Source organism: Anopheles coustani, chromosome 2 (genome assembly GCF_943734705.1).
Source record: "Anopheles coustani chromosome 2, idAnoCousDA_361_x.2, whole genome shotgun sequence".
NCBI lineage: Eukaryota > Metazoa > Arthropoda > Insecta > Diptera > Culicidae > Anopheles > Anopheles coustani.
Genome location: NC_071289.1, coordinates 53488738 through 53560826, shown reverse-complemented (window position 1 = coordinate 53560826; position 72089 = coordinate 53488738). Strand labels below are relative to the sequence as shown.

At 42.6% G+C, this 72089-nt stretch overlaps 2 protein-coding genes across 2 annotated transcripts; both read left to right on the top strand.

The window, feature by feature from the left end:
• The first annotated feature begins 38899 nt into the window (after window positions 1-38899).
• Window positions 38900-40986, top strand: LOC131264627 (uncharacterized). The gene is made up of 3 exons (XM_058266899.1): window positions 38900-39571; window positions 39691-40649; window positions 40911-40986. The coding sequence occupies exons 1-3, from the start codon at window positions 38900-38902 to the stop codon at window positions 40984-40986; spliced, it is 1707 nt and encodes a 568-aa protein (XP_058122882.1).
• A 468-nt stretch (window positions 40987-41454) lies between these two features.
• On the top strand, window positions 41455-42660 carry LOC131264626 (ATP-dependent DNA helicase PIF1-like). Its single transcript, XM_058266898.1, has one exon. It carries the CDS (start codon window positions 41455-41457, stop codon window positions 42658-42660), a length of 1206 nt encoding a protein of 401 aa, XP_058122881.1.
• Window positions 42661-72089: the final 29429 nt, after the last annotated feature.

The window sequence follows — 72089 nt, the reverse complement described above, 5'->3', positions numbered from 1 at the left end:
GTCGATAATTATGAGCAGCACCTTTTTTTCAATCAGTGTGGATGTCGCTAAATCCGGTATTGATCGCCCGGTTATTAGGTACGGCAAAGCAGCTGCTATTTGCTCCTGTGCGGGTATTTCAATTCCAGCGGATTTTTTTGCGAAATATAAGGTGCGCAAAGATCGCACAGCAACCTGAAGACTAATGGCGACATCTTCAGATATTCTATTTCTATTCAGATTTCTATTGAATCAAAAGTGTTTCTAAAAGTTCTTGCACATATTGCCAATGTTGGCGCCAACTTTCACTGCCAAGATGCAGATTCTATGGTATCGCTATCTGTCGGAAAAATTTGCAACCAAATCTAGTACGGAAATGGTAAACAAACCAGTCTACCGTTCATATTCAAACCACAACTTTTCGTGTGCGGATCAAAGTAAACGGTGAGCAATTAGTAACAGTAAAATATATTCTCAAGTTTATATTTCTGTATGTGTTATTTGTTTTTAGTGAAAAAATGAGTACCCAACAGAATAGGAATAAAGTTAGTATTATTAATTTCGGTCTTGTACGAGGTATAAGAAAAATTACGGTTTTTTGACTACTTATGCGTTGCATCGACATTTTTTTACAATACTACTCTCTAATTTCAGCCGATTGATGATGACGAGCAAGTATTATTGTTAATAAGCCTTGTTTGTGAGAACCAATGCCTATGGAACGAAAGGCACACCTCTTTCAAAAATACTTTGATGAAAAAGGATCGTTGGGACCAAATTGCCAGGGAATTCGATACTACTGCTGACGTAGCAATGAAAAAATGGAAATCATTGAAAACATATTACAGACAATTACGAGACGACGTGGATAAAACAATGGTAACCGGATCAGGTAACAGTTCATTCTTCTTGGCGATTGTAAAAACATTCTACAACGTATTATATTGTATGTATTTCTGGGTATCCATTTATAGCTACTTATGATGTCCTGCAGCCAACATGGTTTGCATTCGAGGCAATGCAATTTATGAAGTCTATAAATAAACCGCGAAGGACAGTAAACACAATGATTGTTCAATGAGAAATCTCTTGCCAGATGTAGCCTCACATCTTGCATGTATCTTGTGGGCCTAATTCGAACGTCTTGAAGTGGAAGTATAGTAGATGAGGTATTATCTGATCTCCACGAGCCAGGTATAACATCTTCATTTGCTATGCGGTCCGTCAGGCTTGCAGGGGAGTATATGGAACGCGAAGATCGTGCCCTTAGAAAGTTGTGTAAACAAACAGCTGCCAGTACCACTTTTTCAGCCTTTTCTGGGGCTAGTTCCATCGGTTTTCTCAGCACTCTGAATCGATTGCTGAGAATTCCAAATATGTTCTCCACGGTGCGACGAGCTCTGGAATGTCTATAATTAAAAGTCCGTTCAGGAGATCCTTCTGGTGGAAATCCACCGAATGGCCGGAGACAATACTCCGTGAGAGCGAATGCCTTGTCTCCAAGAAGGAAGTATGGAACTCTTATGGAATACGGTGGTCGTAATACTTCTGCTTCCGGAACATTCAAAGAACGAGCTTCGAATTTCCTTTTGATAATGCTGTTTGCAAAAACGCCACCATCAGACACTTTTTCTTGGCAGCCAACATCAGCAAATAAAAAATTATAATTTGCATCCACTATTGCTAGCAGCACTATGCTGTATGTTCCTTTATAATTGTAGTATTCGGTGCCACTGTTTCGCGGAGCTATTATTTGTACATGTTTTCCGTCTATGGCTCCGATGGCATGTGGAAAGTTCCATATGGTTTCGAAACCTCGTGCAATTTCACGCCACTCTGCTGCAGTGTTGGGAAACTGGAAATAGTAGACATATTAGTTAAATCACTTATTAAAAACCAAAAAAATAATGTTTGTTCATTTTTTAGCTTCCAGAAAATGATCTCCACTACATGGAACCGGTGGCAGAAATAATCGAAGGTGAATCTTCTATGGCTTGTGATTCAGTCATAACAGAATCACCTAGCACAGCGATTATTGAGCCAGAACCCCAAACACAACGCCAACCAAAGAGAAGAAAAGCTTCCACTGTGTTCGAAGTAGACAATCTGCTTGTGACGTTACTAGACAAATTGGAAAAAAAATTGATGCAAGCAATAAAGAGGAGGAAAGTTCCTGCAGCAACATTGGTAGGCATATCGCAAAAGAATTGGAGCAGTTCAGCGGTCGTCACCGGACTAGAGTCATAAGAAGAATTTTCGAAGTGATCGAAGAAGAGGCCGAAGCTTGCGATCCGTGATAATATGTACATATAATTATAATCCTAATACCTATTTTTTACTTTTTTTATAAGGAGGACGGGTGCCGTTTTTAAATTTTTTATAAGAAGAATTTTCAAAGTGACCGAAGAAGAAGCTGAAGCTTCTGAACCGTGATAAAATGTACATATTTATTATAATCATAATTCTAATACCTTTTTTCTTACATTTTTTATAACTTCCAACTTCCATGTGATAGCATGTGATAAAACAGCAATATGAATTACTTTTTGATCTCAATGTTATTTATCCAGGGGGCTAAAAATTGAACTATATGCCAACAAATAAAAGATGAATTAAATTTCCGTTCGAAACGAGTGTTGGGTTTCTTTTACTTAGTTAATGCAAACATACCTTAACATAGTTTTTCAACATTTTTATTACGTTATCGCAGACATCCGGCACAATTCCTGATATTGTCGACGGCGCCACCTGCACGTTTAAGTCCATTAATATCTTCTCTCCATATATCGCTACAGTACACGCTGGCCAATTGAGTGTGAAAACGTATTGAATATTGCATGTGGCTGTTCTTCTAGCGTGCTCAATAAAACGAACATTGGCCGAATGAACATCAGTATATTAAGCAATTGAAAAATATATGCATACGTGACGAAAACAAAACAAGCATTCATGTGAAAGATGCACATGTTTGTAACGAAAACTGGAATCAATTTGCGAACATGTACTGTTTGATACACACTTAATACTGCTCTCAATAATTCCTTTGATTCATTACATACCCTGAATAATGCTGCTAGGCTTGTGTAGGATTCCCCAGTGGCAAGAAATCTCATCGTTATGGCCAATCTTTCTTTGCTGGTGATCGCTTGGCGCATAAATGTATTTTGTCTTTCAATTCGCGGTTCAATTATCGAGCAAAAATATTCGAAATCAATTTCATTCATGCGCAAAAAATTGGCACGCATATCATGTTGCAGACCCTCTTGGAACATTTCCTCGAGCATACGGTTTCCAAACTCTCGGCGCTCGAGGAAATAGTTTCGTACCCACACACGTCGAGGTTTTCGTTGATTTCGTACACGACGAATTAGCGTTAGTAATATCAAAACACTTTCCAAGTTTATTGCTTCCATCAATACTGTACACGACGAATTAGCGTCAGTAATATCAAAACACTTTCCAAGTTTATTGCTTCCGTCATACTGTAAACAATGTTGTCGTCGCCAACTTGCCGACAACTTGCGGTGATACTTCACACATGAGCAATGCCAAGGCAAGCTATTCTGACAGAAAAACAGAGGATGTCAAGTATTGCTTTGGTATTACCTTGGCAGGCATTGCTCAGGTGTGCAAGAGTTTTAACAATGATTGAACGTGAAAGCACCGCTCGCTAACCGTTGATGGTTTGCTACGAGTCGCCGGCCCAGCGGAAAGCAGTGCAATTTGTGCATAGCCGTTAACGTGTTAATATGTTCAATCATGTATCGTCGGTCCGAGCGGACAGACGCCGGCATACGGTAAAGAACGCTGTCGGTCCCACGAGACTGACGTAGCGCTTAACGTGCCAACAAAAACTATATCAATGCAAGTTTCAATGCTAGCTTAAAAAGATAACATAGTTAACAACAATACATTAAACCAACCCTGTGGGTAAAACTGATGATTTTTAACAATTTCATATATTGTAGGACGTCGAACTAACCTTAAACATCATAGAAGAAATTTAAAAAAGGATTTTTTTGTGGAACAAACGATGCAAAGAAATTAAAAATTCCAATAAACAAAACGATGCATGGGCGGAAGTAGCAGCAAAGGTGGGATTACCTATTCCAGATACAAAAAAAAAATGGAAAATTCTTCTTAGCTGCTACCGAGTCTACAAAGCGAAGGTGAAGAAAAGTCTACAGACTGGATCAGGTAAAATTTAAGGAATAGTAGTAATGAATTCTTTTTTAAATGTAATAAATTGTTTCATTATAATATCTTTTCCTAGGCGTGAAGGAAGTTGTTACAAACACTTTCGACGGGGTGAAGAAAAGAAATTTTAGGAATCGTTTCGTTCGCACGAAACCAAAATTTTACTATTTTATTTCCCGATGTTTGTAACAGAGTGTGAGGTTTTCCCGCTTTCCCACCGTATTTATCGGTTTGTTTATAGGCTAATCGTTCCCTTTCATCTGACAGGTGCGGTCAGAGACATTTCGGACTTACGGGTCCGAACTGTCTCTGACATTTCTCCTCCCCGAGTGAGACACCTGTTGTCTCACTCTATTTGCACCTGTCTGTCTTATCATTTTTTTGTTGTTATCTGTCAACTATTGCACGTGTTTTCGGCTGCCGGGCCCTAGCTATTTCGACGGTAAGTACGCTATCTTTTTACATCTAAAATGGCTATTTTTGTCGCAGGTCGTACATAAATTCCACTCGCGGTGTGGACTGTAGCTTGCCTAACTTGGCCATCTTTTGCGCGGGCCACGGCTATCACACGACCCTTTGGCCAACTATTCCTGGGTAAGTTCCCGTCACAGCTGACCACTACATCCCCTTATGTTATCGGCCTAACTGTTTCAAACCATTTACCCCGCTGCCTCAACGATGGTAGATATTCCACTACCCACTTGCGCCAATAGAAAGCCGCATAGTGCTGCACCAACTTCCCCGCCGATTTCAGCGCCGCCCCAACATCAGCGAGTGCAACTGGAGGTTTGCTCCCGTTCGAGCTGCCTAGCAAGAGGTGAGTCGGGGTGACCGGTGTGTCCATTTCGTTTTCCAGCGACACGGACAGCACGGGCCGTTCGCTGCATCTCCCGAAGTGTGGTGCTTCTGGTGAGTTGGGTGACCACTTCATGGATGGACCGCTGGATTCGGTTACCAGCACGTCTCGGTCCACTTCCTCCAAGGCGTCCTGCAGTTCGCGGGATGCACCGACGAAGTCCGTTCCCCTGTCTGGTGTTTGTTTGTAGAAGGGATTGTTTTTCTCCATCGGATGTCCCATGTGTGTTTCCTCCAGGGGCTGCTCACAAGTGCGCACGTGTAGAGGAGAATGGGCAAATCGTCCTGCCGTTGACAGTATCCCAGCACACGGTCCACAGACTACCCAACCTAAGAGGGTTTCCATCGCAACTGGTTGGTCGCTTCCTCCTTGGATGCTTCTGAGGGGCTGCGCCAAACTGTAGTTGTCTACCCCTATGAGGATCCGCGGTACCGCATACTCGTACGATGCAATAGGTAAGCCTTCTAAGTGTGAGTAATGCGCTGAAAGTAGAGGAATTGAAACGGATTGACTCGGGAGAGCCAACTCACTTCCCTACTACCAATTTTGAATGAACTCAGGCCTATCCCCGTGGATCGGAGCGAGACGCAGCGACTGACTTATGCTCCGTCGCATTCGCGCTGCAGGGCCGACAATTTTCGACCCGCCCGCGAGCGTAACTTATATGAAGAGTGAGCAAAACTTGTATGAAGCCTGAGCACGCGTGGATACAAACAAGTGCGAAGGCCTCAAAGAGCGCAATTCGCTCCATACAATTACACGCTCTCCACCGTACGGCAGTGCAGAGAGTGTACGCGAAGACCCCGCGAGAGCCTTAAATGGCCTGCTCTTGGTTGAGGCCTACGCTAGCGATCGCTAACGATGCATGCAAACGCATGTAGCTAGATATATATTGTACATTTAGCGCGCCATTCTCAAGCAAGAGCGCCGGTCTAGTGGTTAGCGTACACAGACCGGAGTTGGAGAGGTTGGGTTCGAATCCCGCTGTGTGCTCGAGGCATGAGAGTGTTGTAGAAGGCAGAAGAGAGAAGGGGGCCCATCAGGGCTCTCCTCTTTTTCGTTTTTGCCGGCTTTGCTCCGAATGAATTATCCCGGTTTAACTGGACGATCGTTGAGAGAACCGTTGACAAAACCGGGACCCATTTTGTATGGAGAAATGTTCATTTTGTGTTGGATGGGTTAGCGTGCGCACATCCGCCAACTCATGTACCGTTGAGTCGACACCGGAGATGCGTACCGATAATCGAACTGACTTTTTCTCCTCCCTAGTTACGTGGCCCGTCCATTGGATACGTAAAGGATCCGGCGTCCCAGTTAGCCCGAGCTCCTCCAGCAGTTTGTGCTCCATAAACGTAGAGGTGGAACCATCGTCGAGGAGGGCATATGTGGCTACCCGTCCACGCGGTCCGTGCACGACGACAGGTACGTATTTTAAAAGAACCTCTTCGGAGGATCCGGTATGATTGTTTACTCGTTTTGTTTCCGGATGGGCTGCATACGGTACCAGCGCTTCCGGATCGTGGAGCAGCTTATGGTGTTTGGTGGTGCATCCGTTTGCTCCACACGGTACCGTGACGTGGCACTTGGAACGATGATAGCCGATGCACAATTTGCATAACCGACGCTCGTTCACGAAGGCTCTCCTTGCGGCCACCGATGCTCCCAGGAATCGTGTGCAGATCACCAGCGAGCTACACGAGCCTCCACACAGCATACACGGCGTGGCGGACTCGCTGTCAGCCAAGGGGATGTGTGTGTTGACCCGGCTGGTGTGTGGCGGACCTGGCGGCGGGGGATTAGTATGACGCTGGTGGAGCTGTTGATGCGAATGCTGCGTGCCGTGCTGCTGATGTGGCCGGTACGCAAGGTACTGGGGTGCGCGAGCATGGTCACTTGCGCTTCGGCGATCCTGGGGCCGGCTTACATCGGTCTGCAGCACATATGGAATCACAGCGCTGACGTCCTCTGCTAGCTTGCCGATCCATCTTCCGAAGTGCTCGAGCGTGATCCGACTGCCGGCGCACTGCTTCACTTCCGCTTGGTATCGGGCCCACTCCATACATGTGTTTGGTGGCAACTTGCTGGTAAGTTCCCTCAGCAAGGCCACATTATATAAATATTCCTCCATTCCAGATACCCGCACCGTCGCACAAAGACGACGCACAGCAAACCCGAAGTCAACCAACGACTCCAACTTGTCCGCCCGTGGATTTGGCATTCGTCGCACTCCTTCAATCATGGATTCCACCATCAATTCTGGGCGCCCATAGCGTGCCTTTAGCGTGGCGATCACATCGTTCAAACCGGCCGGGAGCAGAAGCAGATGTCCCACGGTTTCTCGGGCCGCACCCTTCAATGCTCGCTGCAGGCGAAGCAAATTTTCTTCGTCGCTGTATCCGCATAATTTAGTGGAGTGCTCGAAATTGGCCAAGAAGATCGGCCATTCTTCGATGGCTCCACTAAATGTGGGCAGCTCCTTCGGCGTCACTTGGCGTGCCGAAATTTGACTTTGGCTGAGCCAAGTCACGCCATATGTGTTCTGTGCCTGCGAGTTGTGAGCGTACATTGTTCTGTGCGGAGTGTCCAAATTGTGTGTAGCAGTGGCAGTGTAGCTTTCGTCCCGCGCGTTTCTCCGGGAATGGTGATCCCGTCCATCGTCGCGTCGGTCGGCCATCGTGAAATACGGATTGTGCGCCTCCATTGCGGGTCTCGGCAAGCCAGCCTCCATCGCGCGCCGCCATTGTAAGAACTCGGGCGAACGCTCGGAACCGTTGGCGGGCAGTGGATTTCCGGTGCTCGCGAAGTTTTCGGCTCCATTTTCCCCCCGGGGTATATTCCCACAGTGATCGGTCGCGTACAACCACTCCTCGGCTTTCCCCAGGCTACTCACCGAACCAGCCTCCTCCAACCTCATCAGTTCGAGTTGCGTCTGCTGCAACTTTATGCTCCTCCTCAGCATCTCGCACCGTCGGGAAAATTCGCTGGTTTGCGACGGTCCTGGCAGTGGAGCTGGTGTTGTGACTCGTTCCGTGGTGTGGTCTTCCGTCGGTCTGGTGTCCACGATATCCTCCGGCGACGCGCCTGCTCTCCAGGCAGCCGGAACGGTGATGGACGCCGGGTGGCCGCCGTGCAGCTTCGGCGACGAGCCGCTCGTTGCGGCAGAAGAAGAAGATAGGCGGATAAAAATCGCGGATCAGCTGCGGCAGAGGGAGGAAGCCTTAGTGTGGAAGAAATTGGAAAGGGAGCGAGAATTGTTCGACAAAACAAGTAGCATCCAGAAAAGAAAAATGGAACTAATGTTGTCTAGCATAGGCGACGAAGATTCTTCGTCGGACGAAGAGTCGATTGGGTTGGCGGAGGACGCTAGGAACTGGCCGCAAGAAGCTCCGGACGAACCCCAGACGCTGAAACCGCTAGGGTCGGTAAGAAAACCCAATCAGACGGAGATGGAGGAGGAAAATGGTGGACTAGTAGTAGAATCGAGAGAGCCAGTCTTGAGTGCACATGGCATTGCCATCTCGGCGAAGCTAGAAACAGCGAAGAAGGCACGCGCCATCTCGACGCCTGCGCGCGAAGCGAATAGCCAAGTGAAAGAATGGCTCAATGCAACAACGCCTCAACTGGAACACATTAAAAGGCATTTTACGCAGCAACCTAAGCCAACATCGCACGATACGTCACCGACGAAGCAGCAGTTATTGGCTCGTCAAATTGTACCGTCAAAGCTGCCAACCTTTATTGGGGCCGTCGAAGAGTGGCCATCATTCTACTCGGCGTACAAACAGTCTACAGAAATGTGTGGCCTAACCGACACAGAAAATCTGTTGCAGTTGAAGGAAAACCTGAAAGGCGATGCGTGGAAAGCAGTGTACGGTCGTTTGTTGCATCCCGATAACGTGCCCGGGGCGATAGAAGCGCTGCAACGAAGATTTGGCAAGCCAGACCGAATCATAGACGCCACAGTTAGAAAGATCCAGGGAACCTGGGAACGGCTCATCCAAACAGTAAAGAAGTATTTGGTTGTGGTATTACCTGGAAAGAGACCAATACACGAGATTCTGGTGAATGCCTTAATAGAGAACATTGTAAATTCTTGTCCACTAACTTCTATTCCTATAGACAACGACGAGTCACCTGTACTCACCCCGAACCACTTTCTTTTGGGATCGTCGAACAGCATATGGTCAGGCCCCCCTGGATGATCGACCTCACACCCTGAGACGTAGCTGGTTTCTGACACAGGCTATGGCGGACACCTTCTGGAAGCAGTGGCTGCGGGACCAAGTTTTTGGTATGGTACGCCTAATGTGGTCACGCGGTCAAAACTGGATCGTATGAATTCATTTGCGCCCTATAGGAAATTTTACATTCCTACAGTAAATTTAGTTTCATTGGCTCCTTATATTGCATTATGAAGATGCATACCTTTTTTTATTTTACATGGTACCATTTAAGTATAGTTTGCTATGTGATTTCTTATTACTAAGAGGTGGTCTGACGTCCGACTTGAAACAGCTTGCAGGCTTTGTAAAAGCGAGTCATGCCTCATATCATGTTGTGCCATATTTCAGGTGAGTTTCAGCTCTTCGTGGCATACGCTTCCTCAAAAAGTTGTGGAAATACACTGCTGTAAGCTCCACTTTTTGAGCCACTTCGGATGCAAGTAGATGCATAGGGCCTTTCACAACTCGAAAGCGATTTGCAAAAATCCCAAACGTGTCTTCCACCTGCATTCGAGCACGTGATTGGCGATAGTTAAAATGCCTTTTTATCGCTCCGAGAGTGTTGTATGCTCCCCCACAAGGCCTAATACAATATTCTATGAATGCGAATGCCTTGTCTCCCAGAATAAAATACGGCACTCTTATGGCATACTGCTCCTGCAGCACTTCTGGTTCTGGAATATCTAGTTGATTAGTTTCCAGCATCGTATGCAAACGCGTGTTTTTGAAGATTCCACCGTCTGAAACTCCACCTTGGCCACCAACATTGCCATAGAGGAAGTTAAAGTCAGCATCGACAAGAGCGAGCATAACGATGCTATGAAAATTCTTGTAGTTAAAATACTGGGATCCGCTATGCTTGGGTGATTTTATATAGATATGTTTCCCATGAATCGCTCCGATGGCGTGAGGAAAATTACATCGCTCCTCAAATCGTTACGAAACATCCAACCACTCCTCCTTGATTGACGGTAGCTGAAAATATAGGGGATAAAAAAGTTATAAATAGCATAACTAATGCAGTTATATGAAAAGATAGACCTAAACCAATTTTTTTTTTCAGCTCGGGCTAGCTCGAAACATACTGAGGAACACCGAACCTGTGACTTCGAACTCATCTGATTAGAGTTGTGTATTTCAGATTCAGATTCATGAATCTGAATGAATCTTTCAACAAAATTAATGAATCTGAATCGCTGAACGAAAGATTCATGAATCTTTGGGGATTCATGAAGATTCATGAATCTCAAAGGATTTATGAATCTCTCAGGATTCATGAATCTCTCGGGATTCATAAATCTCTCAGGATTCATGAATCTCTCAGGATTCATGAATCTCTCGGGATTCATCATGAATCTCTCGGGATTTTTGTCAACCGGGTGCACTTCATTAAAATAGGAGATGATGGGAAAATATATACCTCCTACGGTGGGGCAAAACATTGTCGCTGTCTGTTTTAGTTTGTTATCTCAGTGAATTTTAGATGTAGATGCGCCAACCTAACCAAGGGTGAATGAAATACGTAACTAAACAAATATGTCAAAATTCAACAAACTTTTTGGGCCGAGTTTGTGCTCAAATGTAATATACATTTCCCAAAACTCCCCTACCTCTATCGCGCTTTGCTGTTCCCTGAAGATTCTTATTCCTAAGGATTCATTAATAAATGAAGATTCATGAATCTCTCAATGAACATTCATGAAGATTCATGAATCCCGAGAGATTCATACATCCCAAGAGATTCATGAATCCTGAGAGATTCATGAATCCCGAGAGATTCATGAATCCCTGAAGATTCATGAATCCCGAGAGATTCATGAATCCCTGAAGATTCATGAATGATTCTGAATGAATCTTCCGTAGAAGATTCATGTGAATGAATCTCGTCGAAAGATTCATATGACCCAACACTACATCTGATCCCTTAACCTTCAGGTCTACGACCAAAAATACCTACGTTAACATACGACCGCCTACCCGGGTAGGCCATACGTTTTGTATGGGGGTTTGCATTTTGCTGTGCTTCAAAGCTAATATCTTTTGTTCTAGATGCCGTAGTGAGTTGAAATTTTCAGTAATGATACTTAAGAATGTTTTCTAACACATCCCATTCAAATAATAATATTAAAAATTCGATAAGTAAGTAATTTTTTCATTCAAATATATAGTTACGATGCCAGCCACATCGAGACTGCCGACGATGCAGAATTAACCGAACGGCCGATCGCGCTACGCAGCACCGGCACGTAAGAAGCTGACGCCGCAAACGTCCACGCGCAGCCATCGACCTGTAGCCGCAACGTAGCACCGGCACGTGGAGAGCTGACGACGCGTTTATCCACGCGCAGCCATCGATCGCGAAGCGAGAACAATTAATTATAATCAGTCTAATAGTAGTACTCAACGAGTGAGGACGCGCCTCAACAGAAGTGTTTATTAGGAAATAAAAATAAATTTTATTTTTTTTAAACTAACTGTAACATAATTATAACAGCCAACGAATTTAGGTTATAGGTGTTTGAAATAATTATAGTAAGCTAGTTAGTGAAACATTTCAAAACTTTCGTTAAGATAAGATTGAAAGATGTTTAGCACCGGGCGATAAGATAGATAGCTAGATAATAAGAAAGAGACAGATATATGTTTTAAGCATGCTTATCAAATAATTGTAAATTTAAATCAAAATATAATTATAAATAGGTAGGAAATAATTTCACGTGATAGGTAATTAAAATAAGGGTAATTAGGAATATAACTTAGATAGGGTAAGATGACCAATTTATAGATAGATCCCGAAAAGGATAATATTGCGCATCACAAGCAAGCGGTCACCTTACTTTAATTACGTTGTGTCATTGGGCCTTTTGTGTAAGAGTGATATAAAAGCGCGCTGCGTGCGAAGTAAGATTATTCGCAATAAAGTCTTCGGAAAGGTCACACTTAAATAGTTATTATTAAAAGTGTCGGGATATCACATAACTGTGGCGTCATCATAACAACAAGCAAACCGCTATTATGGCCCCAGACGAACCCACAATCGCAATCATCCAATCAGTATACCGACAACACTTTAACCAACGAGGACATTTTGTTCTAACTCACTTTCAGGTAGAAGACGTAACTAATACAGACAGACAGGACGCAATTATAGCTAAAGAACACGAAAGAGCACATAGAGGCATTTCGGAAGTCGAAAACCAATTACGCAGAAGCTACTTTTTCCCACGCATGGCCAACAAAATCAGAATCATGACTAACCTTTGCAAGGTATGCAACACCCATAAATACGAAAGAAAACCCTACAACATAAAACTCTCACCAAGACCTTCTACTAACAAGCCCCTAGAAAGAGTCCACATGGATATTTTTCAAATAGATAGATGCAACTTTTTATCCCTCGTAGACTCATTTTCTAAACACCTCCAACTAATTCCAATGGTAACTAAAAACTTAACCGATGTGCAAGCAGCACTAACACAATACTTCACAACGTTAGATATTCCGGCCCAAATCGTGACAGACCACGAGACTACTTTTCGGTCCCTTCAGTTGAAAAACTATTTGAATAACTTAAACGTAGAACTATTATGCGTCTCGTGCTCTGAAAGCAACGGTCAGGTCGAAAAAACACATTCAACTATAGTGGAAATCTTAAATACGAACAAAGATAAATTTCGTGACCTAGATACCTCAGGAAAAATTTAGATGTCAGTTTCACTTTATAACAATTCAGTACACTCTTCAACAAAGTTTACACCAAATGAAATTATCTTCAACCGTAGAAACGAATATCGTCCAAATACAGAAGAACTTTTCGCAAAAGTGAAAACAAACTTGGAAAAAGCTAGACAAACACAGTTGAAAAGAAACGAAAACAAAGAAGACCCCCTCACACTTAATGAAAATGATGAAGTTTTCGTAATTCCCAATATTCGGAAAAAATTAGACCCACGAGCATAACCAGTTATCATTCACGATGTTAAAAATCTTACATTCAAAAATAGAAGAAACATAAAAAGACATAAAAACAAAACAAAAAGAAAGAAGAGAAACTCATAGATTTAATCTTTTCAGATTTTCACCCTCGCGGAAATTCTCTTTTGCCTTCTACCGATCGTAAAAGCATCCAACGTGGAAATTATAAACCTAGGCGATCAACCAATAGTTTCTCTTAAGATAGGATTAGGTAGAATTCAGAACGGGAATATTAACATGATTCACCCCATCAACATAACAGACCTAGAAAATACAGTTAACAGCCTCATCAGTTTATCATACGAAAGAATCAAGGACCCAATGAAAGAAATCATCAGGGCAAGAGCTGGGAATTTGTATTCTAACTTACTTAAAATCAAACCTACTAAAAACAGAAAAGCTAGGAGCATCGATCTGATAGGAACAGCCTGGAAATGGATTGGTGGTAGCCCCGACGCGGAAGACCTCAGCATAATCAACGCAACGATGAACCAACTAATAGATGGCAAAAACGAGCAAGCATCAGTAAACCTCGAGCTAGACAAACGGATACGTGTTCTTTCCAACGCTATGAAAAAGATCGGTGAAACAAACAACAAAATCATTAATAACGAGCTAGAAGCAACGACTATGTACATAAACATAGACGCTGTAAACCACATTTTAGAAGAAATCCAAGAGACAATAACCTGGACCAAAGCTGCAATCGTAAACAGCAAAATGCTATCCGCCAACGAAGTAAACACCATCAGGTCACTCATCACGAATCAAGGGATAAATATTACCATTCCGGATGAGGCATTAAAACTCATAAGACCTAAGATTGCGCTACATAGAGACAATCTCCTATACATCCTACAAATACCAAAAATGGAGGAAGAAATCTACAACATTCTTCGAATCTACCCCACCACAGTCAATGACTCAATTATAGAAAACTTACCGATGGTAGTTATGCAAGGAAGAGAAAAACTGTACGTAACTTCAGAACCCAACAAATACGTACAACAGCCTGCCGACTTCAATAAGTTAACGGACGAATGCATAGCCAATCTTCTTATAGGCAAACATAGTAGATGCCAAACAGCAAAAGATAACCACACAAGAGCAGAACGCATAGAAGATGGAATAATTCTAATAAACAACGCGAAAGCAAGCTGGTTAAATTTTAGCTGTGGCCCGGATAACAGAACCATTCACGGGAATTTTCTCGTTCGATTCAGAAGCTGTACCATAATATTCAACGGACAAATATTCTCAACAGAAACAGTACGCAACAGTATGGAACCACTTTAGTATGGAACGACAACCCTTTTGCAGCCCACAGCAGATGAAGATTTCAACGAAAAATTCGTTAACAGGAAGGAACTGGAACACGTATACCTGCGCAGACTCAACCTGCATTGGAACCTGCGGATACTTGGAGGAACAACACTACCGGTAATGCTAATCATAGCTTTGGCCTTGTACGCAGTTTTCTTCTACAGGAAAACAATCCGAGGAATTGCGAATGCGCTGCCAACCATAGACGCATGAGGGCATGCTTTTTCACCCCCCGGAGGAGTTACGATGCCAGCCACATCGAGACTGCCGACTAGTGATGAGAAGAAGGAATAGCTTCTTATGATCCGATCTGCTCTCTTGATTATATGATCTGATCTGATCCGAAAATATGAGAGCGAATGCTCCATTATGATCCTAGTGACGCCATTACCCGTAGCGCTATGGCGATGTGTTCTGATCTGATCCAATACGCTCTTTGCCGGCAGACCTATGGCGATGTGATCTGATCTACTCCATTATGATCCTAGTGACGCCATTACCCGTAGCGCTATGGCGATGTGTTCTGATCTGATCCAATACGCTCTTTGCCGGCAGACCTATGGCGATGTGATCTGATCTGCTCCATTATGATCCTAGTGACGCCATTACTCGTAGCGCTATGGCGATGTGTTCTGATACACTGTCGGCAAAGTGCTCGAGCGCATAATCCTCGATCGCCTCAACGCCCACCTGGAGGAAGATCCAGAAGGTCCGCGACTCTCTCCCCGTCAGTTCGGGTTCCGAAAGGGGAGGTCGACGATGCAGGCGATCGAGGAGGTGGTGGCCCGCGGCAGGGAAGCAATGGCCTTCGTTCGAACCAACGCGAGAGACCGAAGATGCTGCATGGTCGTAACGCTCGATGTCCGCAACGCGTTTAATTCCGCGAGCTGGACAGAGATCGGGGCCGCTCTCAGGGAAAAAAGAACACCGGAGTTCCTGATGCAGATCTTGCGAAGCTATTTTGAGGGGCGTGTTCTGCACTACTCTACGGAAGCTGGTACCTCGTCGCGCAACATCACCGCGGGCGTTCCGCAGGGGTCTATCTTAGGGCCCACCTTGTGGAACGTCATGTACGACGGGGTGCTGGACGTCGAGCTTCCCGAGGGTGCAAGCATCGTTGGATTTGCGGACGACCTCGTACTTACGGTGGCAGGGCGAACTCCAGAGGAGGCGGCGGAAGGGGCGAGTGCTGCTATCATCGCGGTCCAGCAATGGCTCGATCGCCACTCATTGTCCTTAGCTCTGGACAAAACCGAGATTGTAATGGTCAGCAGCCTCCGCAGGGGACACCCGTCAATCCCGGTACGTGTCGGTGACACCATCATCCGGTCGCAGCGGAGCATTCGATATCTGGGCGTGAGGCTCGAAGATCACCTGTCATGGACTCCCCACGTGAAGAGTGTGACGGAGAAAGCGATGAAGGTGACGAGGGCCTTGTCACACCTTCTGAGGAACCATGGCGGCCCGTCCAGTATCCGAAGGAAGACCCTTGCCAATGTCGCAACCTCAACGTTGCGGTACGCGGGACCGGCGTGGAGCGGCGCACTGCGAGTGCAGAGTAATCGCCGGCTCCTTAAGCGCGTCGACCGGGCCTCAGCCAAAATGGTCTGCAGCAGTTTCCGGACGGTCCGGTACGAGGTCGGGAACGTAGTGGCGGGCATGCCGCCAGTATGCTTGCTGCTCGACGAAGACGCTCGGTGCCACCGGATAAGAATGCAGACGGGAAGGCCGACGAGGGAGTCCCGGGGGGAGCAGCGAGCGATCACATATTCGGAGTGGCAGTCCGAGTGGGACGATCTCGCTGCCCGGCCCCTCGCTAGTCGTTTCGTACGTTGGGCCCACCGGGTGCTACCAGCAGTCGAGCCTTGGGCGGCCCGGAAGCATGGATGGGTGAACTTCCATCTGACGCAGGTTATCACGGGACACGGATTTTTCCGTGAATATCTGTTTGTCAAGGGGTTCACCCAGTCCCCAGACTGCCCCAACTGCCCAGGAACGGTCGAGTCAGCGGAGCACGCCGTGTTCCACTACCCGCGATTCGACAACGTTCGGGGCCGCCTCCTGCGAGGACATGGAATGGAGCCAGCAACACCGGATAACCTACAACTCTACATGCTTCACAGCGCCGACTCGTGGAGCCGTGTCGTGACCGCTGCCAGCGAGATTACGCGCCAGCTTCAAAGCGACTGGCGAGCGGAGCAGCACCGGCGCTCCACGGCAGCAGCGGAGGCGACCAGAGCGCAGGCGGCCGAGGCGGCCGCTCGGCGAGCGCGAAACCAAGCTCGGAGACGGCGCCCTGAGCTCACTCGTAGACTTGCTGCGTTGACACCTGCGGCGAGATCGGAGTGGTCTAGGGTGCTGCGCAACATCCAGCTGCGCATCCGGCGGTTACGCAACAGGACGACGAGACGAGCGAACCACGAGATACTGGAGAGGAGGAACGAAGCTCTGCTCCGGGAGCACAAAGCAGTTACGGAGGAGGAGCTTCTCGCTGCCCGGAGGGACCTCACCGCCGCCGATGCAGCGCTGCAGGAGGCAAGACGACTGCAGCGTCGGCGCAGAAGATGAGGCTTTGGTTTTGGATTGTCCACAAAATGTAGCGAGGAAAAACCGCCACATTAGGCTGCGATGAAGGAGGAGAGAAACTCAGCTAGTAGGGCCGTGGCCGGCACGATGCTCGCCCCACCAAACTCTGCCGCTAAGGAGTGCGTTTGGTGGGGCAATTACACGAGCTTCATAGGGATTAGCACGTTTATTATAATTTTGTGATATCTAAAAAATAATAATAATAGTATTGTAAGGAAATAAACGGTGCGAACCCTACGCAAAAAAAAAAAATGTGTTCTGATCTGATCCAATACGCTCTTTGCCGGCAGACCTATGGCGATGTGATCTGATCTGCTCCATTATGATCCTAGTGACGCCATTACCCGTAGCGCTATGGCGATGTGTTCTGATCTGATCCAATACGCTCTTTGCCGGCAGACCTATGGCGATGTGATCTGATCTGCTCCATTATGATCCTAGTGACGCCATTACCCGTAGCGGCATGGCATTGGAGTACGATTATGCTCTTCTGATCTGATCCGATCTTTGACTGAGAGCAAATGATCTGATCTGCTCCTGAAATTTTGGAGTTTTCTCATCACTACTGCCGACGATGCAGAATTAACCGAACGGCCGATCGCGCTACGCAGCACCGGCACGTAAGAAGCTGACGCCGCAAACGTCCACGCGCAGCCATCGACCTGTAGCCGCAACGCAGCACCGGCACGTGGAGAGCTGACGACGCGTTTATCCACGCGCAGCCATCGATCGCGAAGCAAGAACAATTAATTATAATCAGTCTAATAGTAGTACTCAACGAGTGAGGACGCGCCTCAACAGAAGTGTTTATTAGGAAATAAAAATAAATTTTATTTTTTTTTAAACTAACTGAGGCGTCCGGCTCATTATTATATTTTATCCCATGGATCTACAATCGCCAACTCTGTAAACCATACATTTTCAATAAGTTATTGTGTTTGTTTATACTTCTTAAGTTTCTGGTGAAGTAACTTCTTGGTGCCTTCAACATTTTTGCTTATAAATTGAAATTTCAAAGATGTAGAAATATTTTTCTATTAAATTTTACGTTTTGGAAATGTTCATGTTCCTCAGTAAATTCGGTGGCATATCTGGAGGAAATTCTTCATTATACATTGTTACAACTAATATTTAAGCCTTAACATTTTAAAACTTAGCTCATATATTTAAATTCGATCGTTTTGTTTCAAACGATAACAGTTTCTTTTGTATTTAATTCAACCCGTTGCATCATGAGTTTCTTGCAATTAATAAATTATTATTTTGTGTAGCAAATTATGAAAGTTCACCTAGAATGCTTTCGTTGCTGCTGTGTGGTCCAAAATGTAGCATAATTTGCATATTTGTACATCGTCTTCGAGTTTATCTCATTACTAATTGTTCGAGGAGTTCGAGGAGTAAAACAGTCTTTCATAGTGTGTCTTAGATAAATTTGGATTGTTTTCAATATAAATATAAAAAGAAAAACCCGAGAGGCACCTCCTTTCACCTACTGGTGGTTGTTCTTGGTACAGAAAAATATAAACTCTCGTACAAAACGTATGACTTACCCGGGTAGGCGGTTGTAGATTTAAGGGGTATAAATAGAAAAATGGTGTAAAAAAATACTTAGAATAAAAATAAAAGGTCGGTTTTCGGCAGAATGATACAGAACATGTTGCTTGAGGCATTCCAGGAATTTCGAGTCGATATAACTGTTCAATTCGAAGTAATTGCAAAATAAAAGGGCAAAACTTACCTAGGTAGGCGGTTGTAGATCTGAAGGTTAAGTTCTTCTGAAATGCTTCTACCTGCTTCTCCTATCCCCGGACCATCCAACCCCAATCCTACTTCTCTTCTTCTTTCATCTCCGCTGTTCCATCTTGCTCATCTCCGCTGTGTTATTCTAACTTTCCTGAAGTAACCATTGCCCAATCCGATTCCCGATTGTCAAATTCCTTTCAAGGTATTTTGCATACTACTACTCCACTTCCCAATCCATCTATCCCAACCTCCACTACAATACTTCAGAAACAACGGGCACAGGACAACGAAATCACAGCTTCATTTCAAGCATTATTGGACTTAACTAGCGAACGTCTTCAATAATCGGTGGTAATGTTGCTCGCTCGGGGGTGCCCATGGCGCAGCGGTAGCGCGAGGAAACACCACACCACAGGTGTGGGATCGAATCTCGAGTCTGGCACCCCCCGGTATTACGACCGGCTGACCACCGATCTATAATATACCGTCTTTCGGTCACACAAACTCTCTTCGGAGAGAGGCCTTGTCCCACTAGGGGATGTCGTGCCACATAAAAAAAAAAAAAAATGTTGCTCGCTGGATCGAGCGATTTGATCCCACAGAACAAGACTTGGCGATCGGCTTGTTGTATCAAGCCATGCACAACAATGCATTGGATATTGTCGAGCGAAGAACAAACACCGAGAGACACGGGACATAGTGAAGCGAATAGGCCCTTCCAGACGATGGCAATCTTTTCGGCAATCTTTCGCACATTCAAACATGGTTGTCAGCCATGTACAAAAATGGCGGATTCTGTCCATACGATGGCAATCTTTTCCACCAATGTCTAGATTACTAAATCCTTTTCATGAATTTTAGTTATCTTAGTCTATTTTCAAGGTTACTAATAGTTTTTACTATATTAGCTATCTTGGTGAAGTATGTGTCAATAGTAAATAAAACGAAATTCTAGTACAAAGAAACAGTAGCAAGAAACAGTAGAAAAGTGTAACAACACATCTTCACGCCACAGAATCTCCTAACAGAAAATGACTCAACCATTAGAGCTTGTTGAAGCATCTTTGGTATTGTCAAATACCTTACGTCTTTTTTTGGCGGCACGACGATCGAATCGACGGCATCGTCGTCGCTTTTGGGTTCGATCGTTATTTCTCCGGCGTGGTGACACAACAGCAAACTTGGTGCACGATCTAGAAAATCATGGTGTAGAGATGACACCATAAAAAACTTTATAAGGCTAAACAGAGACTTCAATCATCTTCTGGATCTCGTCACTCCAAGTATTGCGAAAACAGATACAAACATGCGACGAGCGATCACTCCCAAGGAACGGCTCTGTATAACATTGAGGTTTCTAGCCACAGGTGATTCCTATGATAGCTTATCAATAGTTTTCAGAGTAAGTAACATTGGTAAGAGGAAGGTCTGGGGCAGCCAATCGGTATCGCCGGTTAGAAAATCGGCCTGTGGTCGTCGGGGTTCACCACCTCGACGTCGTGGGTTTGAATCACAACCGAAACCGGATCCTCCCCTGTACGAGAGGACTGACTATCCACGTACAACAGGGAAACAAGTCTCGTAAGCCCTTAACGGGCAGGCATGACAAAGAGGTCGTTACGCCAAGAAGAAGAAGAACATTGGTAAAAAATAGCAGAATGGTGTTGTAAATTAACTAAATTTGAATGACTTCTCTGTCTCTAGGTTTCCAAGCAATCAATTTCTCAAATCATCCCCGAAGCATGTGATGCCTTGATATCTGCATTGAAGGAATATGTGGTGGTACCATCAATGTTTATGCCAAGGAAGGATGTCTGATGGAGGAACATTTTCAAATTGTTCCATCTACAACGATTTGGAAAACAACACGTTGGGCATTCCTGAGGCAACCATCTTGAGAGCTCCTTATACGCACCGTATACCGTATGTTTTGCTTGGCTACAAGGCATTTGCTCTCGCGTCTTATATGCTGACCCCGTTCTCTGGAAATCCCGCCAGACACTCCCAGGTTTTCAATTACAGGCAAAGTCGAGCACAGCCAATGCAGTTAGAACCGAATATTGCGAAGAAAATTGTTTTGGTCTGTGTTTATTTGCACAATTTTTCTAGAAAAAGAAACTCCGCCGAGCTCTACATGCCATCAGACACAATCGACAGAGAGGTAAATGGGCAACTTATAAACGGCTCGTGGCGAAACGAAGTACCCACCTCTTCGATGATACCTTTACAAGGCGTTCCAAGAAGATCAGCACAATTGCTGCAACGAGTTCGTACGTCGTTGGCACACGATTTTGTCACCAATAATATTTTGCCTGGACAACACCATTTTTAAAAAATATTCAAGTATTAATCTTACCGATTCGACAGTTGCTCGTGGCTTACTTATATCCCCGATGAATGCCAGCAAGTCGAATGCGTACCATGAAGATACGCACACCTCCGAAGTTGCTGCAAATGAATTAATTAAACAATAATAAAGCTTCTATTCTATGATTTTTTACAATTGAGCAATTAATTTGAAATTACCTGATCCCGTTATATTTGACTTCTTCTGCTTGCTCTTTTCTGTGTTGTAGTATGTCATGAGCAATTTCCACTTCGATTTAATCGTTTCTTCCGATTGCTCCAGTTGTTCCGCGATATCACGCCACGCATCAGCATTCTTATTTCGGTCCAGATATTTTTTATTATTAAATTCCCAAATGATTGGATGTTCTTTGATTAAATTAATTAAGGCCACGCATTCGGCTTGCTCTTGTATTTCCTGAAATTTGTACCAATTCCAAAACCTGTGAGTCAGCTTCATCTACCACCACTACGTGTGTGTTTCTTTTTCAAATGTTTATTTTGGGGCGGCTTTCGAAGTGCCAAGAGTCTTCTGATACTATAATAATTATCAATTAAACTTTCAAGGGATCAAGTAGATGAAGATGTTTTAATAAATCATATTAATGCAAAATATCTTCGTAATTTACGAGGTGGTTCCAAGTTTCAGGGAAAACAATACTAAAAATAACTGTACCACAACTGTAAATAATAACTATAGCAAAATAAGGTAAGACGTTTAGAAGGTGATGAGGAGGAGTACGGAATAGAGCATCGCAAAATTCGACATCAATCGTGAATTGGAGATCTGCATCACAAAATCAGAGGCTATGCTGTAATATTTTGTTAGTTGTTTTTGCGACTTCTGAATTCTTTATGTACTTATTGGTTGGAAATAGGATTTTGTTTTTCACCATAATAAATAACTGAGATATTTGTGGTATAATTTGAAAATAAACATTGTAACTTTCCTTTTTTTTCAAAACTGTACATTGAATCGATAACTCTCTTTGTTTTATTACCGAATCAGGTTAAGAATACTTTCGCTACGCACATGCTTTGAAACACTTATTTTAAGAACGCTCTACGGAGGCAGCAACAACACATGCCAAGCTGAGAATTTTTTACCTACACTCTAGGATTTTGCTTATATGAACCAGAAATACTGGTTGGAAATCTGAAATTATTTATTTGTACTTACGTTTCAGCAGTACTGTTTAGTTTTCGGGCGAGGTGGGTCCATTTCAAAAATGATTTCTATTGATGGTGTTGCTTGGATCACATACAAATTTAAAATAAATTGAGTTGTCAACTCTGTCAAATTACGCATTTCACGTAAGGTTTATACAGATTCTAGCTTGCCCTCTCGTCACCTTGTTTAATGACGGATCGCTGTCAACATTGCTCGTCACAGTTTATAGCTTATTCGTCGACCCATGGATAGCTCGTTAATTCGTTCGGCAATGTTGCTTGGCACACACATACAGTCAACAAAATCGTGTACGAATACGGTAAACGTCAACATTGCCGAGAGATATTGCTGTCGTCTGGATTAACCTAATCACTATTTTAAGTTTCTTATTTCTAGCTATAGTTAGGTTGATGGATTAAAAACTTATGAATGAACTAAAAAATAAATGTATTCTGAACATTGAATTGTCATTTGCTACGTTACCTTTGTATAATACCTCCATAATTGCATCGCAAACTTCTGGTACCACCTTGCTGATCGACGATTTTGAAACCTGTAAATCCAAATATATGATAAAACACTCCGTCCAAATAACATGCAAAGTTATATTATCCGAAACAAATACTGCAGACTTGTGTATGTTTCCCCTGCTGCTAAAAACCGTAGCGTTATTATCATGATTCTAAAATATGCTATTTTTTCTATCAATTAACTTTTTGGAGATGCTCTTCACAAGTTAACTGATAATTGCTCGACAAGTTCTTACCAATATGAAAAGTCGAGCACTTCATCGAGCTCTTTCGAGCACACCATCGTCAGCCAACCCAGAAGTGCTGGGTTGCATTTGGTACCCCACCAACATTTCGCTATGGAAAATGACCGCTGCTTTTCTGTGAAGTGTTCGGCTACTTTTCCTATTAAAGCAGCTCCGTTCATTTCAGATGCAGCACCGGAGTTCATGAAATAATTGAAGCGTATGAAATAATTAATGAAATAATTCAACAAATTTAAGCTTCGTTTTGAACCTTTGCAAAAAATGTGAAAAAATTCAAAAAACATTTCACAACTCTTGTTCCGTTTGTTTCTTTGTCTTCTGTTCTGTTCTGCCTTTGTCGTTCTGCTGCCTCGCTCCCCTCTGCGGTCCTCTTGTAACCTCCTGATGTGTTCTGCTCGCCTGGTAGCAGGTGTTCCGCCGTTCCTTCGGCTTTTGGAGTTGATATGTTGCCTGAGGGTGATGATGATGAGTCCCACCGCTTACCCCTACATAGGTTTGAGAGGGACGAAAGTATCTTGCGATATTGAATATAAATCATCAAACGAGAGGGGGCATTTATGGCATTACTCTCCAGAACAATCGCATCCATCTCTGCTCCATTCATACAACGGTCGCCATCAATTGCACAAAGAGGTACATCTTAGATTTCCCAACTAGCAAAAGGGGACCACTTTCCGGAGTAGGGCAGGTATTTTCGCACAGATTTGGTTAACACCGCCAGCTATCAATGGTTGATAGTGTGGTGAAACCCACCAGTACTACTTAAGGGACCTGATCTTGTTCCTTGCATACAACGGTCCCGAGCAATCACCTCGAAAGGCAAATCGCCGAGTCCCCCAAGGTAACGAGGCACCACCTTCCGGAGTGTAAAAGGGTATTTCTGCTCTGTTTGTAGTTCACACCGCCAATTACCATTGGTTGATAATGTGGTGCCACTATCAAGAACAGAAAGGGACCCAACTACAGCGAGATGTGTAGATACTACTAGTTCTTTTCGTACAGCCATGTCCACCAATTGTCCTCATTTACGCGCGCGTGTCTCAAAACTATGTAGACTCATTCATTCTATTAAGTTAAATTAAATAATAAAAATAAAAAGTCCCTGTTCATTTTTTTACTCATCATCACCATAGTCAAAGACCGTGTTGACAAATGCAATACTACGGGGCTCAAAAACTACAACATTTACTAAATACATTACAAGCACAGCGTCAGACCACCTGCTTCACGTATACGTCGCATAGGCGTTTGAACTCCCTTAGATTTTGCGCTTGTTTAATCTCTCTCGGCATCCTGTTGTACCATTGTACTCCTTTAAAAAACAACTAATTTCGGGCGTTTCCAGACAGATAGCTGGGAAGTCTCGGCTCACCGGCACTACGAGTGTTATACCGATGCACGTCAGACCCAACCACTATCCTTTCCCCCAAATACGTTGGTACCAGGCCTTTCAAAATTTTGTACACAAAGACTGCAGTTTGGAACACTGTTCTCTGACTCTGACTGACTCTGTTTTGCAACCTCTGCAGTCTCTGTAACTGTGTTTGATTGCCGAGAAATAAAATTGATGCACAGAAATCAAAGTGTGGTGCTATTAACGATTTGTAGAGCTGAACTTTTCCGAAAAATTTCAGATTGTTGCCCAATCTACTAATCACACCACACTTTTTTGCCACTTTGGAAGTGACATTGTCAATATGAGTCCCAAAAGACAGTTTTTCGTCTAATATAACTCCCAGATATTTTATCTGGGAGACTCTGTCGATTGGTTCCTGATTGATGACAATAGCTGATTGGTCAGTAATTTGTCTCGAAGACAATACCATGAATTTGGTCTTCTTGATGTTTAAGGCCAATTTCTTGTATTTTAACCAACCATCTAAGGCATCTAAATCGACATTCAAAAGCTCCTTGGTCTGTTTTAAATCTTTCCGCGAGACAAACAAGACTGTATCGTCCGCAAAAAGATTGATTTCACATGACTGTAAAACCTTTTTCATGTCGTTTATATACATAATAAACAACACTGGACCAAGAACACTTCCTTGTGGAACCCCAAGGGTGTTTTCGATAGGGTTTGAACAACAGTTCATGAAAATTGTTCGTTGCGTTCTTCCACTGAGATAAGATGCGAACCATTGGAACTCAACTCCATCGATACCGAACCTTTTGATTGTTTCCAATAACAAAGGTCGCGATATCGTTTCAAACGCCCGTTTCAAATCCAAGAACACTGCAACAATCGGTTGTTTTCGCTCCATTAACTCCTTCCACTTAGCTAATAAAAGGTTCAGCGCAGATTCACAAGAATGTCCTTCTCTATAGCCCGACTGTTCCTCCACCAGCAAGTTATTCCTGTCAAGATACTGGACAAGTTGTTGTTTGACAACAAGTTCCAACACCTTTTCAAGTATATGAAGCATGTTAATCGGACGAAACTCTTCCGCATTGGTGGCTCCTGACACTTTAGGAATTGGCACTACTAGAGACTCCCTCCACGAGTCAGGAAAAATACCCTCCTCCAATGATTGGTTGATCAGTGAAAGAAGGACCCCCCCAACTACATGGAAACAGTCACGAAGTACCTGAGCATTCACTTTGCTAATTCCAGCCTTGTTCTCTAAGCTAAAACAAATCGATTTGAGCTTTTCAATCGATATTGGTTCGAACTTGAATTGTTGTCTTGGGTTACTATTTGGTCTCAATGCCAAAGGTTCAGCCACGGAAGGAATACTTTGATGAATAGAGTTGACACTATCAACAAAAAAAGTGTTAAATCTTTCAGCAATTGTGTTTTCCTCAAAAATGGCGCATCCTTCAAATGTTACACTTAAACCAGGCTTATCCTCTGGCTTTAGCATAGACTTGAGGACTTTCCACAGTTCCCTGCTATTACCTTGGTGTTCCCTGATCTGGTTGCTAAAAAACTGTTGCCTTGTTTCTTTCAGACGCTGTGTATATTCATTCCTCAAAGCGGTGTATTCCCACCACTGCTGAGAAATGTTTGTCCTTAAGAACTTGGCATAGGCACAGTCCCTTCTGCTCTTAAGCCTTGCTAGATCTGTGTTATACCACTTGTTTGAATCCCTACAGGCAATAGTTCGGTCCACTGTAAAGGTTTTCATGGCATTTTCCAGAGTATCCCACAATATTTTAGCCGTTTCGTTAAAACCAGAAATTGTACTCTGCAAACCCTCTCTAACGAAATTGCAAAGAGATGGTTTGGAGTATCCGGTCAAACAAGAAATACGTTTTTGGACAATGTTGGAATGCTCATTACGAAGGCTCAACCCTAGAGTCTCGTGGTCAGTTATCTTGAGAGCCGACACCGTAGCAACTGACAAAGACTCGAAATTGCAATATACATGATCAATCTGGGTTCTACTCAGCCTCGTGATGCGAGTCGGCTGGTTAACCAGTTGTTTCAAGTTGACTGCTTCCATTGCTCTTTTTAAGGGAACCGACTTTTCAGTGTTCAACCAATCGATATTAAAGTCACCAACCACAATATTACGTTTATTGAAATCGATGAATCTGTCCAGCCACCCCTCCAAAACACCCACGAACCCAGAGTCACTAGAACTAGGTGAATGATAAACAACTCCATAGTTCGCCGCTGTCACACCGCGAGCAACCGCAATACCCAAAAACCAGTTGCCCTCTTTCATTTCATTTAATAAAACTTTGAAAACAACCGAATCTCTGGCGTATATTGCAACTCCTCCAGTATGTCGCGAGTTAGACAAACAAGATTCGACACGGTATCCTGGTATGTGAAACTGATCAAAAGCTTCAACTTCCGTGATATGTGTTTCGGCGACTAGAACCATCAATGGTTTAATTTTCTCTACTGTCGTACGCAACATTGCACAGTTGGTTGGCAGCCCAGCAATATTCATATACAATATTTCATACTGCCGAACAATATCCCAACCGTCTTGCTATTGCGTAGACTTCTTTTTTTTGTTCAACTCCTTCTGGAACAATGGACACACACTACTATTTGCAGCATGGTTCGTGTTGAAGTTGTTGGTGCTCAAATTATTAGCCCGTTCGCAGTTGACACACTTAAAAACAACAGACTTACTAGTTGCTGTTTTATGTTTATCACCGCATTTTGAACAGGCCAACTCATTTTTGCAGTCATTGGTAATGTGTCCAAACTTCGCACACTTGAAGCAACGCAAAACCCTGACCGCTCGATGTATACGACACGAATCGAATCCAATCTTTACTAGGTTCCGTCCCTCAAGACACCGAGCTGAGTCCTCATCAATGTCCATAATAGCATTAAACTTTTCAAATTTAAGCATATTGTTTTCGTATTTCTTTAATACCTTGACATGAGACCACGGAATTCCCTCATTTTGAGTTTTGAGGTAGTCAACCAATTCCGTTTCAGAATAGTCTTCGGTCATATCAACTAATTTCATCCTTGCGAGAGGCAGTGAAATCATGTATGCCTCACCAAGAGCTAAGCCTAATCTATCTTTCACGGCATTCAAGTTCTCACCAAGAGGAACTTGTACCGAAATTTGGCCCTCTCCACCGTTGCGAAAGTCCGAAAGCTGATGGCGCCTCGGATCAAGCTTAGTCCGTATGTCGGTCCTTGTCACAGCGCAAGATTGACTAGCTTTCGGAATGATCACTAATCTTCTCTGCTGATGTTGGTCCGACTGACTACTAGCGGGTGCTGGTGCTGGTAATGCTTTAGCAAAATTACCTGCGTCAAATTTTTTTACTATGGTCGAAACAGAGCTGTTACTACCATTGGTCAATGTTTTTTTGACCACATTAGACCAAGTCCCTAAATTACTGGTTTCATTTGCTAAAGGTTTTTCTAACAAAGTCGAGACTGAGACCTCATTCTTAACAAACTTTGGTTGCACGACCACGCTCGGATTGTCAACAATTGTCACCTGCAAATCTGGCTCACTGGGCCGACGCTTGTCAACACTGTTACCGTGCGATGATGCGTGCAACCTGTTGTCTCGCCTATCTCTTCTCTAAAGGATTGCAAATCCTTTGCTAATCTCTGCTCAATTTTTTGCTCGAACGATTTTAATATTTCGTTCAAACGCTCGATGGTACAAACACCACCACCCGAGGTCTCGTCCGCATTCTTTCCCGGCGGTTTTTTTGCAACGCAAGCGTCACATCGAAAACACAAATTTTGATTGTCTTTCAACAATCTAAATTCACTTTTTTTCAAGGAGGTGCAGCGACGATGAAAAATACCGTCACACACTCCCCTACAAAAAACAGGGTCCTCATTTTCAGCTACGGTCTTGAAACATTTCGCACAGTTTTGCTGTTCCATGACCGTATCAAAATTTCCGGGCCAAAGCCTCAAACCCAAGGGACGCCCGCGCACATACACACAAAACAGATACCGACACCGTACTTACCTTTGTAACACAAAAGACCGGTGACGCCGTAGACTGCCCGCCAAAACACGGTTTCACTAAAACCCTTTATCCGGCGCGGCCGTCGACATTCACATAACAATAAACTCTTTCACAGACACTTAATTACTTTGGACACAATTATCGATGATCAGATCGGACAATACCCTTTCTTTTCATGCGATAATTACACAATTTTCTGGAGCCCACACAAAACTACTCTGCACCTGTCAACACGACTCTGACCAAGTGCATGGGGGGCCCAACCCAAGAGGGTTTCACCCAAGAGAGTGAAAGATGTATATATTTGTCTTTGTTATTAAAGTTTTTACTTACCATTTGATTCTGCCAGTCCGAAGCGTGTGGGGTGTTAATCTCGAATTGTTCCAGTAGTCCACCGAGATTCTTGTACACCCTCGGGTTTAACTAGGGTTTTCTTTAATCGCTTTGGTGTTTGCACGCACGCGTCGCTTGATACACACATGTGTATAACGCACGCGCGTTGACCTTGTAAATAGAACCGCTAACAAGAATTAGCTGACTCTTGTTTTGCCACACTGCACTATGGAGCGAAAAGAGCAAATTGCCGGGATAAAATTCGGAATCCAATGTTTTGCAATTTTTTCATTGTAATATCGTGTAATACTATTATATTACACAAAATTATGATGTTTCTGGACAATCCCGCCAGGTGGCGCTGCAAAAATCACATATTATTGGACTTTTCTATGGGTGCATTATTTTTTCAATCTTTTTTTACATTAATTTTACAGATTTTTTTTAGTTTTATGTAAAACAAACTAAATTTACAACATAATTTTCTTTCAAAATATTGTTATCTGGAATATAATTGATATTTAAAGCATCTAACGCGGACATAACGCCTCCTAACGAAGAGATACTATCTGAATACTATGAACTTGTACCATCATCTACTTGGTTTTGAATTGGCAAGGGTCTGTTACTATTTGAGGAGCTGTAATCTACGAAGAATGTTTTAACTGCGTCTGGGTATGGGATTTGTTTTATATTTTTCAACGATATAGCCAGGGATATTGTTGAAATGTATGGATCGGATGATTGTAATGCTCTCATAAAAATGTCTTTAATATTTCTACATTTTACGGGCGTGTTCTCTTCTATCCCTTCTGTATATTTTATTTCTACCTTCTGCTGCTTCCTCTCTCTGTAGGATACCAATGGTGCTGGGGCTTTTTAAATTATTTCACCTACATGCGCAAGAACTTTATGGGCAGTAGAAGGCATTTTGTACCAATTGTAATGATGTTTGTAAAACATGTATGTGTCTTTGTAATATAGACTAATAGTTTTTGGATTTAAAGGCTGTGAGCATTTGATGGCCATTAACATATTTTGAAACCTTTCTATAAGTTCTGTTTCTATTTGCAAAATATCGCTCAATTTTTTTATGCTTGAAAAAGCCCGACGACAGACATTTACCGTCGTACTATGTTTACCCATTTGCCTTGGCTCATCTACTTTAACACCACATTTTTGTACATCTTTTCCAATACAGTTTTTTTTCGGTCATTGTACTTGTTTTTATAATTTTTAGTAACCTTCCATTTTTTGAATTCAAATCTGTACGAAATGTGAAGCAAGCATTCGAAAAATATCATCCAACAGTGCAGTGGAGATATTCCATAAGATAAATTCTCAGGATTTGGAATAAATCCATTTTCTAAGTGCTATACACTGTTCATTTCTGTTGGTTTTGCACCACATACACAACATGTTTGCATAGACAGAGTGTCGGTTAAATATGCCAAAAATTTTCCATCAATTAAACTCATGTAATCGGCCCATGAGCGTCGGGGCTCACCACCTCGACGGCGTGGGTTCGAATCCCAACCGAGACCGGACCCTCCCCTGTACGAGAGAACTGACCATCCACATACAACAGGGAAATAAGTCCCGTAAGCCCACGGGCAGGTCGTTACGCCAAGAAGAAGAGAAAAAACTCATAAAATATGAATAGTTTACTGCCGCATGATTTGTTTCATTTAGCAGAATTGTGTAAGGGACCAACCTGGTTATTTGGCTTTTGATTTCGTCTACTGTTTGTATAACTTTATCTTTTGATAACAAACTTTCGCAAACTCGATAACAATTGTCCTGCAAATCCTAACACTTTGGTGCATCAAGTTTATCCAGTTGATATCTAAATCGTCACTAATGAACGAAAGGCGGATAGGCGTTAATGCCGATACTAGTAAATCTGTCTGATGCAGTATTTTCGCCGGAACCATGAAACGGTTGATTGTAAATGTTGTGTCCACTAGATCCGTCAATGCCCCACGAGCACAATAATGTGACGCTTAGTGAATCACACAAAGAAGATCAAAGGTGTCGCAAGATTTCTGCTTTTTTTATTGCTTACTTCACTTTCAATGAACTCTAACGCATACCTAATGTTTTTCAAAACGTTTATGATATCAAAACGTATATGATGTGTAAGGGTACAAACAGAATAAAGTGTAAGTGTAGGGTACATTATTCCGAGGAATCTTGGGTATAAAAAGATGGGTTTATGAGCTGTAGAACAAGTAAAAGCGACCTGATACATTCAAAGCAAACCAAACCAAATTTCATTCTTTGCTAGTGATTTGACTTGTCTTTCCTCTTTTACGTGATGTTCAACCATTACCCTGCTTCACAATTTTTAATTGAATGAGAATTTCAAATATTTCTTACCACACATGATGCTACATATGGCATGATGGAGACGCCTAGTAGGTGATAAACTATAAGCCTCACATACAAAATTCAAAAAAACAGGTAAAGTTCGCGCGTATATGCAAAAAAAACCATCATTTATTGTTTCAAAACATTCTAGACTATAAGTGGGTATGCAACATATTACAATCTTTTACGATCCTTAGCGATGGCGTAAGGTTAAAAACAGAAAATTGAAAAAAATTCCAGGAGTTTTGCGAAACAACTCTTAATATTTTGTGACATTCAATTTCAATTTACTTAAACTGTCAACAATTTTAAAGCAGGATAATATACCTTTCCAAAACTGTGCTTGAAATTTGATTCCGGCCATTATTATAGGAGTTACAGACCTTCAAGGTTGATGGATTTTTTTCAATTTTTCACGCAATATTTTCACAAATCTTGACTTTGACGGGCTGTTTCTCAGAATCTGGAAGAGCAAAGGCTCTAGTTTTTGGGTCATTTCTTAGTTTCATCTTGTAGTTTAAGAAAACATGTTTCATTTTTCTGAAATCCAAAAATGAATTTTTGATTTTTATCCCGGCTTCGCTCCATCGTGCACTGGTGTGGCGACAACCGATCGCACCGTATGATTATCTTTGTTATATTTTCGTGCAGCATTAAATATACATATGCGCATGGAATTTCTTTGTGTTTTCATTGCAGTTGTTCCTCACATGTTTAACATGTAATAAAAGGTACTAAAATATGACCGCAAAATGTTTGATTTAAATTTCAATACAAACTGGCGCTAGGCCCAGTGTACTGCCGGCGTCATTAACAGTGACCAAGCGCTTAAGTTGCATGTTTTTTATGTAACATGTGCTTTATACGTTAAGAACATGCAAACCAAAAGTGGATGCGGAGCAAGAACAGTACGAATGATGAAAGATGTACTTTTTCCTCTACGAGGAACTTTGCTTCATGCTTGATCGCAAAATACGAGGAACTTTTTCCTCTACGAGGAACTTTGCTTCATATCTAGCTTGAAATATATTACAGATAAGAAATTACTTTTACAAAGATAGGCCATGCCAAAATCTGGTTAAAAACTAACTGCACAGCTTACCTACATCCACTACATCCAACTGCAAGTTGCAATGATTTTTTTTTTTCAGATTTCGATGTCGCCTCGCATTTTTCATTGCTTAGCATTTGATTGTTTCATGAGATTACGTCTTTGGGAAACTAGTAAAGATCTACACATAAATTTATGAACCAATTGGAGACAGCATTCGGAAGTAACGGATAAAAATCTAGCTCTTATCAAAAGCTACTTTTGTGTGCAAAATGCGCTCCAACATCTTCTTCTGCCGGAGACATAATCGTTTCCCAGCATAAGGTGAAATCATGTATTGACAGTTTAAAAGAGAGCAGGTTGATGGCACTCCTTAGTCAAAATGCATTCGTTTTTTTAATGCTGGTAACCCTAATATAAATACATAAACTCGTGTAGCAACTGCTCAGGTGGATAGAAAATTAACCACTGCCGGACAAAGATTACCGTTACTTTGGAATTAACCTTTGATCTGAGAAACACGGCCTTAACGTTTGCATTAAAAAATAGACAAATTTTCGTCGACGATCAGAAAAAAATCAAACACGTGTATTGAATAAAGTAAATTTTATTGTAAGATTAAGATTTTAGTACTTTCAAAATAATTTCCGACGGCCAATTGGCCTTGGCCGAAACTTTGGCATAGCCAACCAAACCAACCATGTAGGAATGTTTTCAGTTGTTGTAAATGTTTTTTTTTTCGATTGGTTGTAGTTGATATGCTTGACGAAGGTTAGCAGTGTGTGATATTTTAATTATATTTAACCCGTTCAACTCCTCCGATCCTCTTTACATATGATTTACTGTGGCTAGGTACGTCCAACCCACTGAATCGTGCTCTTTATCGTGTTTTCTGATAAAGTTGATTGATTCCGGAAGACACTGCACACTATACTCTTCTCCATACGCCGGAAGTCTAAACAGGAAGAACAGCGACTTTGGGCAAATCCTTCTCGCTGATTTTCATCCACGATATGCCGTTCTATGGGAGTTTGGGGACCACAAAACACTTTAAAAATACTGTAACAAGCTTCAAAAGTAATATAAAGTACTAGGTTTTTTTACCACTTGTCTTCTTCTGGTTTTAAATAATCGTTGGTCACGAGGTCCGCTATTAAGCTGGATGTTTAACACAAAATCAAACGTAGATGGTTGTTGTCAAACTTGTTCTAAATTTAAACGAAAAGCTACTTTTTAATTTGCTTTTAACAGAAAGTTGCTAACGTGTTCCGTTTTTTCATGAAAAGTCGTTAAAATTTGTCTCATTTTTTAAATGCAAACGTTATTGTAATATTCCCGAAATGCAAACGTTTGTCACTAATCAAGATTTGATCGGTATAAGGACAGTCTATGTCGATTATTTAAAAAATTAAATGCCCCACTTTTGAATATCTTTCACGCCCGAAGATAAAACTCGAAAAAGAATTCTATATTTCAAATATCTAATGGCGAACATGAATCCATAGCGTCGAACACCTCGCAATAATTGGCGTTCGAGATCATTGATTCAAATGATCAATGTATCGCTGGGATATATTTTTTATGTTTTGAATATAATGGACACACTTTGTGAATAGCCGAACATTTGTTAGTTTGATATGCATTCGTTTATTCACAGGTGTAAAACGTACAGCGGTAGCAATGGTAGCAACTGCGGGAGAAGAGTAAAAATTGAATGCGGGAGGAAAACAATCTCATCCGCCCTTCTTAGAACACAGCTTGAACCGGCAACTAGAAAACTTGTGATTTGTTTTTCTAGCGCTGGAATTGCCGATATGCATGTGCATGTGCATGCGCTAACAGATCGTTCGAATTGAATAATATTTGTCTATTTTCTCGTTGTCATTATAAGTATGTAACACACAAACACGATTTTGTAATAACGTAAATGACAACATTCCCACATATAGAAATTCTGTCGAAGGATTCTTTATTCTATCAAGTGTTGCCTTGAAGAGACCGCACGAGAATGCTTCGAATACTTTTGAAATCATACATCTTTGATCATATAAAACACAATCATTTCTGTGGCAATTGAGATGATATAAATATTAATGCAAAGGTATTTAGTGCGACTATCTTTTGTCTGTATGATGCACTTGGCTAGGAATAACCATTGAGGAGCTATGTTTGTTTTATTTCTTCTCTTTATTGTGCATCGATAATAGATTTGAAAGCGTCAATGTTATTTACAATGGTAAATGTTCTACCGTTGGTGGCAGCACCGGTGCCATCCAAAGTTCAAAAATAAACTTTCCGTTCAAACTGTAACGGTTTATGCTTTCCATCCCTCGCTTTATTTCATTTTTCATGCAAAGTTTCACTCAAGAGCGGGTTGAAAAATTTCGGTGCTGCAGCACGAATGCGACGGAGCATAAGTCAGTCGCTGCGTCTCGCTCCGATCCACGGGGATAGGCCTGAGTTCATTCAAAATTGGTAGTAGGGTATTTGATCGAGCAGCGAATATAATTCTAATATTCGTTTTGTCCGTGACTTAATCAGCAGCATAAAATAATGAATAAATGAATAAAGATTATGGTGTTATAATACCATATTTTTTTATCTACGAAAGGACTCGCTCCTTTGCTGGATCGGATGCGAAGATATCGTGCTTTTCTGGAGCTATCCCATCACTACACTTTAGACAGCAGGAATGCTGACGGCTAATATGGAAAAATACGATGGTCAAAAATAAATCTACTTGGTGAGCAAAAAACGTGTTTGCGAAGAAATAAACCATAAAAAAAATATGTTTGATTGGATACTATTTATTTGTAAGTGCGTCCGGTTGTATATAATTATAAACTGGTATAAGTAGCCTAAGGTTAGTAAACTAATTGTCGTTACTGGCAACACGGCCACGCGCGGCGAAGCTAGCTGGGACATCGAGAGACCACGATCGCCCCTTTTTGATTCGAACCTCCGAGCGAGCAGGTCCAGTTAAGCGATTTATTATTCAAAGTTAGATTAAGTTTAGTTTAGGTTAGGTTTAATGAGAGTAGGGTAAGTGCACCCATAGTGGAGCTAGTACCAATAGTGGTTGTAGTGGAATGAAATCCTAGCTCTACGCCGATATATATACAATGGAGTTATTTGTTCTTCTATGAAATGTTCTTTGATCTTCTGCGGAGTGTTAAAAAGATGAACCATCTCATTCCGTAATATAGAAGCTCCAAAATTCATATTTTCAAAACAAGTTGTCCCAACATGCTGCATTCCTTAAGAATCTATAACGAATATCATGATTTCCTTAAGGCTACAAATCACCGCAAAATCATTAAAACTATATGATTACGCTACTGAAATACCCCAATATAATTGATTTATACGAACTTAGTTCATTTTAGCTAAATTTTATTATATTTTCATAGTTTTTACCATAGTGCCACTATAGGCACAAAAACCAGAAGTGTTCCTATAGTAGCCATAGATTTTTTCACAAGTATATTTTAGTTTTATTCCGGTTTTGGCCACGCTATAAAGCATATACTATAGTTTTAGCTGTAATATTCAGAGCATTTTTTATGAATTAAAATTAGACATATTTCGGTAAAACAATACAGTCTTTTCAATGACAACGCATTGGTCAAGGAGTATTTTACCGTTCTGTTTGAAATATGCTTCAAAAATAAGTAATAGTCAAAATATATTCAAGTTTTTCGTACTCTATAGGAACACGATACCACAACTATAGGAACCATACCACCATAATAGGAGCAACCGACTAGGAAGAAAAATACGCTTTTTTGCGTGTATTTTGTATGGTTCACGGTGAAAATAGATGTTTTTCAGAAGAAAAGTCATGTTTCGATCATAATTGATTCAAATATGTAGAATATTGTGTTCTTAACGCCCATAAATTACACCTAATTGGTATTTACATTACTTAGTGCACCACTATTGGTACAGTTACCCTATAATAAATTTATAACGTTTTTTGAAAACATAATTGGCGCTGTAGACTATAGTTAGGTGAAAAAAGTGAAAAAGTAATCAAAAATTACACACTTCAAGTGGTACCCGCTTTGGCGTCGGCAGCTGAGGAATTATATTCGCTGCTCGATTCGAGGACCCTCCCTAACAAATTGGACCATCGGACAAGCACGTGAGTACATTTTTTTTCTCTTCATTAGTGAAAGTGAAAGTGTATTCAGTTTATTCCCGGCACTACTAGATCGACCGAAATAAACAAAATTGTTTGTGTCCACACGTGATTCTGTGCAAGCACTACCAGATAGACTTGCCAGATAATTCTTTTGTTCTTTTTTCTATTATCGGCATTTACGGAAGGCTTGATAAGCACGTGGTCGATCGAAACGATCACGAAGCATTAGCTCGACTGATATTGCTTTTGTTTTATGTGGCAAAGAAACGAGAGAGAAAACCGAAACTCCGTACCAAGCGTTTTTTTTCTAAAAGACTTATCGGAAACCGATAGTTTGAGTGGAGACTCATCTGGAGATTATTCCACTACATTAAAAGAAATTGATCTCCCCAAAATAGAAAATCTCTCCATAAGTTCAGAAAAAATGGAAGCAGATCAATTACAAAAGCTAACTGATAATATGGCTCGTTTGCAAAATGGACATGAATTGCTCATGCAAATGATCCAGCAACTGGCATCAAATCAATGCACAGCACCCATTTCTATATCTGAGCCACAACAAGATCAGGCTATTGAAGCAATTAACATCGAACATTTTGCAAAATTCCCGATCCCATCAAAGCATTACCATCGTACGAAGGTAATCGCAAACAGCTAACCGCATGGCTTGATACGGTCGAGAAAACGTTGAACCTATTCAAAGGCAGGGTTGACGACCGCGTGTATGAAATGTATGTCATGGCAGAGAATAATAAGATAGAGGGCAGAGCAAAGGACATTCTTTGTATGTCGGGCAATCCATCCGACTTTCAACAAATCAAAGAAATTTTGATGAACAGTTTGGGCGATCGCCAAGAGGTTGCAACGTACAAGTGTCAACTATGGAAACACCGAATGCAAGACGGAATGAATATCCATAAATATTATTAGACAGCTCAGGAAATTATATATTAAATAATCGTAAATGTAAGGTTTTCACCGTAAGGTCCCTATAAGGTCCCTACTAGGATAAAGTAAGGCATCAAAAGTGATGCAAAACCTTACTTTTGTAAGGGACCACACCGAACGCTCATCCCATTGCATTGCACTGATTGCCTTAGAAACAGGCTCGCTTGAGGGGAAATCGAAGGATCGCTATAGCAACCAATGTTCGCTTGAGAGCAAATTGAAGGATAGTTGGAAGAAGTACTCTTCAACAGAAAACCAGTTACTCTACACGATTGCGAATATAATTCTGGATTGCCAGTTTATTGGTTCTAGTGGTTTAGTACTCTTATCCTCTATTTGGACGAGACGTGCGGAAACTTAAACGTTGGTTGTAAAGTATAGTGGTTCTAATTTGAAGTGAATAGTTCAAAGTGAATGATTATATTTTTTGTCTTTGTGAAGTATGGATGCATTTTCGCAGATGTCGCCGTTTTCATCTACACTGCAGAACACTTCGGCCATGAATACTGAGGGGCAAGATCTTTCGACTGAATCCGAGCCCTCGACGTTCACACGCGCCGCAGGGTATGTAGTATAAGCAACTACGTATGAAAGACACTAAGATTCGTTGTTTTCTAGACCTCATACATCTTCCGTGATGAGCCGGTATGCCACCCCGCCGGATGGTGAGACACCGGCTGCTCGGAAAGCAAGGTTGAATAGAAAATATCCAGCCGAATATCGTCTTCGCAAAAGAAATTCCTCGACTGTGTGGTCACGAGGTTCGGGAAATTTGTCAACCGCAGGCCTCGCTGACATTGCAAGACAAGTAGAGCCTACAACGTCTTTGCAGATTGATAGGTATGTATATATAAATTTTATAAAAAATAGAGCAAATTTAATGATAATGTTTTTTTGGCATAAAGTACTGATAGATCTTTGGAAATGGATCTGTTTGCTCCTACACTGGAGAACTTTTCGAGCGTCACCTTGGAAGCATTGCCTGATATCATCAACAGTGCCAATTGAATCCGAGCCCTCAACGTCCACGCGCGCCGCAGAGTATGTAGTATAAGCAAATAAGTATGAAAGACACTCAGATTCTTTGTTTTCTAGAACTCATACATCGTCCGTGATGAGCCGGTATGCCACCCCTCCAGATGGTGAAACGCCGGCTGCTCGAAAAACAAGATTGAATAGAAAATATCAAGCCGAATATCGTCAGCGTATTGCACTCCACGGGCCGCCTGTAGTCGAACCAACTACAGCTATTGTCACTGCAGTTACAGATACTTTTGTCACCAACACCAGTAACGCTAATGTGCCAGTGACAACTGTCGTACCTCAACATCGACGGGAGTACGAGGCATACCGTCGACGCCAACTTATGCTGCAAAACGGAAATCGCACATATACACTGCGGGAATTATATAATACGCGACAATTTATGCAACAAATTCGTGCATATAATAATGCGTTCGCATTCACCTCCATGGGTTCATCGGTGCGTGCGAACGATCCAGTACGTCAGGATGAAGGAGTTGGAGCCGGTCGAGGTGTATACAACTATCGAATCCAGGGCGCCCTATGTCATCGCATCGGTGGTCTTGCACCACCGCCAGGACGTACACCGATATTTGCTCAGTTGTATTTCCACGACTCCCACTCAATGGAACAAAGCAGTGCAACGGTTGACGCCAAGGTTTCTTTCGCCGGAGGGCTCAATCGGGAAATTGTGACCACCCTGCCAAACATCTTTAATGAGAATAATCCACTTGCTGGCATGTTTCGCCATGCGTATGAACGGATGGCTCAGGAAGAAAATTTGCAGCTGCGCATTCACGCCCGATTGCAAGGAGTCGATCACCGTCGCTACAATCGACCGACAGCGGACGAGGTAGCTGGCATATTCGTCAGCAGCGACAGTGCAGAACCTCGAGACATTGTCTTGGAGAATCGTGGTACCGGTAGCCTGATGAAAGTGTCCGAGCACTCTCAACTGTACGATGCGTTGCAATATCCGCTGCTACATCCGTACGCTGAAGTTGGTTGGAGTTTCGGTATGCGCAAAGCACCAAGGCGGAACAACGCGGGAGCGGCAAGGAACACACATACCACGGGTAGTGACGGTGAAGACGACGAAGCTGGATCTTCATCACGCCAGGTGAGCCCTCGCGAGTACGCGGCTTACCGTATCAGCTATTTCACCGTGCTGGACGTTTACTGCAGCAGTATTGTGTCGACCAATACTGCAAAATGGAAGCACAACGATTATGATTTCAGCGTGAAAATCAAGCGCAGCTGCGTGCTGATGCCTATGCCGGCATCATGGACCTAGCTGGTGTCGAGCACGTGGTCAACGACTTGCAGCAACCCACAGCACCAACAACGCTGGATCGAGCAGGCACTCGAGTCATCCTGGCACCATCGTTCGTTGGCAGTGACCGCTACATGCGCGCGCAATACCAGGATGCGATGGCAATCGTTCGGGCGATGGGCAAACCGGATCTGTTCATCACGATTACATGCAATCCGTCATGGGTAGAAATAACGCAGGCGTTACTACCCCGCCAACAAGCTGCGGACCGACCGGACTTGACTACCCGTGTGTTTCGAGAAAAACTAAAGGCGATTCTGGCAGATCTGTCCGCAGGAGTGCTAGGGCTTCAGATCGCTCGAATACACGTCATAGAATTTCAGAAACGGGGTCTGCCGCATGCACACTGTCTGCTGATTCTTGGAGACAGTGACAAACCGCGATCTGCAGCGGACTACGACAAAGTGGTTTCTGCGGAAATACCAGATCCGGTTAATGCAGAACTGCATGAAACGATCCGGAAATGCATGACGCATGGCCCGTGTGGACCATCACATCCTCAGGATGTGATCCTGATCCTCCTACCCTGCATGAAGGATGGTGTCTGTTCGAAACACTTCCCGAAGGCATTCTGCGAACACACACGACGTGAGGAAAATGGTTATCCGCTGTACCGTCGCCGTAACAACGGGCGTACCGTGAAGCTCGATGCTCGGCGTAACCATGGCGTTGAGCTAGATAACCGCTACGTTGTATTTACTAACCAGCCACGGATTGTAGGGGACAACTGCCATATCAATGTTGAGGTGTGCACGACGGTGACCAGCGTGAAATATTTGTACAAATATGTCTACAAAGGACACGACCGTGGGGCGGTCTCACCGGATGGGACGGTGGACGAAATTCAGCGGTACATCGATGCACGGTACATTTCTGCGTCTGAGAGTTGCTGGCGGATTATGCGCTTCGAGTTACAGGCCAAGTCCCATACAGTCGTACAGCTGCCATCCATCTCGAGAATCACCAACGCGTCACGTTCAATGCACAAGATACGGTCGAGGATGTGCTCAACCGAGGACACCACACAATGCTCACGCGGTTCTTCGAGCTGGCGGCCCACGATGATTATGCCAGGACGCTTACTTACCAGGATCTCCCGCTTTACTACCGATACGCTGTACCGCAGGCAGCACAACGACTTCCTTGGCAGCGTGGTTCAGGCAAACACTGGATACGCCGTGTACGTAGTGGTGCAAGCGTGATCGGTCGAATGGTTTCTTGCTCGATGGCGCTGATCGAGCGGTACTGTATGCGCCTACTGCTGTGCTACCGTAAAGGACCAACGTCGTTTCAGGATTTGCGCACTATCGATGGAACAGTTTGTAGTAACCTACAAACAGGCGGCTACACTTGCTGGACTGCTTCAAGATGACTACGAGTGGGACAGAACGATGCAAGACGCCGTTTTGTTCCAGATGCCTGCCCAACTGCGCCACCTCTTCGCGCTCATCCTGTCGGAAGGATTCGTACAAAACACGCGACGCCTGTGGGATACGTATGCGGATCATCTGTGCGAAGATTTTCGTCGGAGCCATTGGACACGGTATACAGCGGAAGACTCCGAGCAAAACCGGATCCTTCGTGACGTTGAACACCTGCGAGCTTTGTAGATTATAGATCGGTATCTGAGGGGTACTACACCGTCCAAAGATCTGTCCAGTTTCCCGGACATGCCGCAGCTGAACGAGTTTGTCCACGTTAGAGACCAGGTGATGGCGCAAACGAACGTCAATGCGCTGATCGATGCGGAGCGATCCTACAGCATAGATGATCTTGAGGAAACGCTCTCGACAGTGCATATGTTAAATGCGGAACAGCGAGTTGTGTACGACACCATCACAGCCGCGGTTGACAATGCTTCCGAGAGCGACAACAACTTCTTTTTCCTGGATGGACCCGGAGGTACTGGAAAGTCGTACCTGTTGGAAAAGATCTTGGCATATACGCGTCGACAGTCTAAAATTGCACTAGCAACTGCTTCGAGTGGCATCGCAGCGTTGTTATTGACCGGAGGGAAAACGGTTCATTCCATGTTCAAACTGCCGTTAACACTCGATGACCGTTCCCAATGTGCTATCACCGTGCAATCAAAGTTGGCAGATCTAATCCGGCAGGCCTCCTTGATAGTCTGGGATGAAGCGTCGATGGGTAGCCGTTATGCTCTGGAGGCCATCGATCGTGCGTTGCAGGACGTTGTGGGCGTCCAGCGACCGTTCGGGGCGAAGGTGATGCTGCTTTGCGGAGACTTTCGGCAAATTCTCCCAATTGTGCCAAAGGGAACCGATGCCCAGATCATTAGCCAGTGCCTGAAGAAGAGCCCTTTGTGGGAGCACTGTCAGAAGTTGAGTTTGAGCGTCAATATGCGGGTTCAAAGAGCACCTAACTCGCATCTAGCCGCAGAGCTGCAGGAATTTGCCGAGTTTCTTTTGAGCATCGGTGAAGGGCGGCATCCAACGTTTGCTGGGTTGGACCCTACCTTCGCAAAAATTTCCCTCGACATGATGCTCAATTCTTCGACCAACCAGGGAGCTGACGTGCGAGAGCTCATTGACAAAATTTACCCTGAAATCGAGCGATGGTACAAATATCCGAATTTTTTCACCGATCGCGCAATTCTTTCTCCACTGAATGTTGATGTGACTGCCATCAACAATGCTGTGATGATGAAATTGCCTGAAGTAGACCAAGAGTATCTGTCGGTCGATACATTGGTGAACCCTGAAGAGCACGAACATCTGCAGCTACCTCCCGAATATCTCAATTCGCTTAACATCAGCGGCATCCCACTGCATAGCCTAAAACTCAAGCAATTTGCACCGGTGCTACTTCTTCGGAACCTACACACCGAACGTGGGTTGTGTAACGGGACGCGATAGCAGATAGTTGCACTAAGGCGAAACTGCATCCATGCGCGGATATTAACGGGTAAGCGGCGTGGGGACGACGTGCTATTGCCACGCATTTACTGCGATAGCAACGATACCGGACTTCCGTTCCAAATTCGACGTAAACAGTTTCCATTTCAGGTGTGTTTTGCAATGACGATCAACAAATCGCAAGGGCAGTCTCTGCACCATCTGGGACTGTATTTGCCAACCGATGTTTTCGCACATGGACAACTCTACGTGGCACTATCGAGAGTTACTTCACGTGAAAATGTGGCGATTTTGATCCAGCACCCTGAGCGCGTCGATGAAGAAGGCGTCGCGGCCAAAAATATCGTTTCATTGCTAATTGATCGTACCTAGGGCTTTTTATAAACAACACCGTTTACGTATAGCATCGATCATATGTGAGTATACCTTTATGGAAAAATCATTACAGCATCTATTCATTATGAGATTGTTGTTCATTCACGCGGATTTTATACATAACAACACAGGCCCAGCACACTATTGTATCACCGTAACGTCGTTGAGCTTATGGTCGCGCGCGTTTATTTCACCAGATTTTGTAACATTATTCAAACTGGCAGCTCTTGGTGAAATCGGTACGGATAACATGTGAGTATACCAACAGTATATTAGTCGATCTATACATCAAACATTAAAAAAGCTTCATTGGTTTTCTTCTCTTGGACTTCATTGCCACAACATGAAAGATACTCTACTGATCGAGACCTTCTGCTTCACAAATGGACAGCCTTCACGGAACTACCGGCACATACGGGTAACAGGCATAATCTTTTGGGTTATAACTGTTCACCCGGGGTCCTTCTGACCAAACGAGTATCTCTTCGGAGATAGGCGACCCCCTCACATACCACATGTCATTCTTGGGAAGGGGGCTTCAGCCTAGGGAGTGGTTTAGTGGGTAGGTCGAATACTCGGAGTCCCACATAACCCTTCTTCTCCACTTGGGAGAAGCGGAGTATCCTATGAGGATTCCCTTCCTACTACAAAACCAAACAAAAAAAAAAACAATACAATGATTTGTTGCCAATGACCCAATAAAAAAAATGAAGAACCAAAGTATTTTTCTAGAATTAAAGGAAAACAAACTTAGTCCGCCCCGGTGTAACCGGGCCTTTTTACCTAGTAGTACAAAAAATAAAAATGACCGCTAAGCAGACAAAAGAGTATAAAGATAACTGGTCAGTTATCAATAAATTCATCGATGAAGATGGTTTAGCTGCTTTTATTGCTGGTCTTACAGACCCTTTTTTTGGATATGTGCAAGCTGCGCGTCCTAAAGATATCGAGGATGCATACACATTTTTATGTAAATTCAAGTTTCAAGAAAAAACTAATTTTCAAAGCAATAGCCCTTCATCATCATCTTCATACAAACCATACGTTAAAAACCAACCGAATCAGTTTTCAAAGCAACTTGGTAAGCCGAACCAGCCACAATTTTTGAATTCCAATAAACAAAGTCAACCACACCCTGAACCTATGGAAGTTGATCCCTCCCTTAGGAGCAGGTATACACAAAATAAATCGTCGGTCAATAACCTAGAAGTAGATCCTCAGAACAAAGAAACAATTCAATCAAATTTTCACGTGGATCATCTTACAACCAGTATAACATAGATGATTCCGATTTTATGCCATATTTGCCTGTATACGATAGCAAGAAAAATAGATTCATTAGATTGCTTATCGATACAGGGGCAAACAAAAACATTATTAGACCCGGAATATTAGAAGAAGAGGAATTGGCTAATAACGTGTCCATAAATAATATTTTTGGAACACAAACCGTGTCGAAAAAAGGTAAAACGAAACTTTTAGGGCCAGACATACCTGAACAAACTTACTTTGTGCTCGAGTTTCATGAGTATTTCGATGGGCTCATAGGTTCAGAGTTCATGGTTCAGACGATAACTACTATCGATTATGAAAAAGAGAAAATTTGCATAAACGGCGTGGAACTCTTTTTTAGGAAGTATTGTGCAAAACAATATTTCTACAATACTATTACTGTGGATACAGATCGCGATGGTGACTGGTATGTTCCCACATTCCAACAACTAGTAAACGATGTAGTAGTTCAACCGGGATTGTACTCATCGGTTAACAAAAAATCAACTATTAATATTATGTCTAAAAGTAAAATCATCCCTAACAATTTCAGGTTAAAACTAACCGTAAATAATTTTGAAACCATTTCACCCATTCCTCTTTCTCGTGATATTTCACCTAAACGAGAATTCATTGAAAGCCTTATTCGAACAGACCATTTGTCAAATATGGAAAAAAATAGATTGATTGATATTATCATTAAAAACGAAAATATCCTCCTGAAAACTAACGAAAAGCTAACAAGTACAACTTTAATCAAACATAAGATCAATACAATAGATGAATCGCCCGTTTACACCAAAACTTACCGCTACCCGCACGCTTACAAATTTGATGTAGAATTGCAAATTAAAGAGATGCTTGAAAGTGGCATAATTAAACCTTCAAATAGTCCATACTCCTCACCAATTTGGGTAGTTCCCAAGAAACAAAACCCAGATGGTAAAAAACAAGTTCGCGTTGTCATTGATTATCGGAAACTCAACGGCAAAACAATAAGTGATAAATTTCCTATGCCCGAGATAGAAGATATCTTGGATAATTTAGGCAAATCCGAATACTTCACAACCTTGGATCTTAAATCTGGTTTCCACCAAATTGAAATGCATCCTAATCACCAAGAGAAAACTGCATTTTCCACAAGTTACGGACATTTTGAGTTTACTAGAATGCCCTTCGGGTTAAAGAATGCACCTGCTACGTTCCAGCGTGCAATGAATAATATTTTATCGGACTTTATAGGATCGATCTGTTTCGTGTATTTAGATGATATTATTATCGCTGGAAGCAGTCTTGAAATCCACCTGGAAAATGTTAGCAAAGTATTAGAACGACTTTCGAAATTTAATCTTAAAGTACAAATAGATAAATGTGAATTTCTAAAGAAACAAACGGAATATCTTGGACATATAATTTCTCCTGATGGTGTGAAACCAAACCCTGATAAGGTCAAGAAAATTCTAGAATGGCCTTTACCAACCAACGTGAAACAGATACGACAATTCCTTGGTCTATCTGGATATTATCGCCGTTTCATAAAAGATTATTCAAAAATCACGAAACCTCTTACAAATTATTTGAAAAAGGAAAACACCATCAACACTAACAATCCGGAGTACATTCGAGCATTTAACAAACTAAAAGAAACAATAGCATCCGATCAAATACTCGCTTATCCTGATTTTAAGCTTCCATTTATTTTGACTACCGACGCATCCGATTTTGCTATAGGAGCTGTTCTTTCCCAGATTCAAAACAAAATCGAGCGACCTATTCCATTCGCAAGTAGAACTTTGAACAAGGCCGAAGTGAACTATTCGACCATTGAAAAAGAAGCACTAGCCATCATATGGGCTATTCGAAAATATAAACCGTACTTACTAGGCAATGAATTTATATTGTATACGGATCACAAACCACTAACCTTTATAAAAAGTTCATTGAAAAATAATAGAATTCTACATTGGAGATTAGAGTTAGAAAACTACCAGTATAAAGTAGAGTATAAGCAAGGTAAAGCTAATGTCGTAGCAGACGCGCTTAGCAGGAAAGCTGAAGGCGTCGAAGTAAACGTCCAAGAGTCGAAACTGTCCACTCTGCAGACACGTCAGATGATTACTTTATTAAAGTCTAGTGAACGACCTGTAAACTATTATCATAACCAACTAATCTATCAAATTTCGGAACAAACCGATGATGTCTCAGAGACACCTTTCCCAACTTACAATAGAATAATTATAAAAAGACCTAATTTTGACGAAACCGCAATAGTAGAGACCCTGAAAAAGTATCATAATGGAAAACAAACAGCAATATTAGCTCCAGAAAATTTACTGAATCTAATTCAAATTTCTTTTAAGAATCATTTTAGCAGCTCGGATTATTTTGTAATAACGCACTTCCAAGTCGAAGACGTCGCATCTGTCGAGGAACAAAACAGATTGGTCACGAAGGAACACGAAAGAGCTCACAGAGGAATTAACGAGGTCGAAAACCAGCTGAAGAGAGCGTATTTCTTTCCGAAGATGCGCTGCCAGATAAAAGCTGTGGTGAATACATGCACTGTGTGTAATTCACACAAATACGAACGGAGGCCGTATAACATCAAAATATCACCGAGACCGGCTACTGGGAAACCCATGGAGCGTCTACACATGGATATCTTCAGCATTGATTCACGAAGTTTTCTGTCAATGGTCGACTCGTTTTCTAAATTTACACAAATGATCCTAATAGAATCCAAGAATTTAGTAGATGTTAAAGCAGCACTAGTAAAGTATTTTAGTAATTTCGGAATCCCTCTTGAAATCGTTACCGATCACGAAACGACATTTACGTCGGTACAGTTAAAAACATTTTTAAGCAATTTAGGAACTTCGCTAAAATCCCCACGACATCCCCTAGTGGGACAAGGCCTCTCTCCGAAGAGAGTTTGTGTGACCGAAAGAAGGTATATTATAGATCGGTGGTAAGCCGTTCGTAATACCCGAGGGTGCCAGACTCGAGATTCGATCCCACACCTGTGGTGTGGTGTTTCCTCGCGCTACCGCTGCGCCATGGGCACCCCCCAGTTAAACGTTAAAGATCCCAAAAAAATACATGAGCAGGCTGAGAAAATATTCTCATCAGTTAGAACCAGCCTAGAGCTCTCTCGACAAAAACAAACAAACAATAACGATAGGAAAGAACAACCACCCGTAATAAACGAAGGTCAGGAAGTTTATGTAATTCCAAATGTTCGGAAAAAATTAGACCCAAGAGCGATTAAAACAGCAGCGGTTAATGTTAAACCTAGAACATTTGAGAATTTACGGCAAACAAAAAGGCATAAGAGTAAGATTAAGAGAATTAAAAATACAATTTAGGCTTCACCATTAAGTATTCGGCCGGGGACGTCCGTTCAATTCCGTTCAAAAGTTCAATAGTGTATGTTAGGAGTGTTAGTTAAGATATAAAACACACGCGTGTCAAAGTGTTAAGATAAATTATAAGCTAAATTTTATGCGAGCACAATTTTATGAGTAACCCGTGCGAAACAAAAAAAAAAAAAGACAAAGTCCAGAAATTAACAAAAGAATATTAGTGCGTTCCATGGCCTATTTTCACAATTACATAGACAAATAACTTTTTACACTACTACTTTACACATGTCTAGTTCCACTAAATTCCCTATTTTAAAGGCTGGTGTACCCAAAAAGACAACCAGAAAAAATAAGATAAGCCCTACAGATACTGCTGATACAAAACCAAAAATGGCAACCAAACTAGATTTGAATCTCGCGTTAAAAATCGTAAAGCCCTTTTCTGGTTTAGCAATCGATCTACCGAACTACGTTGAGAGCATCGAGCTCCTGAAGGATTATTCTGAAAACGTTAATGAAAGTGAGCTCCTTCGTTTCGTGAAATTGACCCTAACAGGTGTAGCACACGGTGCGATTGATGGTGCGCTTACCATAGCAGAAGCAATTACCAAACTTAAAACCCGTTTTTCTATAAAAGTTTCACCTGCCGCAGTGGAAAACGAAATGAAACTAACCAAGCAAGGATCAAAATCAGTTTCAGAGTATGGCTCAATTATAGAAAACCTAGCAGTGAAACTAGCTGCTGCCCATGTTTCTAAAGGAACATTTTCTACAGAATCAGCTTCGGACAATATCGTACAACCTGTAGCAGTCCGTACCTTTATCGAAGGACTTGAAAATCCAACAACGAAATTTTTTTTAAAGGCACGAAACCCCCAAACGCTAACGCAAGCAGTGTCTGATGCGTTAGAATGCAGTGAATCTGATGCAGAACACGAATTGAAAACTTCAAGTGCTATGATGGGATCATATTATTCTAAAAATAATCATGGGCATTATTACCCACAACATAATGTTCCGTTCATGGAGCAAACATACCATTACCCAAGCAGAGGTTATCCAAAACCGCGTGGTAGATTTTTCCATAACAATCCAAGACAGAGAAAATTTAGGCAAAACAGGGCTCAATACCATAACAACTTCAATAGACAGTCAGAATATTACCAAAACTACGATAAACATACAAGTGACCGTTCTGAGGAGGAAACAAAAAACTATGGGAACAGAAGAAATAATGTTAACGTGGCTATTCCGCATCCCGAAGCTAGGTCTGATAAAAATGAACCTCAACGGGACAATGAAGAAACTAATTCACTAACAGATTTTTTTCGTTAATTTCAATAGTGATAGCAATGTTAAAGCTAATTTTCTTTTTCTCGGTAAACTTTTTAATTTCATTATAGATAGTGGAGCATCAGTTTGTATTTTAAACTCTTCATGTCTCCCGAAAAATATTACTATTAACACTTCAGTTACAATGCCACTGAGAGGAATCAATGGTAATACAAGGACAACGGGATTTATTGATACGTTTGTCACATATCAATCTCAAACATTCCCGTTGCGTTTCATATTTTGAACGAACTACCACACGATGTAAAAGGATTAATTGGAGCAAATTTTTTTAAACAATTTGGAGCGAAATTAGATTTCCAAAATGAAACATTAACATTTCAGAAAAATTCACACTGCTCTAGAAACATACACATTCCTCCTAGAACAGAAATTATCACATACATTGACACGGTTGAGGTTGATACATGTGTTGTTTTGAATGAAGAAATTAGTTCTAAAGTTTTTTTTAGCGAATACTATTGCTAAGCCTTCAAATAGGAAAGTTCCGATAAAAATTATAAACTTAAGGAATAAAAGTGTTGAAATTAAGAATCTTAAACCCATTCTAAAACCAGCATCAGAATATTCTATACTTACTATCAATACATCAGTCAAGACAACGCCAGCGCATACATTGTGGACAACGCCATCGCATACATTGTGGACATCGCCAGAGCATACATTGTGAGTCAACATTCGATCATCGCGACGCGGCCCCCGGACCACAACATTATGCTGAGTTGCAGCTTCCCATAGCAACGCGGATCGCCCGCATTATGCTGAGTTGCAGATTCCCGCAGCGACGCGGACCACCTAGAATCAGAAGACCGTGAACCAACGATCCAGATCGCGAACCGATCATCAGTTGGTATCCAGCATCCGAACACGATAGTTGGGTATTAACCCGCACATATGTTGAAGGAAATAAAGTTTAAGTTTTTTTAAAACTCAAACACCCGCAGCAGTGCGTTAACTCATCCAAATACAATACAGAACACGCAAAACAAACACTAAAAGAAATCAATTTAGACCATTTATCTAAAGAAGATAAACAAGCAATAGAAACTATTTGCCTTAAATTTAATGATATTTTTTGTGTAGAAAATGATTCTCTAAGCACAACTAAACTGCTACAAGCTTCATTACATTTAAAGGAAAATACTGAACCATCATATACAAAACAATATACACTGGGCCCAAAGTTAATCCGGACGCTCAAAAAATGAGCATGCGTCCGACTTTGTGGTCGATTTTAGAGTACTTAGAATTGGTAACAATGATTTTTGTTCATTGCATCTTCTTGGTGTACTTTCCTACAAAGTACGTGCAAAAAGAACGGTAAAAAAATCGTACCCAAGCGGCGCAATAAACAATAGAGTGCAAAAAGTCAGAATTTTGACGGCCAAACGCAAAGTCGGACAGTTCTATTTCATCGTAGTTTTGTTAGCTAAAGTGGTGTGTAAGTTAGTTTCGACTCTTGATATTTGTTATTATCGATGCATACGACTCTTGGGCATCGTTAGAAGCACTCGGATGATTCGATTTATTATATCATTGAAGTTTTTATTGAAATATGCGTCACACTACTTGGTTGGAACGAAACATCATCATTTATTCATCATAACGATGGAAAAAGTTTTTAAAAACATATGAAATTAGACTTACATTAGCAAACTAACAATTTCAGATATCATTTAAAAGTATAAAACTTCAAAAAGTATCGTAAAATCACCAAAGAACTGCTCTTTGCAGTACACAATTCAGGAGAGGGAAGGTAGAATGATTCGAAAAACCATTTGATGTAAACCATTTACTATTGTCCGTCTACTAATTCTCACCTACTACCCCTAACATTATGTAATTTTCCAACTTCTTTAGCCTATATGCACTTTCATATTATTAAGGAACGTTCAACAACTCGGACAGTTTTGGTTAAACCCTTTGCCTCGAACGCACCATATGTTTCGCCATCCATCTGAGAAAAAATTGGGAATTTTTGTGTCAACTGTTAACAGGACTTGCACAAAATATCATGATTGTTTAACTTTAACTATCTTTTCAACGTAGATTTATATAATTTGTTCCTAAAATCATTATCTTTATCGACATCAGTTCTAGCAACAGAATCGTAGTTTTCAATTTTTCTCCGATATTAATGATTTCTTTCCCGGGGTTCTGGCATGCAGCCCTTTCCAGTGTAAATAGTTCCTAATAGTTAAAGCACTTAACAAACACTTTTAGTAAAGTTTCTTTTAGATCTACGGCAGTAGTAAAAGGGTTGAATCGATTGGTTCTTCCTCCCCTTTCCTGAATTGTGTACTGCAAAGAGCAGTTCTTTGGTGATTTTACGATACTTTTTGAAGTTTTATACTTTTAAATGATATCTGAAATTGTTAGTTTGCTAATGTAAGTCTAATTTCATACGTTTTTAAAAACTTTTTCCATCGTTATGATGAATAAATGATGATGTTTCGTTCCAACCAAGTAGTGTGACGCATATTTCAATAAAAACTTCAATGATATAATAAATCGAATCATCCGAGTGCTTCTAACGATGCCCAAGAGTCGTATGCATCGATAATAACAAATATCAAGAGTCGAAACTAACTTACACACCACTTTAGCTAACAAAACTACGATGAAATATAACTGTCCGACTTTGCGTTTGGCCGTCAAAATTCTGACTTTTTGCACTCTATTGTTCATTGCGCCGCTTGGGTACGATTTTTTTACCGTTCTTTTTGCACGTACTTTGTAGGAAAGTACACCAAGAAGATGCAATGAACAAAAATCATTGTTATCAATTCTAAGTACTCTAAAATCGACCACAAAGTCGGACGCATGCTCATTTTTTGAGCGGCCGGATTAACTTTGGGCCCAGTGTAGACTACCACAATATCAAAAGCCAGAAGTAGAAGAACAAGTGAGGAAAATGATTAAGGAAAACGTTATTGAACCAAGCAAATCGGAATGGAATAGCCCTGTCTTATTAGTGCCGAAAAAAGGTTCAGGTGACAAAAGAAAGTGGCGTTTAGTAGTTGTTGCGCGCGGTTCACGTCCCGGCCAAGCGAAGGATTTGGCCGTCTGGGACCCGTGAATTCGTCACCCAACGGGCTTAACGCAGATTGGGTGTCTGCCCCAAAAGTGCTTGTACGTCTTTGCTCCTATTACCTTCCCGCTAGTGCTCTTGCGCTTTCGAGAGCCTATGCCGCAGAAGGGGGAACAAAGAGAGTAGTCGCGTTTCGGATTGGTTGGCGGATTGACCCGTGAGTACGACCTGAAAACAAGCAGTTAGTGAGAACACCGTTCTTCTTGAGTTCCAAATGTGTACTGATTTATTGTTGCTTCTTAACGCTCTTATATACTAGCTTAAACGCGGAACTTACGAACTATCGTCAACCTTTCTCCAGGGACGTTTCTCGGGTTTACAACTTTGTACCCGAGAACGTTACTTAACACCTAAGCATTTCTCCAGTACGCACTTACTTTAGCTTACTTCACTATTCAACGCCGCGTACCTTTCCCGAGCCCGATTGTCCAGCGTGCATCGACCGACGATGCGCGAGGCGAACCTCCAATGTTTACAAAAACAAGCGCTTTACGCTTACCAAGCAACCATGCCCTTGGTTCTTGGCGCATCGCTGGTGACATTGGGCGTTCTACGCTGACTCAACCTCTTTACCGTTGTTGACCCAGTTTCAGCCGAGCGTTGCTCACGCAACAGTAGTAGATTATAGAAAGTTAAATACAGTACTCAAAGATGATAAGTTTCCTTTGCCAAATATTGAGGAAATAATAGATTCTTTAAGCGGTGCCAAATATTTCACACATTTGGACCTTTCACAAGGTTACTTTCAATGCGAACTGAAGGCTGAAGATAGACCAATAACCTCATTTACAACCCAATCAGGGCAGTACCAAATGACTCGCCTTCCAATGGGTTTGAAAGTTAGCCCGTCCGTTTTTTCACGATTAATGACAGTCGCAATGTCAGGACTCAATCTGGAAAGGTGTTTGGTATATTTAGATGATATAATTGTGTATGGAAAAACGATGAATGAACACAACAAAAATCTCATGGCAATATTCGAACGATTGAGACAGGTCAATTTAAAGCTCAATCCGTCAAAATGCAATTTTCTTCAAAAAGAATTAGTTTATTTAGGGCACCTAATTTCAGCTGAAGGAATTAAACCTGATCCTGCAAAAATTGAATGCATAAAAAGTTGGCCAGTTCCATCAACAGCGGAGGAAGTAAAACGTTTTATTGCGTTTGCCAATTATTATCGCGTTTGCCAATTAACTTTGCTAGGCTATGTATTCCCTTAAATCAATTAACTCGAAAAGGAATAGTTTTCAATTGGTCACACGAATGTCAAAAAGTATTTGAAATACTTAAAGAAAAATTCATCAATCCCCCGGTACTAGACTTTCCGGATTTCAGTGACAAAAATAAATTTACTTTACATACGGATGCTTCAGGCCACGCTATTGGGGCAGTATTAAGCAATAGCAATGGTAAACCGATCGCTTATGCAAGTCGTGCGTTAAATAAGGCTGAACAAAACTATGGAACAATCGACAAGGAACTTTTAGCAATCGTATGGGCAACAAGACATTTTCGACCATATTTATATGGAAAATCATTTGATTTGTACACGGACCACCGACCATAAGTATTCCTTTTTTCTATGAATGATCCATCAAGTCGTTTAACAAAATTCCGCCTAGCACTGGAAGAGTACAATTTCACGATTCTATACAAAGAAGGAAAAGAACATGTTATTGCAGATGCTCTATCTAGACTATCAAGCTCAGAATTAAAAAATTTAAGCAACGATGTCTTTCAAGTGGTGACGAGATCGAAATCTAAATCTGAATCCGTTAAAGATCATACAAATATGAGCGAAGAAAACAATGGCCAGATCAGCACATGTACGGTTTATCTTGAGCTAAAAGTGGACACTAAAGCAGAAAAGTTAATTATAACACAGGAAGAAATCATTATTCCTTCTATTACGAGCTTAATTCACTTCACTATGACAAAGATAAAGGAACATGAAAAGAAATTAAAAAAGTCGATATGTCTTATCACGAATGAAAATGAAAAAATTATCAACGATTTGATAAACAAGATGAAGTTTTTAAATATGAAAGGGTTACCAAGAATAGTGCACGTAAAGAAAAATGTTAAATTAATCGATGAAAAGGATGTTGGAAAGAAGAAGTTAATAATGAACGACCATCACGTACTACCCACAGCAGGGCATGCAGGAATCCAAAAAACGCTACATACTATCAAACAAAAATATACCTGGAAAGGAATAGATCGAGATGTAAAACAAATGATTCGAGCCTGTCCGCATTGTCAATATTTCAAACAAAATAACGTACCTAAAATCCCTATGAAAATAACAGAAACCACATCAGAGCCAATGAAAAAGCTATATCTTGATTTAGTAGGTCCGTTAGTTAATTCAGAAGGCCACGAATACATCTTAACCACTCAATGCGACTTTACGAAATTTATAACGGCGGATAAAGAACAAGAAATCAGAAACAGTGGCAAAAGCGTTTACCGAAAATGTTATACTACGTTACGGAATACCAGAAATAATTTGTAACGATAGAGGAAAAGAATTCATGTCGGAACTTTTCACAAGTGTATGCGAAATGCTACAAATTGAAAAACTGAATTCCACAGCTTACCACCACCAAGCAATAGGTTCATTAGAGAACTCACACAAGATGCTAGGGAATTTTGTAAGAATTTACTGTAACAAAAATCCATTATCTTGGAAACATTGGGTCAGCTTTTACAAATTTGCTTACAATAACACGGTTCATACGTCCACAGAATATACCCCGTTCTATCTAATGTATGGTCGACACCCTAAGGTACCCTCAAATATAATAGAAGACAATGCCGATCGGATTTCCCAGAATATGGATAACTATACTGATTTTATAAAAACTAGATTAAGGATAGCGCATAATTTAGTAAGAGAAAGGTTAGAAAAAAGCAAAAATACTAACAAAAAAATCTACGGCACAAAATCCAAAGATAAAGATTTCGAAAAAGGCGACAAAATCTTGTTGAAAAATGAAATTGGTAAAAAGTTGGACACTAAACATACAGGCCCCTACACCGTACTAAAGGACTGTAAGGAAAATGTAGAAATAGACCTAGGTAATAAGATTGAAACAGTTCATAAAAACAGAGTTAAACTGTTTCACGAATAAGACTAAAATCAGAAAAAAAGGGGGCGTATAGCTAAGATTTTTGTAAAGGAGGGGCGTGTAGTGTGGACACGCATTTAGTTTATAGTAAGTAGCATTATAGTAGGTTAGTGTTAAGTAAGAGTTTAAGTATTAGTGTTAAGGAAGTTTATAAAAAGGCAGAATAAATTCCGTCGGGCTCTCTTCTTGCTCCGACCGGACACCGAACAACACCTGCACTCGGCACTATCATTACAGGTCAATCTTTATGCACAATGAATCTTCATAATGCAATATGAAGAGCCAATAAAACTGAATTTACGGTCGGATTATAAAATGTCCAATAGGGAGCAAATTAAATCATACGATCCAGCACCGACGTTCCAACTCTAGTTCAGTGTTGATAGCTGCCAGCAGCACTTGGCGTGCGTCGAGTGCAGTGAAAATATAAGTGTGAAAAATAGTTGTTTTCAATCTTAACAAGCTCATTACATGGATAAGATTGATTAATAAAGTGTGTGGGTTCATTTAAACATGTTAAACAGATGAAAATCGGTCTTGCTTCAGTATTGTCAACGTGCCACTTGTTGCTGGCTATGGAAAGAAGATATGTATTCCATCTTTATATTGTGCATAATTGTCCATAATAAGTGATATAGTCTTTCTTCTTTTCAGGTTTTGCCAGAAGTTGACCTAGGAGTACTGCCAGTGAAGTGTAAAAAGAGAAATGAAATTAATAAAACAGTAACATAACCAAAAGGTAAATTCCAAAATAGTTGTTGTTTACATTTTCGGATGACATTTCCCTCGTGGGCATTGGGTGACCCGGAGGGTATGGAGAAAAATGTCGGAAGGGAGGAACGAGGAGGGGTAACCCATAACACCTGGGGAGGGGAGTGAGTTCCTTCCCCTCAGTTTTCGAATTACTGAACGCCATAGGCTGAGTGAGGGTATTTTGGCCCACGTATGTAATTTTGGCCCACTAGAAAGTAGATCAATTATTTCAATAATTTCAAATAAAAATGCCCCCTTACATGTTTTTTTAGTGATGAGGTCAATGTATTCTTGTAAAATACCAAATTTGGAGACGATTGCATCAATATTTTTCGAGAAAACTACGAAGCTGTCTCTTTTTCAAAAAACCATGCCGTAGGCAGATAGTTCGCCCACCTTGAAATATAAGCAACCACTGCGTAAAAAATTCTGAAGTAATGATTTTCTAAAGCTCTGAGTGTTTTTAGGAGTTATCAAAACGTTACTTGAATTTTTAGAGCACGAGAAATAATTTTAATTTCGATGCTAAAGTGGGCCAAAATAGCTGCAAGGAAATCTGGTTTTGATTGAAACGAAATTTGTATGCATTCTGACACTGACAGCTGGTTGTCAGAAATTGTCTAAACGAAAATCCGATGATCTTGCAAAAAAGTGGAAATTTAAATATCGATTAAAACATTATATCTTACTTATTTAACATAAGTAAGAGTTAATAGCACATTCTAAACAATTATAAAGATTATTAAAACCATAAAACACATAAAAAAGGCATTCTTCATGTGGGTCAAAACTGGTACACAGGTGGGCCAAAATAGAAGCAAAGCGGGAGAAAATAGCGACAAAAAGCGTGTTCGGAATTTTTTTCAGTGAAAATATCAAATAAACTCGAAAATATTAATTTTAATGCATACTTAGATAGTTACTCTACATAATCATACCCAGTTTATCGAAATATGATCGGTACAATTACTGCAACGATTTATTTTGTGGTGACCCTTCCCTTAAGTGGGCCAAAATGGGTACTTTTACCCTATATCAAAAAGACTCCTATTGCTTGGCGTTCAGTGATTCAAGTATATGGCGTTCAGTAATTCTAATGTATGGCGTTCAGTGATTGCATGCAAGTTTTTGTACACCGGGGCTGTCAGTTGTCTCGATTAAAGTCGGCGTCCCGGCTGGGAAACGGGAGATTGCTCTCTCACCTGAAAGCTGGCCTGCCGCTCTCTCATTTAGAGAGTTCCTGGATGAGCCCATCCGTAGTGGTCCTGCGTTGCTGACTGATGCTACTCCCTCCGTCGTCGTAGCCGAGGATGGTAATGCTGCTGTTAGGATGGACGGTGGATTCTCCACCACTACTGTGAAAGCAGTAGCTGCCTGGATGAACCCTCCAGCTTCACCGGTGCCCGGACCGGTCTCCTGCTGCGTTGGGCCTAGCCTCGCCGTCGCCGGTTGTTCCGGTGCTCAAGGTTACGCAGGCTGGCTCTCGACCTCCACCTCCGGTCCAACCAACCTCTGTACATGAAAGGCAAGTGAACTCATCTGTTCTTCTGATCTGCGACTGGCGGCCTCCGAAAGGGACTTTGATATTGTCACCCTATCAGAGACGTGGCTGGATGCGTCAATACCAGATGGAGCGGTGTTCGATAGTGACGATTTTGTAGTATACCGGTGTGACAGGAATTTATTCAATAGTACTCGGCTCAGAGGTGGTGTACTAATTGTGTGTTCTACGTCTTTGTCTTCCTCACTGGTTAGTGTGGATTGTAAATCCTTGGAGTGCGTATGGGTGGTGATTCGCACCTCTGTGTTTAATATATTCATTGGTGTTGTATATATCCCACCGTATTTAGCGTCAGATGCTCCAACGTTTGAAGTGTTGCTTGACTGCATTAGTGTTATTAAGTCACGTATGCGTTTGAATGATAAGTTGCTAGTCTTAGGGGATTTTAACCAATCCAACTTGCATTGGAATGCGTCACCAGTCTCTAATTTATCGTCAATGTTTCCCGAGCCTTCATCTTATCTGTCTTGGTATGCGCCGTTTCTCAGTATGTTTGACATTTTACGTTTGTCCCAGATTAATTTTGTATCTAACGTTAATGGTCGTTTACTAGATCTAGTTCTGACGGACTGCGAGTCCGATTCCTTCTGTGAGGTTAGGCCAGCGATTCAACCTTTAATCAAAATCGAGGCTCATCACCCTCCCCTTAATCTGTCCTTAAGGGTGTTAAAAGCTAACTTCACTGCCGGCGATGCTCCATTAAGGGATACTAGGATCTATGATTATAGTAAAACGGACTACATTAGGTTAGGTGAAATTTTAGCTTCCGTGGATTGGTCCTTTTTGTTTAATTGTACGGCCATCGATGAAGCGGTTTCCATGTTCAGCGATCTCTTAGTGTCCTCCCTGAATTCCTGTTCCCCTCCTTTTTGTCCTCCCCGCCGTCCTCCGTAGTCGGACAGAACGTGGCACTTATTGAAGCGAGATCGAAACCGCGCAGTCAGAATCCTTGGTGCCAATGGTACGGATCACTCTCGTCTGATTTTTAAAGTATCTGCAGCAGCCTTTAGAGCTTATAACAGACTGCGATACGACCAGCATGTTAACAGATTACAATCGCAATTTCGCCTGCTTCCACGGTCATTTTGGAAACACATCAAATCTTTGAGGAGTAATAGTGGTTTCCCAAGTAGCATGTCGTTGGGTGACGTGGTCTCCAATAACCCTGGTAGCATAAGCTCTCTGTTCGCTGACCACTTCTCGAGCGTATTTGAGCCAGCAATCCTGGATCCGGGTAGTTTGGAGCCAGGTTTATCATATACGCCCACTAATGTGATTTCAGTGGATGCTTTCCCGATTGGCCTGAACCAGGTTGGTCTTGTGTTAGCGAACCTGAAATAGTCATTTGCACCGGATCCGGATGGAATTCTCGCTGCTATGCTTGTTAGGTGCAGGGATGCCCTCGTGAGACCCCGTACACACCTCTTCCAACTGTCTCTTGCTACTGGTATTTTTCCTGCAGCATGGAAGCGGTTGTGGTTGAGACCTGTTTTCAAAAAAGGTGACAAGTCTTCCGTCTTGAACTACCGTGGGATCTCGATGCTATCCCCATGCAGTAAGGTCTTTGAATCGGTGATTCGCCCGTCCTTGTTGTATGATGTCAGTGCTTGGATCAGCCCCGAACAACATGGTTTTATGCCAGGTCGCTCAACGGTCACGAATCTCACTGAGTTCGTTTCCTATACACTTTGTCGCCTTGATTCGGGCCTGCAAGTAGATGCCATCTACACTGACTTTAAGGCAGCTTTCGACAAGTTGCCCAATGCCTTAATGGTGGCTAAGTTTCTGAAGTTGGATTTCTCACCGGCCCTCACGGCCTGGTTTGACTACTACCTTTCGAACCGAAGCTGCCGTGTTACTGTGTTTGGGGAATTCTCCTATGAGTTTTTGTGCTCGTCGGGTGTTCTCCAAAGTAGCGTGTTCAGTCCACTCCTATTTATGTATATTGTTCATCAATAATCTTCATCAATGATCTTCATCATCAGCTTCATCAACCCACGAACAGTCGCTTAGACGGCTTCGCGATCGCAGCACGCCTTTTTCATCAAGTTCTGGGGCCAGCTTGTACAAAGAGCTACTTTTACTCACCGCCGGCTTCCAATGATGTTTCTGCTGATTTGGCGCTTCCAGGTCACTGATTTCTTCCCCAAACGCCTCTCGCTGCACTAGCTTAAAGATGACGAGTTCTGGACGCGCTAGCTCCTGCTGGGTCAAAACGCCTGGTTCACTATCTTCTGCGGTGAGTGTATGTTTCGATGAAATAATATTTGGAAAGCGTATCACAAATGCTACCGTTCTTACAGTGACCCTCCACGTGCCGATTCGTTTAAACTCCAGCCAAGGTTTCGAACAGGCCGAATGGTGCAATAGATTATGACGAATCTCCTCCAATGTTTCTTTAGAAGTCCGGTCAGCTACAGGCCATCCACTTTCCGATTGCCATATGAAGTCGGGTCCTCGGAACCACCGACTCGATGGATCCAGCGTAGACGCCGTCTGCCACTTGGTGCCTTCATCTGCAACGTTCAATTTTGTTGACAACCACCGCCATTGCTTCGTGTCGGTCAGTTCGAGCAGCTCTCTAGCTGCCACGAACTGACTGTACTTTCGGTGGTCTGAGTTCAGCCAACATATGACATCACGCGAGTCGGTCCAGAAGAAGGTTTCCGTCACAGTAAGCCGGTGAGAACTGTGAATGGTAGTGGCAAATTTCGCCCCAATTACAGCTGCCTGCAGCTCCATGCGAGGAATTGAAACATATTTCAAAGACGTGTAGTAGTGGTTGATCAGCGCATGGTTGTGTCGTGATAGCGATCCCAAGTTTTTGTGATTTTTTGTGTAGTTATTGACCAGGCTACGTCGTGAATTTTGGAGCATTGTGTTTCTAATAATGACCGACGTGCTGGGCAGCGTTATTTGCTGACTGCGCACTGTGTGTGTGCTGAAATTTTGTGTTTTATGTTTAGACATTTTTTGTGATTGGTTTGTATGGTGATCGTTTTATTATTCGCCTAGATCAGTTTACCCGGTTTTGTGTGTGTAAGTGGATCCCTTATCAGGCGGGATGGAGTGTGGGAGATGCTCTCGACCCGTGCTGATCGGAGACGATCCCATTAAGTGTGTGGGTGGATGCGATGGCACTTTCCATCGTGGCTGCACACCTTTAAATAAGGTAGTGGCGCGTATGGTAAGCGAGAACGCCAATGTAGGTTTTTTTTTGTGGAGCTTGCATAGAGAAGGGGAATAAGAAAGAAGACAGCTTGTCTCTAGCTATTGATGCTGCCATGGAAAGGTTAAGGGTCCAACTCGAAAAGGAGATTGAAGGTATTAGAAAAGAATTGGCAGGAGTGGAAGAAAGAGTGAAAGCATCAGTGTCAGATAGTGTTAGTGCTATGACTGAGCTAATTATGGCCAAATCAAGCGAAGATCTGTCAAAGAGATCTGACCTAGACAAGACAGAGAAAAGAGAAATGACAAACGTAATTTGCCAGGAAAAAAACGAGTCGAATAATTGGTCAACAGTACGCAGAAAAAGACAAAGGACTAGTAGCTCAAGAGCAATTGATAATGAGCTGGCTATTTCGTCTCCTGCATCGGTTTTAAAAAGTAAAGGTTCCGATAAAAAATATGACCAGGTAAAAAGTTTTAAGAACTTGGTTATTGTTCCAAGTGTGGAACAAGCATGTGACGTTACCCGGGCGGACTTACGAGCGAATCTTAATCCAAGAGAACACAAGGTAGCTAGTTTCCGGAACGGTAGAGATGGTCAAGTGGTTATTCAACTAGAGAATGACGAAGAGCGTGACAAAATAAAGCAAGTAATAAGCTCTCGCCTTGGACCTAAATACACAACATCTTTGCCTTTAAAAAAGATTAGGGTCTTGGGAATGACCGAGAAATACGAAGACAAGGAACTGTTGGATTTTATCACAACTCAAAATGAAGGAATTCCGGCCCATCATGTGAAAATTTTGGGAAGCTTTGAGAATACAGCCCTCAAGTATCAGAGATACAACGTATTGCTGGAAGTAGATAGTGCAACTGGTTTATATATGACCCAAAGAGGCAAATTATTTGTAGGTTTTGATAGCTGTCGAGTCCAGGAGTCAGTACATGTTATGAGATGTTTCAGGTGTGGCCTATATGGACACAAAAGCACTGACTGCAGAAATGAAGAAACATGTTCACGATGCTCGGAAAATCATCGTACTAGCGAATGCACGTCTTCAACAGAATTATGCATCAATTGTGTTTCATATAATAGAACCAAAGGCAGTAAATATAATACGGCACACCCTGCCTCCAGTAAGGATTGCCCGTGCTACAAAAAAATTTTACAGCGTAACAAGCAGTTAGTGGACTAGCCATTAATGAGAATAAAGAAAAAAAAGATGCTGTGGTGCCTTAATATTGCTGGTCTGACGTCCAATTATGTAGCGTTAAGGACTATGGTAGAAGAGGCACAACCCATTATGGTCTTCATCACAGAAACACATATTGTTGAAGAGGATGCTTTTATCCAGTATGGCATTGCAGGATATCGTGTGGCGTATTGTTTGTCACAATCGCGACACACAGGAGGTGTTGCTGTGTATGTCCATGAAAGTATTGGGTTCAAACTGTTAGGCAGTGAGTCTTGTGCAGGAGGTTGGGTACTAGCAATATCGGTGAACAAGGGCATGAGAGCCACAAATTGTGGTGTAGTTTATCGTTCTCCGAGTTCTAGTACACCTGATTTCTTAGGTTTTTTGGATGAGTGGCTCGAAATGGTAATAGACCATGAAAGACGCAATATTGTACTTGGGGACTTCAATATTGACTGGCTTAAAGAGGCTGAGTCTAAAAATTTGAAATTAATGATGGATTCGCATGGCCTAAAACAAAGAGTTAGAGACCCGACACGCGTTACCCAACACAGTCGGACGTTAATAGACCATGTGTTTTGTAATGAGGACAGTACAGAGGTACACACGGCTCCAAATCTTAAGATCTCTGACCACGAAACAATTGTGATCGGATTCTGCGATAGTTTTCTTTCGTCTAATCAAAAACGAATCAAGTGCTGGGACAAATATTCAAGTACCACGCTCACATTTCTCGTACAGGAAGAACTTAGACAAAACATACTCAACTTTGAGGAGAGAGCGAGCCGGCTTATCCGAGTCCTAGAGGATAGCGTCACTAAATTAGTCTATGAAAAAGAAATAACGACTAAATGCTCGAAACCATGGTATACAGCTGGTCTAACTAATTTAAAATCCAAACGAGATAGTTTATATGTGAGATTCTTGAAACACAACAGGATTGAAGATTGGGAAGCATATAAAAAACTTAGGAATGAGTATTCAAGTAGTATCAAGCAAACGCGGGAGAAGTTTTTTGATGCTAAGATAACTGAATACAAGAATAATACCAAAGAATTGTGGAGAATATTGAAACATATGCTTAAGCCCAATACAGAGAACAGCGCTACTTATATCAAGTTTAATGATTCGGTCGTCTACGACGGGAAGACTATCGCAGAAAAGTTTAATACATATTTCGTTGGTAGTGTTGAAGAAGTCCATCAGAGCATTCCTCATGAACCAAAGCCTCCTGAATTAAGACACTTGACTCCTGCAACACAGCTATTTAAATTCAATACAATAGACTGCGAACAATTGAGGAACATATGCAGTACACTGAAACACACTGCGGGGGTGCACAATGTCAATTCTCGGGTAGTTCAGGACTGTTTCGACACCATAGGACGGGAGTTAGTTGAGGTGATTAACGAGTCCTTGTGTACAGGTTCATTTCCAGCTGCATGGAAGGAATCCTTTGTCATTCCTGTACCCAAGGTAACGGGAACTATCAAAGCAGAGGAGTTTCGTCCCATAAACATGCTAAACATTTTGGAAAAGGTTCTGGAAGTTGTTGTAAAAAAACAACTTGTAGAACACTTGACCAGAAGCCACTTGCTGATCTCGGAGCAGTCTGGTTATCGTGAGGGTCACTCTTGCGAAACTGCACTGAATCTCATATTGGCTAAGTGGAAAATGTTTATGGAACGGAAACAGGTTACGCTTGCTGTGTTCCTGGACCTCAAAAGAGCTTTTGAAACTATATCCAGGCCGCTACTGTTGGAATCATTGGAGGGTTTCGGCATAACGGGAACCGAACTTATGTGGTTCAAAAGCTATCTGGACGGGAGAACACAGAGAACTTTGTTTGATGGATGTTTATCTAGTCCGATTATAAATACCTTGGGAGTTCCGCAGGGGAGTGTACTGGGACCAATACTTTTTATAATGTACATAAATGATATGAAAAAAGTCTTGAAATACTCGGATATAAACCTGTTCGCTGATGACACCGTGATTTTCACCTCATGTACTGACGTAAAAGAGGCAGAAGATAAGTTAAATGTTGACCTGGAAGCTGTGAACAAATGGCTGAGGTTTAAAAAGCTCAAGCTTAACGTCAAAAAGACAAAAATGCTGGTGTTTTCACGAGGCAAGCTGGTATCGCAACCAACTGTTGGCTTAGATGGAGAATCGATCAGTTTGTCATCCGAAATTAAATATCTAGGAGTGACAATCGATGATCGTCTAACTTTTTCGGCCCATATTGACGACACGATAAGAAGGATGGCGAAGAAGTGTGGAGTTATCACTCGACTTAGGAATGAGGTGAATTTAACTGGAAAGATTCAGCTTTACAAGTCATTGATAGCCCCACACATTGATTTCTGTTCTACTATCCTTTTTTTGGCTACGGAGACACAGATGGTTAGGTTGCAGAGACTCCAAAACAGGGTAATGAGAGCTGTTCTAGGCTGCAGTAGGTACACTTCCTCGGTAGTAATGCTGAATATTCTGCAGTGGATGTCTGTAAAGCAGCGTGTGGTGTACCAGACAATGGTCTTCGTATATAAACTGTTGCATGGGCTGTTGCCGGATTATCTTGAAGAGAGAGTAATTCGAGGCACTGATGTTCACGCCCATGGAACAAGAAGAGCTAATGAACCAAGGATACCACAGTTTGTGTCATCCAATGCTAGGAACTCGCTTCTGTTTAAGGGTATCCAGTACTTTAACAGACTGCCTCCTCGTGTTGTCAATCAGACCACATTGTCCGGGTTTAGGCGTTCTTGCGCTGACTACGTTAAATGTTGTATCGTTTAGGTGGTAGATAGTTGTAGATGTATTGTTGTTCTTTTTAGTACCTTGCGTTGATCAACAACTTGATGATGATGATGATTTTTATTTTGTTTTTGATTTTTGACTTGCACTGCACTGATTGCATATAAAGATAGATTAAAATGTAAATTTAGAGTAAATGAATGTGTCTGCTTAGGTTTGAGACTCGCGCGCGTATAGTGGACCTTCGTGTGATCATTAGACTGATTAGGAGAGAATAGAGTTGATCTCTGCAGGCGGGCAACCTGCGACCTATGTTTTTGAGTCTGGTGTGCCCACGGAATCATCCACTCGACTACTACTAAATATTAGAAAACTGCTTGAAACTTAATATCATAAGATAACTTCGCCTTCTCTCAATCCTAGGCAGGGGTCTGAGGTGGGTTCATCATCATCATCACCCCACTCGCGTCTTCGAACCGATAAGCGTGCACTCAACTGTTTCGTCCTCTTCAAACCGTAAGTACGCTACTGCCGCCATTCCGTTCACGCTGGCGTCGCAGAAAACATGTAGTTGTATCTTCCTAGTTACGATGGACGTTATTCTGCGATAGCACCTTGGGACTCTCACCTGCAGCACAGCCGGAAGCTTCACCACCCACTTTAGCCATTTTTCTGCCAATTGGCCATGAAGCTGTTCGTCCCAATCGATCTTCGCTCTCCAAACGTCTTGCAATAGAATCTTGACGTACATCAAAAAATTGCCTATTAGCCCGAGAGGATCGTAGATCGTCATCTGCGTGCGAAGTACTTCCCGTTTGGTTGGTAGCCTTTCTCCATTTAGCAGTCGGGAGTCATGTTTCGGCGAAAGTTGAAACGTGAACTCATCGGTGACGGTGTTCCACCACATACCGAGTACCTTTTCGACTGCCGACTCCGAACATAGATTTACATCTTCTACTCCTGGTTCGCCTTGTAAATGCTCCATTACCGCTTTCGAGTTGGAGATCCAGTTGCGGATCTCGAACCCTCCTTCCGCGTGGATATGACGTACTTCCTCGGTCAGAACGATGGCTTCCTCCACCGTCTCAACACTAGCGAGGAGATCGTCAAGATAATGCTCTTCTTTGATACATGCGACAGCTCGGGGATGACTCGTAGCAAACCTATCAGCGTTATGGTTTTTGACAAATTGGGCGCTGCTTGGGGAGCAAGCTGCTCCAAATGTCATAACTGCCACGGCATACACGCCCGGTTCTTGGTCGATCGTCTGCTCCTCATCCCAAAAGAACATCTGTGACCGTTGATCCTCGAGCTTCATTCGAACTTGGAAGAACATTTCCTTGATGTCCCCGACGACGGCCACCCGATGTTCCCGAAATTTAAAGAGTACCGAGAGGAGTCCCGCCAACAGGTCCGGGCCAGCCAACAAAAACGAGTTTAGGCTAACGCCATGCGCCTTTGCCGCTGCATCGAACACGATCCGTACTTTTCCCGGCTTGGTGGCTCCCATCGTTTCTCGCGGCTTCGAACCTCCCGAACTGTCCATAAAGGTGAGATGAGATGGACGCGGGCCCGCATTGAAGAGTGGTGAAGTGGCAGCGGGCGTCGATGAAAGGCTTGCCGATCCGGGAAGCCTGCTCCTTGTACCGGCCGATGCACTCGCTGACAATCCAGGAAGCCCGCTCGGGGTCGCCATTCGTCCCTCGGCCATTTTCAACGCCTCCTGGTGGAGGTGAATACTATTCCGTCCTTCAACCAAACTCCTTTCAATGCTGATTTGCTCCAATTCAAGCTGTAGGAGCCTTCTTTTAATCTCGATCGTAGTTCGTAGTTCGTTCACAACCGAGAAATCCACCGCGGAAGTGTTAATACCGGTGTCCTGGTGCGCAAGTGGTGTAGTGTAGTGCGGTGTGTTCAGTGTACGGGGTGGTCGTGCGGTCGAATTTGCGAGCAGGTCGGGATGGGCCTCTTCTGCCGGTGCAAGCGGCACTTCGGGCCCCGTTTCAACCGTGGCTAACGGCGAACCTCCCAACATCCCAGTCGGTGCCAGCGACTGATCTTCCGCCATACTTCCCGTCGTGGCCAACGGCTGGCTGAATTCTCCGCGCTCCATTTTGAACCCGTTCGAACTCTGGGTCAAAGTGCACTGACCGTAACTTGCAGCTTCCACTCGAACTTGCACTCGTCGCAATACTCGCGGTTTTTCGGATTTCACTCACGCGCGTTAAATCACAGCTCCTCGGCTATTCTTTTCTCCAATTTCCACTGGCTTGGGAAATTTTACCACTTGCCAATTTCCTTGCAAGTAATTTTGCTTCAACCGTGTGAAGCCCAAATCTCAAGTGGTTTAATTTTTGTAAAATGTTGGAAAAGTTTTAATTTAAGCAAATTTCTCGTAACTTTATTTATTAATCGAAACCCGTACTATGCGGCGTTACAAAAATTAATTTGCGTGCTTATCGCTTTTCCAACAGAATAGGAGCGATGTTTTCTTGCGACACCTTTTTTATAGCTTTCTTCCGCTCCTTCTGTTGGACTCATTTCCGCGCGATCCTATCCGTTTAACTCCGAACCCCCCCCTACTGTCACATTTGCCATCTAGCGCGATCATGTTAGTAAACAAAGTTTACAATATTCTTGATCACTTCGCACAGTGGTGTTCGGATAACTTCCTAGTCCTGTGTGTTGATAAGTGTTCCACCATTTCTGTTAGGAACGCGTTACGTTACTAACGCCAGTCATCAGAATCGGCTCAGAACAGATATCCCGATACTCGATTAACGCCGATAACGTCAACACCAAAAAGGGGAACTTCAGCGATCAGCTGACTGATGGCCGATCTCAGGGGTCATCGATCGTCCATCGGATCGTACACGCTCATTTGAGTGCGCAGCAGCTTACGCTTCGTAGCGAATGTTTGTCCAGCCAGTAGGTCCTTGTCGTGGTTCAGAGAAAGCCGAAAGGTAAAGTTATCCTTGCCAGTGTTCCACCACATACCCAGTACCTTTTCGGTAGTATAGTCATGACCCATGTTTATCTCGTTTGTTTGCGTTTCTTCTTGCAGGTGTTGTACCACGACACGCGAATTGGAGACCCAATTGCGAATTTCAAATCCTCCGCGGGCGTGGATATAACGGACAGTTTTTGCGAGCTGAACCGCCTCTGCTTCGGATTCCACACTAACGAGCATATCGTCGCCATAATGCTCACGCTGGATACACTCAACCGCCCGTGGAAATTCCTTTCTAAAACGTTCCGCATTTTGATTTTTAACATACTGGGCGCTACACGGGGAGCAAGCTGCGCCGAAGGTCATTACGGTCATTACATACACCTCCGGTTCTCCATCGGGGTCATCACCTTCCCAGTACACCATCTGGCTTCGCTGGTCCTGTTGTTTCATCAATACCTGGTGAAACATCTCGCGAATGTCACCAACGACGCCAACTTTAAATTCCCGGAATTTGAGCAGCACCGATAACAGCCCCGCGTTAATGTCCGGGCCTGTCAGCAAAAACGAATTTAGGCTCACACCTCTCACCTTGGCGGCTGCATCAAAGACGACTCGAATTTTACCTGGTTTGTTGGGATTAGTCACTGGAAAAACCGGCAGGTACCAATCCCGAGGACGTCGATCCGCCACTTCACTTGCTGTCAGGCGCCTCATATACCCTTTGTCGAGGTAGTCTCGCATTTTTAGGTGAACGGCATCTCCTAAAACAGAATCTTTCTTTATTTTTTGTTTTAGGCAGTTGTATCTCCTCAGCGCGATTGCCTTGTTGCAAGGCAACTGGACATCGTCGTAGCGCCAAAGTAGCCCCGTTTCGTAGCGGTGTCCCTTCAACTTGGTACTCCTACTCAAAATATTTAGAGCTCGCTCGTCTTCCTTACTTCGCAGCGGGCTGGATGGCGTGCCGATTCCCGATAAATCCACGGCGTAAAACTCTTTGACCGCTGCCGTCAACTGCTCACATGTGCACTCATGGAAACCACTGTAAAGCGTTCCGGTTGAGGTGGCAGCCCCGGAACAGGGTCCACATACGGTCCACCCTAACCGAGTCTCTACAGCGAAGGGTTCGTTCTTCAACCCTTGAACGGCCTTCACAGGTTGGGTTACACCGTAGTTGAGGAATTGAGGCACAACAACCGATTGACCGAAGAGAAGAAACGTAACCAGGAGAGAAAGATAAGGAACACAAGCTAGGCGCTATTTTAGTTTCGGACATCCACAGCTTAAATATAATTTACGTTAGTAAGACAGTTTTTTTTAGACAGAGTGTTTTTTATTTATTATTATTTAAATATGATTCACATTCCCGATGGATAAAAATTATCGCAGCTCATCCTCCCGGTCATCAGCTTAGTAGGAACTTCATGTGAAACACGATACGTCACCATAAGTGCAGCTTAAAATTCGATGGCATTTTCGCGTGCTTGTGCACGTACGCGCGCTCTATACAGCGGACGGAAACGGCGGTAGAGCATGGCTGCTTCCCGGTGTGCATGATGTTCCATTTCTGGTGCGTTTAACAAACGCTGAATATCCAGTAGAATCTGTTTAATGTTGCCCGGCGGACGCCAATCCTTTTCTTCAATCAACGTGGACATTACCACAATTCCGCAAGGGGACACGTTCGGATGGAACAGGGGAGGAACAAACACACATAGCGGCGTTCGCGTCTTTCCGGGGATCTCGACTCGGGGAAGACTCGGCCGAGACCCCGCTTAATTGGCTGTATCTTCCAGCGAGGATGTGGTGCCTTGTGGTGGATGTGGTGGATGTGTGACCTTGGGGTCATTCTGGATGACAAGTTGACTATCAGAGCGCACATATCCGACCTGATTTGCAGACCTAGCAGGCTGTTGGGGATGATATGGAATTTTGGCCGAGAAATTCGCGATCCTCTGTGCTTGACAGGCCTGTATGATAGCCTAGTAAGATCGATCCTTGAGTATGCGTGTGTGGTGTGCAGTCCCACAAGTGCTTCTTGGACTGCGAAAATAGAGCAAGTTCAGCGAAACTTCACTATGAGGCGTTATCTGGGCGTTAATGCATTTGACATCCCGCCGTATCCGGTACGCTGCAGGCTATTGGGTCTTCTGTCGCTGGAGGACCGTCGCACAATAGCCCAAGCATCCTTTGTTGCTAGCTTGGTCCTTGGGGAGTCGAACTCCCCGTCACTCCTCGCAATGATTCCTTTTTACGCTCCCGAGCATGTGCTTCGGCCGCGGGAAATGCTGTCGGTGCCACAGCGTCGAACGAACTAACGTGCGACTGATCCGTTATCCAAAAGTTTGGCATCCTTTAACCACTCAGTTTTTGCAATCCTTTCCTCTTTCTGTTCCTTAAGCTTTGAGATCAGTGTTCTATGCTATAGGCGTCTATGTTAGGTTAGGTGCTTTTTATTAATGTTATGTCGTTATGTTAGGTTCTAGTCTTAAGTTCTATATGTAGCCCTGCGAGGCCGATATATTGAAATACAAATAAAAATACAATACAAATACAAATTCCAAAGGAATTTATACAACTGAGAGGATGGTGCGCATGATTTATGCGAAGGTTCACGATTTGGTGGTTGCGCAGGCTTCACCAGGTCCTTCAACCTCCAGATCGTTAGCCTTCAACTTCGAATGAATTTCGAGCGGGGAAATGTTGGAAGCCTGCAACGCCAAACTGTTCGATGAAGAGTATTTCTCGGCAGTCTTGGCTTGGTTGGCTTCCAATATTGATCCGCGCGAGGTACGTTCGGAGTACCGCATGAAAAAATGCATACCACAGTTGGCAACGCAGTGTTCGTGGTCCGGATACACTGCAAAAGGTGCTAAGGGTAAAGTGCCTATTTGCATATACGGAAACATTCGAAAATTACTGCAAAGTGTTGGAGGCGAGGGCACGCATGAGGCTGCGGTAAAGGTACTAATTACGAAAATGTTTAGGAACGCAAAAAACCACTTGCTTAAAGGGATTAAGGGCACAAAAACGCCATACGTTAAAGGCTCCAAGCGTCCATCCGAAAAACTAGAGTAAAAAAATGGTCCTTTGCGTTTCTCAACTTTTTAGTAAGGGTACGGAGTTAGTTTTTTTATTGTAATAATCGCATAGCGAAGATACGGAATAGGAGCAGGTTAGGATAGTTTACCGAGTGAGTCGGTCAGCGAACCAGTATTGTCTGAGAATTCAAACAATGAAAAACAAATTATTGTAAAGTAGTTAAGAGTTACAAAGTTAAGTTGGTTATTATAATGATGATAAAAGAATACACATTGTTATGTAAATAGTTAGATGGAATTACAAAAATTATTCGAAAAATGCATTCGAAAATAAAATAGTTCTTTTTTAGTTTTTTTGGTAAGTAAGTAGCTCTGAGCCGAACGATTGAAATCAAATTTATACGAGCGGGTGTTAGAAAATACATCTAATATCACGCTAACGCGAGTTAACCCAGCCGGTTAATCACCTCCAGTCAGCTGTTCCACGCGCCGCTATCGGACACCCGCCACCGACGCTACACCACTATCCGCAAACCGAACGGTTTGAGAACGTTTCCCGAAGTTTTGTATGGGGCACGAAGCGTTGCCACGACAAAAACGAAAAATGGAGCCCCCTTTCGGGGCCCTCCTCCCTCTTTTTTTCTTCTCTTCCTTCTACACATTCTCATGTCTCGAGCTGTTACGCGGACTTGAACCGCGTTGTTTCCACTCCGGTCTCTGCGCACCTACCGCAAGACCGTCGCTCTTTGTTGAGAACGGTGTGCTAAAGGCCCAATATATATCTACTGCGTAGCCGTTTGTATGAACTGTATGGGAATGCATCGGTATACGCTCAACCCGCTCTAGCCATTTAAACCTCTCGCGGAGCGAATTCATATGGCCACCGCGTTTGCTTTGCTCTTCATTTAGCGATCGCTTGCGCTGCGTACGTATGCATGAATGACCGCTCGCGCTGGGTATACTCGTACGGGTACCCGTACGTACGTATTCGACCGCGCTGGGTATACCCGTACGGGTACCCGTACGTCCGTATTCGACCGCGCTGGGTATTCGACTGGTCTACGATTGCTCGCGCTGGGTTTTCGATCGCTCGCGCTGGGTCTTCGAAGACCCGATCGCGCAGGGCATTTAAACTTCGTACCGTATTGCATTGCGCATGCGCACTTTGAAGCACAAACCTCGATTTTTCAGTTCGGATCGGCTGCCGCGGCAACAGATGGGCGCGGTAAGGAGAGATTTCTGGCAGTGGCGGGACGGGGTAATTTCTGCGTTGGTGTAAAAGAGACAAGAATATCACCATCTCGCTCTTGCCCATTGAATTCCCTATCTCTACCCGAAGCTATGGCTGGTAGGGCTTTCTGACTATTCGTGTCCCGATTTGGCCACAATTTTGCTGGCTTTACTTCGTGCAGTGTT

Bases quoted from the DNA above. Each gene is read 5' to 3' on its own strand.
- LOC131264627 (XM_058266899.1), top strand. From the start codon at position 38,900: ATGGGTTCATCGGTGCGTGCGAACGATCCAGTACGTCAGGATGAAGGA. The intron at 39,572-39,690 runs GTGAGCCCTCGC...TTATGATTTCAG, and splicing joins CTGGATCTTCATCACGCCAG to CGTGAAAATCAAGCGCAGCT. The intron at 40,650-40,910 runs GTACATTTCTGC...GCTGTACCGCAG, and splicing joins CAGCGGTACATCGATGCACG to GCAGCACAACGACTTCCTTG.
- LOC131264626 (XM_058266898.1), top strand. From the start codon at position 41,455: ATGCCGCAGCTGAACGAGTTTGTCCACGTTAGAGACCAGGTGATGGCG.